The 52,901-nt window shown below is 40.5% G+C and overlaps 1 protein-coding gene and 1 long non-coding RNA gene across 2 annotated transcripts; both read left to right on the plus strand.

The window, feature by feature from the left end:
* The first annotated feature begins 11,033 nt into the window (after window positions 1-11,033).
* Window positions 11,034-45,663, plus strand: ATP2A1 (ATPase sarcoplasmic/endoplasmic reticulum Ca2+ transporting 1). The gene is made up of 22 exons (XM_058180732.1): window positions 11,034-11,383; window positions 12,655-12,672; window positions 13,489-13,571; window positions 17,063-17,167; window positions 18,197-18,335; window positions 24,287-24,367; window positions 24,888-24,973; window positions 26,415-26,712; window positions 29,316-29,482; window positions 29,663-29,751; window positions 31,852-31,954; window positions 33,312-33,443; window positions 34,541-34,666; window positions 35,571-35,789; window positions 37,336-37,671; window positions 39,455-39,675; window positions 39,884-40,086; window positions 41,187-41,272; window positions 41,392-41,525; window positions 42,786-42,903; window positions 44,617-44,734; window positions 45,560-45,663. Exons 1-22 carry the CDS (start codon window positions 11,266-11,268, stop codon window positions 45,562-45,564), a joined length of 2,985 nt encoding a protein of 994 aa, XP_058036715.1. The 5' UTR covers window positions 11,034-11,265; the 3' UTR covers window positions 45,565-45,663.
* A 197-nt stretch (window positions 45,664-45,860) lies between these two features.
* LOC131197097 (uncharacterized) lies at window positions 45,861-50,388 on the plus strand. Its single transcript, XR_009154872.1, has 3 exons — window positions 45,861-46,004; window positions 46,835-46,878; window positions 49,793-50,388. It is a non-coding gene; the product is annotated as an uncharacterized LOC131197097 (long non-coding RNA).
* Window positions 50,389-52,901: the final 2,513 nt, after the last annotated feature.

Consider the following 52,901-nt stretch of genomic DNA (forward strand, 5'->3'; position numbering starts at 1 on the left):
CTCATTCATTCATTCATTCCACTTCTATAGCCTTTTTATGTATATTAAGAGCATATGCACCAAAGACAAATTCCTTGTGTGTCCAATCTCACTTGGCCAATAAATAATTCTATTCTATTTTATTCTAGCCACCCATTTCAAATAAATGATTCTGGGTGGCGAACAATCATAAAATCAATTAGAACTAAGTATGAACATAATAATGTTCATAGTAGAAAACTATCTGTCTGTCTGTCTGTCTATCTATCTCTATCTATCTATCTATCATCTATCTATAATGTAGCATACAGCATAGAGCACATAGCACCTAGTACATACTACGTGTGTATGTTTGTGTGTGTGTATGCATGTATGTGTGTGTACTAGGTGTTATGTGCTTTATGTGCTCTATGTTCTATGCTCCTATATGTGTGTATGTATGTGCTAATATCAATATAAGTATCAATATATGAAACATGAACATTAACATACTTGGAATCGTAGGCCTGAGCACAAAACAAGGCCTTATGAAAGGCTAGCAGATTTGGCTTTTTCTTGGCCAATGCTATAAGATAATATCATTATTACTATTGTTGTCGGTTTCTGAGGCATGTAGGAATGACAATGGCAGAGGAGTGAGGCTGAAATTTTTGGCCTTTTGTTTCAGTTCAGTTGTGGTTGGATAATGCCCTTTGAGGGCATTATAAAAAAACTGTTTTGTTTTGTTTGCTTGTGTGCATTTGTTATAGTGCCCCAGCTTGGCCTTAAGAGTTATTTTGGGTTCTTAGATCCCAGTTTTTCTTCTAGCAATATGTGGGCCTCTGATTAATTCCATTTGTTGTATCTTGTTCCAGTTATTTATGCAATTTACTGTGTCTGCATATGTGTTTTAATCTGGCATGTTTCAATTTGATTTTATTTTTTAATGGATAGGCATGCATCCAACTACATTTTAACTAAATTTTCTAAATATCTTTAAGGCTTTGGTTACCTTTAAAAGATTATCTTTCTTTTAAAAAGGGATGGAGAAAATGTCCTTTGCCAGAGGTCATAAAGTGTTAGTATTACTTTATAATATCTTGGAAGACCACACTTGGAATATTGGATCCAGTTTTAGGCACCACAATATAAAAAAAGACTAGAAAGAGAAGAGTAAACAAAGATGATTAGGGGGCTGGACACTGAATAATGGTTGTAAGAATTGTCCAGTTTAATTAAAAAAAGAACTGGGGTGTCATGATAGCAGTGTTCCAATGTTGAAGGGGCTGCCACAAAGTTGAGAGGGTCAACCTGTTCTGCAAAGCACCTGAAGACAGAACAAGAAGCAATGGATGGAAACAAAGCAACCAACCTAGAACTAAGGAGAAGTTGCCTGACAGTTAGGACTATTAATCAATGGACTTGTCTCCAGAAGTTGTGTGTGCTCAAACACTATTAATTAATTATTATTATTATTATTTACATTTATATCCCGCCCTTCTCCGAAGACTCAGGGCGGCTTACATTGTGTAAGGCAATAGTCTCATCCTATTTGTATATTTATATACAAAGTCAACTTATTGCCCCCCCGACAATCTGGGTCCTCATTTTACCTACCTTATAAAGGATGGAAGGCTGAGTCAACCTAGTCAACCTAGTCACTAGAGGTTTTTAAGAAGAGATCGGACAACCATTTGTCTGTAAAGGTATAGGGCTTCCTGCTTCAGCAGAGGGTTGCATTAGAAGACCTCCAAGGTCCCTTCCCACTCTGTTATTCTGTTATTCTGTCACCACTGAGGATTTCAGTTTGGCCTGCTATGGTGCTTATATGCTGCCCCTTCCCCAACCTTGTGGTGGTTTTTTTTTTTTTTTGAGTCTGAAAAGAATTATGGGCCAGGGAATCCAGCTCAAAAAGGCTGATGTAGAAGGAGAAGAAGATCTGGCCTCTTATGGTCCCAGTAGATATAGAAGCTGTGCTAACTGCTAGCCAGGTTTGGATTTGGCCGGGGGTCAACCTAAGGTCAAAGCAAGGCACGTTACTGAAGCACCCACCAAGTAACCCTACCTTCTCCTTTACTACCCCATATCATACGCGGACAAGGATTTGATATTCATAGGTCAAAGGATTGAATGTTCTGAGGAATCACATAGCATCTGGGCGTGAGGCAGCAATGGGCTAGTTTCAGATGCCCAGCAAAAAGGGGCAGAGGCTTTATTGCCCAACGGGATTCCCTTGTTTCCAGTCTAGCAGGTGCCAAGTTGAGTTGGGGGCATATAGATGTTCTTGAGTGAGATACTTGGTTCATCATCAGCAATCGTGCAACCATTAGTACTGGGGAGATTCAGTTTAAATGTTCAAAAACATAGAAGTAAATTTGAATAGTGGTTGGCCATCAGTGATCATAGTACTGGTTCTAAATGGAGGGAAAAGGAGGTTCTTAATTGCATGCCTTTTGGGGTGAAGTTGTCTTATCAAGTGGCAAGAATGCTGGGCCTAGACTTGTATCATTTCCCATGTAAATACACATTGGAATATACGTGTGTGCTTGTGAATCTGCGTGTATGTTTTGGAAACTTATGCCCACACATCTTGGCAGGGAGACAAGACTGTTGTTCCAAATTACTTTCGTTTTTTGCCATATGCTAAATAACTAGAGACTTTCTTTTTTGCTGTTTTCTTTTTAAACTCTCAGGGATCTCTTCCATAGAGGAATATTTAGCTGCCAATAAAAACCCTGTAGCTCAGGGTTGAAATTGTTACCCTAGTTTAGATAGTGAAATGACTGCAAGAAAACAACGAAGCTCAGAGAGCATCAAGGACCCCTAATATTTAGTTAGTCAATCTCCCCACCTCACATTTTGCCCACATGGAGAATGACCTTGAACAGTTGGACTAAGGAAGGAATATATTTCTTTAGCCCTGGTTCAACTTAAAGATGAATGAAGCTTGCCTCATCTCTGGGCTGGAGATGTGAGAAAGACTGTGTCATGAGGTCACATCAAAAGAAACAAATCCAGCCAGGGCATGTTTTGTGCTGTACCTAGTTGAAATACCAGCTGATCACTGGGCTCTCTGAGAATGCACCCACACAAAACATTTGTGCCAAACAAAATTTTAGCAAGCTCCTTTTGGACAGAAGTGTAATGTTGTTCCATGAGAGTCTCAAAGCCAGGTTCATAAACAACCTGAACACCAGCTGACTGATGTGGGAAGAGCAGAGAAAAACCTGACTCTCTCCTCCTCTATTGTGCTATAACCACCACCCTGACTATCCCCATGATGAGTGGCTGTTCAGGCTGATCCAGGTTTCTAAACCAGGGATTAATCTGGAGAAGTCCTGAGTAGAGGGGGAAAACCAGAAGGGCTTTGTAATGTGGTATCCAGGGGACTCACAACTAGGTGCCAGGCAAATTGTGTCAAGTTGTGCCTGTGGTAAAACTGCTAAGGATGGTCTGTTTAAGGAGGAAAACACTACATTAGCACTGGAACAGCTAAGGATGACTTTGAGCTCCCTTGGGGAAGGGTTGGGGATGAGATGAAGATGACATTTTGAGAACTTAACGGTAGAAAGAAATTTCATCAGGGACATGTAGGTGCAAGAGGTAGAGAGGGCCATCTAGGTACTGTTAAGTATAGGACAACTATGGGAAGTCCAAAGAGTTTACCATTCTTCATATTTACACATGATTTAATACCAGGGAACTGAAATTAAAACTTTTTCAGATTTTTAAAAATTGCACCTAATTTGCCCTTTGCTATGAAGAGCAATTTCAACTAACTGGCAGATGGTAGGGTGGCTAAGAAGTATACATGCAGATAAAGTGAAGCCAGGCATCCTGTTCACCATTTAAATTGAACTTAGGGAAACTGTCAAGTGTCATTTACCGTATCCAGCACTTATTGTGCTGGATGTTTCCTTACAAAGTTTGTTTCCCAGGGTACTGAGTAGAAAAAGGTTATTGTGCTTTGCAAGAACTATAACCTTATTCCTGATTGCAGTATTAGTGGAATTTGGCTTGAGTAGTTAGATTTAGGATTTTATAAACCTGAGCAGTTAGGTCTATAAAAGCAAAATCTAAATGTTATTTTTAGGGATGTTCGCCGAGGAGTCAAAAAAGTCAGCCAGAACCATGTGATTGAAATCCATCTTTCTTTCTGTATGTCATGCCTGATTTGACTTTTTCAGTCTCTCTCTCTGTGGTTATATTAATGACTTTTTAAAATTTCTGGATTCGGATTGATAATTGCCTATCTTACTTTTGATAAGATACAATCAAACAGTGTTCCATTCAGCACTTCCCACTCTTGACTTTCAGGACAAGGGTGAAATGCTCCCAGTTCAGACCGGATCAGCTGATCCAGTAGTGATGGCGGCGGGGATTCGGAGAACTAGTAGCAAAAATCCCTGCTCTCCCCTGCCCATGCCCAGCTGAGCCTCATCAGAGACTTTTTTTTTTACTTTTAAAAGCATTATTTTACAACCTCTTCAGCAGAATAGGTTGTAAAAAAATGCTTTTAAAAGTAAAAAAAAAAAAGATAGTGCGCCACAGCTGATCACTCCTCTGCACGCTGTTCTACTTACCGCATGCCTCCTTTTGTCGTGCACTGTGCGTGTGCACCTCGCATTTGGTGCATGGTGAGCACTGCGCAGCCAGCGAACTGGTAGTAGACTGATTCAGATTTCACCACTGTTTCAGGGGTGTCTCTGGAGATGATTTCCACAGATCATGATCAGCTCTCTATCATGCAGAAATTTTATCAAATTTGAAGGGGAATATTCCCCTTGGAAGATATCATCCCACCTTACTGGTTTATGGTGGTTTCAGTTGCTCTTCTTATTCTCCTCACTCCTTGCCAGATTGGAAAGCCTTTCTGAATGGAAGACCCTTTCTTGCTCCTCCTCTTCTCCTCCTCCCCCATCAAGCCCTTAGATATTCTACCCAGACACATTCAACACCTCTTTACTTGATGAGTGGAGGGAGCTCTATCTATCACTCTTGGGTTTGTATCTTGGCAAAAACACGTGACTTCCTTATAAATATCAAATGCAGGGACTATTTTTTTAATCGTAATAATACCAATAGTAATAAGTGCGTTGGGTGCAACCAAAACATTTCTAACACCTTTCGAACATCAGCAGCATTGACAAAATCACCATCAGTCAATTACAGCTTTATGTGGGACAGCTTACATCCTATGATGATCCCTTTAATATCAACAAACACAATCTGCCTATGCCACCTGTGGATGAAAATGCCAAATCCAATCTAAACATCTGATTGATTGTGCAATGAACCGTAATACATATAATTACAATTAATAATTATTAATATATTACTGCATTAATAATAATAATAAATGAAAGTGGTAGTCCCAATGATTATCAGCATATTGGGTGCCATACCAAAAGGCCTTGTGTAACACTTAGAAAATCTGTGCATTGTCAAAAATTTCCTTCTATCAATTACAAAAAGGTCACAGTGCTTGGATTGGCACATATATTATACTGACAAATTACGACATCCCAAGTTTTTGAGATGAAGTCAGTATGAAGGAAGAACAACGTTAGCTAAAGAACTGAAAATTGTTGTTGTATAATTATAAAAGAAGGAGAAGGAGGAAAAAGAGGAATTCCCCTTCCTCTATCCTCCGTTACCCTAAATTAAGACACTGTGGAAAAATGGACTCCTACCACTTGCTGAGATTTCTGAGGCATTTAACCCCAATTTTGGCTTGGCTGCTGGTAAGAGAAATGCACCTTCGTGGGACAAACTGGGATATATATTCCTTGCATCAAATTTTCATGTGATCATTTATAGGCAAATTTATAAATAATTACTAGAATTAAAGCAACAATGACATGTTTAATCCTACTGAGAAGAATAAGAATCCCTGGGAAGGCTCACGTGCCTATCCAGGCATTAGCTGTTGATAGGCACTTCAAGTCCTTTGCTTTACATGCTTCTTCCGGTTCCTTATCTTAAAACATAGTCTTTCAAAGGCTGTGAGAGAATCTCCTGCCATTAGTAAACCTATGACAATCGTCCTCTCCATCCCTATTACAACCAGATGTCTACCAACTGGGAGGTGTGAAGACAAATACTATTGAATACACTGAGCTTGAGTTAATTTTTCAAATTAATTGTCTTGGATAACTTTTTTTACAGAGTAAAAGCAATACATATTTTTTCAAAAGGAAAGGGAGAAAAAGTGATAAGTAAATAAAGAAAAGAAAGATATAAAGATGCAGCTCCTATTTTTCTTTACAGCAGTTATAAATAGATTTATTGTCAATGTTCTGACTGACGGACCTAACCAAAGCAGGCACAATTGAGATGATCCAATCTCTTAATGCAAAACTTTATTGAGTACATCATTTTGGCACTGATGAGGGCAAAACCAGATCTAACTAATTCCTGCAGAAACCCACATAATCAAACTATAGGATTCTCCCTCCCCCCCATTAGTGCAGGTCACATTGTCCAATTGAGTCTCATTGCATTGTTATGAGAAAAGTCTTTGGCTTTGGAAAACACCTGCTGACGTGTCATTGGCTCTCATGCTCATCTTCTTAATGTCTGAAGCCTACATTCCATCTCCCCTTTCCCTCCCCCCTAGTTCGTTGCAGGTTGAGAAGCGATAATGGCTGCAACAGCAAAAGCACGCTTCGAATCTTGACATTTATATTTTATCATCTCCGTAGTTATATCATGGCTCACTTCTTCCCATATTCTACCTTTTCTAATAGTCAAATCCATAAATCACAGGTTCATTTTTTTCCTGTTTTCACCCAAAAGTCCATAAAGATTTTCCAGTTGTTAACAGATGTAGTTGTCTTTTCTCTACACAGAGAAAAAAAAAATCAATGTTGCCATCTCTACAGGATCTGTCACCTTTCCTCCAGCCTGATTCATACTTTGGATGGGGTTGTCTCAGTACGAGGAAGTCAGTGCAATTTCTTTCTCCAATGCTTTTAGATTTGAAATAGAAAATTTCAGATAAAAAAGGAAGTTAAATTGAGGATCAATCTCTGTAAAGTAGAACACATGGTTGGCTTTCTATCAGGGGTGAAATCCAGCAGGTTCTGAAGAACCGGTAGCAGAAATTTTGAACAGTTCGGAGAACTGGCAAATACCACCTCTGGCTGGCCCCAGAGTGGGGTGGGAATGGAGATTTTGCAAAAAAAATTTGGATTTCACCACTGCTTTCTATCCCCAGTCCTGAAGTCATTATAAACCATGACATTTCACTTCAAACATCTTCTCGTAACCTCTGTATTTCAAATAATGGAATTTGCATGTTTCTTGGAAGGCAGTTGTCCAATGGTATCCAAATACTTTCTAGAGAAACTGAGTCTTGCCCTTCTTTCCTAGTGGGAAGAAAGAAAGAAAGAAAGTCAAAAGAACTCCAGATGCGTTAATTTTAGTCATTACATTTTTTAAGCTGTTTAACATATTTAATCGGAGGTGGGTTTTAGCAGGTTCTGACCAGTTCTGGAGAACCGGTAGTAGAAATTTTGAGAAGTTTGGAGAACCAGTAGTAAAAATTCTGACTGGCCCCACCCCATCTATTCTCTGCCTCCCAATTCCCAGCTGATTGGGAGGAAATGGGGATTTTGCAGTATCCTTCCCCTGCCTCACTCACCAAGCCATGCCACGCCCACCAAGCCACGCCCACAGAACTGGTAGTAAAAAAATTTGAAACTCACCACTATGTTTAACGTCTCACTTGAGATTCTGTAACCATCCACATATTATCTGCTGTCAATTCAGACAATTTCTTATGAATGCAACTAAAGATGACAGTTTCATTATATGCAAGGATGTGGGAGGTATGGAATGAAGATCTAATTGGGTTTTTATTTTAAGAGACAGTGATAAGTTGTTAATGTTGAATACACTTGCCGGTGATGAAGCACATTTTTTTCTCATTTTTTGATGAAAATTCAGCATCTTCTATATTTTTTTCCCCTTTTTGTATCCATTTAATTTGTTTAAGATAATTCTTAATAAAATTACTTAAAAGAAGGGAATCTTACAGAGAAGCAGAGAACAACATCTCTGTAAAAAGCTTCATAATAAGTGAGGGAAAAAAGATTTCTCTTCACTACGCCCCCCCACCCCCAATATGTATGATAGCTTAATATTTCAGCAGAGTATAAATCCATATAGTGGATGGTTACTTTTGGATACCCTTACAAATATTCAATATCAATATTACTGATATTGAAAACGTTTGGATCCCAAATAAAGTCTGAAGTAAATAAAATGTGTCCATTTTGATCAAGCTGTAATTTATCAGGCCTGATCAGTTATGAATGCAATTTTCTATTAATTTTGAGTAATATATTTCCTTGAAGCAAAAGAGATTTACAGTGCATTCAGATCATCTTCACTTTTGTCAATTTTGTTATGCTGCAGTCTGATTTCATGGTTGTTGAAATTCATTTATTTTCTCATTAATCTACATCCAGTACCCATAATGGCAAAGTGAAAACAGAAGTTTAGAAAGGTCTATAAATTTATTAAAAACAAACAAACAAACCCTGAAATACCACATAGGCATAAGTATTCAGACTCTTTACACTTGAAATTTAGGTCTGGTGCCCCCAATTTCTCTTGATCATTGCTGACACGTTTCTACACCTTGATTGGAGTTGATCTGTGGTAAATTAAATTGATTGGACATGATTTGGAAAGGCATATTCCTGTCTATAGAGAGCCTCACACTGACAATGCATACTGTAGCAGAGCAAAAGCCATGAGGTCAAAGGAACGGCCTGTAAAGTTCAGAGTCAGGATTATTGCAAAGCACAGATCTGGGAAAGGCTACAATAAAATTTCTGCTGCACTGAAGGTTCCTAAGAGCCCAGTGGCCTCCATAATTCTCAAATGGAAGAAGTTTGGCACAACCAGGAGTCTTCCAAAAGCTGGTCTCCTGGTCAAACTGAGCAATCAGGGGAGAAGGGCTTTAGTAAGAGAGGTGACTTAGAACCCGATGGTCACTCTGACTCAGTTCCAGAGATCCTGTGTGGAGATGGGGCAGAGTTTCAGAAGGACAACCATCAATGTAACCCTTCACTGATCTGTGCTTTATAGCAGAGTGGCTAAATGGAAGCCTCTTCTCAGTGCAGAACACATGAAAGCCCACTTCCACTTTGCAAAAAAAGCACCCGAAGGACTCTCAGAGTGTGAGGAACAAGATTCTCTAGTCTGATGAAACCAAGATTGTACTGTTTGGCCTCAATTCTAAACATTATGTCTGGAGCAAACCAGGCACCGCTCATCACCTGCCCAGTATCATCCCAACAGTGAAGCATGTGGGTGGCAGCATCATGCTATAGGGATGTTTTTCAGCAGCAGGGACTGGGAGACTGGTCAGGGTTGAGGGAAAGCTGAATGGAGCAAAATACAGGGATATCTGTATCTGTTCCACAGAGCTCAGAATCTCAGACCAGGCCGAAGGTTCACTTTCCAACATGACAACGATCCTAAGCACACAGTCAAGACAACACAGAAGTGACTTAGGAACAGTTCTGAATTTCCTAGAATGGCCCAGCCAGAGCCAGGGCCCCTGTTGAATATCTCTGGAAGAACTTGAAAATGGCTGTCCACCAACAGTCACCTCACTGAGCTTGAGAAGATTTGCAAGGAAGAATGACAGAAAATTCCCCCAATCCCGATGTGCAAAGCTTGTCATGTCATATCCAAAAAGTCTCAAGACTATAATTGCTGCCAAAGGTGCTCCAACAAAGTACCGAGTGAAGGATCTGAATATTTATGCCAATATGATATTTCAGGTTTTTTCTTTTTAATAAATTTATAGACATTTCTAAAATTCTGGGCTACTGAGTATAGATTAATGAGAAACACAATAAATGGCAACAACTGTAGAATCAGGCTGTAGCATAACAAAACTGACAAAAGTGAAGGGGGTCTGAACACTTTCTGAATACAAGTGTATTTATGAATTACTATCTATAACCTTGCATTGTGTTCTGGGATCATTTTTTTAATGGGATTTATATTAGTATAAATTGATCTTTGTATTTTAATTTTAGTGGGCCTATTTTAAATCTGATTTTCCTTGAGACTGCAATCAGTAAAAGCAATAACAACATTTATGGTTATGAAGAAAATGTATAGTGTTGAAGTACTACCTACTTGCATGCACACATCTGTATTTGAAGTAATGAAACACATAATTTGAGTTTATTTGATGTCTTGCTTCATCATTCTACACAACCAAATAAATGCAATCCATGTTTGTTTTTAAAGTCAAATAAGTATATTAAACTTTTGTACAATGAGTAATAAAAAAACACACCAAAGAGTCAGTTGCTGCAAGAAATTGCAATAGAATGTATATTAAAGGGCTTGTAAAAGCAACAATTGGTCATGGAATTGTGGCCAAAGGCCATGATAGCTAGAAGTGCAAAAATTATGCTTAGAGCTAGTAGCAGATATTGAAGACAAGTGACAGGACCTCTTCAGCTTGTGAATCTCTCTTGGTCATCTGTTTGGCTGCTATTAGAGATTGCAAACTGGGAGAGAGGGATGATAAGTCCAACAAAGAAAAATTTAACAGAGTGAAAAAAAAAGGGAGAAAAAACCCCAAATGCTATAAAATGCACATGTGAGAATTATTAAATAATATTTAAAGCCTATGCAAATGAGAGAGACAAGGCAAACAGACTGATTTAGTTGCATATATGGGAATGAGGGCAGCCCACTTCTCTGTGTATCTTCATTACAAACGACAAGTGACAGAAATAAACCCTAAATCTGTAGGAGGTAGGAGGGGGAGGCTAGGGTGAGATCTCTTGAAAGGAACAGGCAAGCATTTGAGTGACACATGGGTCTGTGGACACTCGGCCTCCTCTCTCCTCCTCCCCCCATCCCAAGCCAACCATCCTCCTGGCTTCTCCCTTCAAGTCAGCAAAAATACTTTGTCTCCGCAGAAGGCCATATGTGAGTTGGTGGATGAAGTGATGTCAGCACTGGTCACCCAATGGGGGCCCACGGAGAATGTCCAAGGATCTGGTCCCCAGGCTGCCTCATAAGGACGTGTGCCAGCCTCAGAGTTTGGCGAAGGCTTCTGTGCAAGGACGGGTCATCGGGCTTTCCCTCCATCGTTGGATACAGTGCTCCAAGGACCATGGTCTGCTGAGAAAGAGGAGGAACTCCACGGGGGCACGAGTGACACTCCATTAAACATACAGCAGGGGAACAGCAGAAGCAGGCCAAGCCGGAAGAAGTGGGAAGCAGCTTTAAACATAACAAGGGGACAGGTGCGGTAGGGCAAAAATGGAAAACGCCCATGCCAAATCAGGGGAAGAATGCCTGGCTTACTTTGGAGTAAGTGAGCATACAGGCCTCTCTCCTGAGCAGGTGAAGAGGAGCCTGGAAAAATATGGACCCAACGGTAAGTACTTTCTAAAATAACAGCCCTTTTGGTACCCACTTGGCCAGGTGCCAGGATGCACGAAGGCAGAGGAAATGGAGAGCTGAAAGGATGTGCAGAGCGACATAGATATGAGAAGCAAAAAAAGCAATCAAACCAGAGATGGACAGTGATGGACATGGATTCTAAAATGTAAGGAAGGACAGAAGCAATAAATAGAGGTGAAAGAGGTATAATAAACTATTATCAAAGAAAAACAGTCACATAATTATTGGAAACCGGGAAGGAGGTGATAGAGATGTTCTAGCAGAGTCTAAAGTTGACCATGGAAGGGGAATAAGAACGAAGGTTAAAGCAAAGCACAAGAGGGAAAATTGACTATTGCAAAGATGGGGGGGGGGGGAGAGATAGTCATGCTGGGGATAGGGCAGCTGCTGCTGCTTTGCTAAGAATAACTCAGTAAATTCCCTTTGGTATGAACAAGATATCAAAATTGCTGATGGGCAACTTGTAGGAGCAGCCGGGAGGTCGAAACAAAAGAGAAGTACTGATATTATATGGCCAGAAAAGCGAACTAGTTAGATGCTGAGTAGATTTGAGAAGAGATGTCTTTGAGGAACAAAATGTAATTGTTTGTTGTTTGTGATGCTGTGTGAGTGGGTGGATCTGGAGAAGCTTGTTTTGTGAGGAGTGGGCATATCATGCTGCCAAAGATGCAGATGATTGAGAGAATAGTCTGATTTCCTAATTTTATAATGTCCCTCAAATATATGGGGTAAGGTCAAAAGTTCTGGATTCCTCGATGGGATTATAACAAGAATTTGATCAAGGGGATTGGAAATGTGTGATTGTGCTATTCGTGGGAAATGCATAAGTTTGTAACTTCTCTAAATAACCCCAATTTGTTCCTTCTTGTCTCCTTGTGAAGTCCTACCTCCAAGCATTTCCTATGCTCAAACCAATTTTGCAATCACTTAGGCCCGTGATTTAAAAAACTTACTCATTTCTGCAGGGATGTCCATAACCAGCTCACAATCACTCCCTAAACCTAAGCATGATCTTATAACTCTTTCTTTCTAACTGTCAAATTATGACACTGAAAATTAACCTTAAACTCCAAGGACGGAACCAACTTCTCTGTAAATCCAGAATAGTTTCGCCCGTACCTATTCTCTGCTGCCACCGTTGCTCGACCACTCAGCAAAAATCATACTAGCAATAATCCTAACCAGCTTTTCTTTCTCTTTTTTTCCTTTCTTTTCCTCTTTCAACATGTTGTTTCCGAACCCCAGAACTCCCAGCTGAAGAAGGTGAGTCGTAAAAAAAATTGTGCATAAGCATTAGGAAGGAAAAAACCCCTCGACCTTGAATTAGTATGGCCCATATGACTCCTACAGACCATAACCCTCATTCAGTGGCTATTGGGTCTATGGATGGGGTCTCAAACTTTCTATTTAGAAATAAAAGGTTAATCTGTGAATTGCTATGTGGTTTGTCCCAATCATTTCCACCATGTTCCATCATGATCCATAGACATGGAGCTCTTCCTTTGATCAACCCGATGCCAAATTCTGTCTCTATCAAACTACATGTTGTTCTAGATCCATGTTCTGATCTCCCAAGTATCATCCCAGCACCCATTTCCCCTTTCTTGGGCCTTAGAACTAATTCAAAGCTTCTAAGAGGCATAGCTGGGATAAAAGATAGCTTGGTTCTTTGAAATATTGTTGGCCAAGTAATGGAGGCTGCTTGCTAACTGGGAGGAAACACCCCCCCCCAACATTTTTGGATGAAACAAAGATCTCTTTTTGGGAGACAGATCAATTGGGAAAAGGCATGAGAAAAAAATGGTTGTATATCTTGCCATTTCCCCAGGTTAATGGTTGCTATGGAGTTTCTATTAACACATAGCTAGACTTGCATAGGAGAACCTACAATTTTCCCAAACATAACTGCTGGAAGTAGTTGAAAAATCTGTCATAGATGTGTACAGGCCCGCTATCCCTTCTCTCTTTCCTTGCAGCCCATTGCTTTCTTGACTGTGGGGGAGGCGGGGTGATCCCCCCCCCATCTCTGCAGTCTCTGTTTCCTTTGTGCCTTTCATCCCACCCTTTCTTGATTATCAGGCAAAACTATATGGGAGCTGGTGGTGGAACAATTTGAAGACTTGCTTGTGAGAATTCTCCTGCTCGCAGCCTGCATCTCTTTCGTAAGTGACACTGGCCTTGCAATTGAGGAAACTTGGGAAATCCACATAGGGCTGAAGAGGAGAAGCAACCATTTGGGGGCTAGAATAGGAAAGAATCTGTTTCATGGGCAAGTGATGACTGCAGACATGCTCTCTGGGGGTTCCAGCCTGTGTTAGGAACACACCAATCTCCACTACATTGAAATGGAAAGAACGAAGCTGCAGTTATTGGACTGATTTTAGATTGTTTGGTAATGAGTGGAGTTCTTAGTGCTGTCTGAGCTTGGCGGTTTGCTTGTAGATATTTAATTACCCAACAAGGCAACATCATCGGGGAGAGTGAGTGTAGGGTTTGCTCCCTGTTTATAACTGGTGTGGGCAAGCTACTGTATATAAACAGGGAGCAAACTCCACACTCTCTCTAACTGATGATGTTGCCTTGTTGGGTAATGAAATGTCTACAAGCAAACCACCAAGCTTAGAGAACACCAAGGACTCCACAGTTCAACTCTGAGCCACAGATATTACCTTCTGTTGGTAATCAGTGTCAACAAATTAGTGAATTGGATGGGTGGGAAGAAATGACTCTCAAATGAAGGCAAATGTACATGGATACCAGGATAATGTTGCAGGATCCAAGCCGGGTTGGTCACCGGGACCAGAGGTTAGCCTTCAGAAATAACTGTGATGCCATATTTAATAATTCCCTTTCACCTCAAGGGTAGGGATTAATGAAGGCTTATTTTGAGTCAGGGTACAGAGCTGAAATTATTTTCATTGGCAAAGTAGGTAATACATGTAAATGAAAACTTGGCATCTGAGCATCTTCAATGTGTTTTTCCTCATCAGCTATTTTTCAAAATTTGGGGTACTTGTAGATGTTTAATTCAATCAGGACATTCTTTTTCTTTTTCTCAGAACTAAAATCTGACTTCCTTTTGCGTAACTAATCAGGAAGCAAATTGAACTAACTTATCTGCTCAGCTCTGTTTTGGTTCCTTCATGCTAAAAAGCAGGAACCATGTTTTATTTGGCCATTTCCAAATATTTCACAAAACCATTTCTTTCTGAGCAAAATCCCCAGAAAACAATATGGGCATTGGTTTGTCTTCTGAACGTGCACTGTTTTTTCCCCTTTTTAAATACATAATTTTATAAAAAGTTTTAAAAAGGAGGTTAAAACCCATATAAACTAAAAACTAATACCAATTAACATAAATTAAGAAAAAAAGGGAAAAAAAAGAAAGAAATCAGAAAAAAACCCTAAAAGTGCAAAAAAGGAAAAAAAGAGAAAAGAAAGAAAGAACGTGCAAAGAAGTGGTTTCTTTACAGCAGTTATAAGTTAATTATAAATTTAGTTTTTATTCTACGGTTACAACGTCACCTTCTTCTTTCTATAATCAATTCACTTTAATCATCAAAACCATAATCGTAAGCTCATTTTTCTTCTTTTGTGCAAAAAATTAATAGAGATTTCCAGGTAGGAATACATATAGACATTGTGCTTTCTCTGATCAAAAAAGTCAGTTTGGCCATCTCAGAGTTCTTTGATAAGATTAAATTATAATTGCACTTCTACTATAATTAATACATTGAGTCAGTCTAGGAAAAGAATATACCTGACCTGTACATTCCTGTATAAAAATGAATGCTCTCATAGAAACTCCAGAAGTTGTGAATGCTCCAACACTGGAAGTTTTTAAGAAGATGTTGGATAACCATTTTTCTGAAATGGTGTAGGGTTTCCTGCCTAAGCAGGAGGTTGGACTAGAAGACCTCCAAGGTCCCTTCCAACTTATTTTATTCTATTCTAAACCATAAACTCCCTGCCATTTCTATAATACAGCAAACCCAAGCACAAGAAGCTGAGATTTTCTTTATTTCAGCACCCAGAAGCTCATCATAGCCTGTTGTGCCCAGTTCCTTGACACTTGAGATGCAACCTCCTCAGATTGTGTTACTAGATCTTTCAAGAGCACATGGCCAGGCTCGGCAACAGGAGGTCTCAGAAAAGGTCATAATTTACAGCCTGGTTCTCATGTCCCTGTGGTTCAACATTTCATTCTCAGACAGCCCAGGAATATTGGCATTTCCTTGACCAAAAAGAAGCCAGTCAGCCAAACTGTTTCATCCATTTCCTTATTTTCTTTCTCCTACAGAGCTCTGTAGGATAAAATAGGGGTGAAATCCAGCAGTTTCTGACAGGTTTGGGAGAACTGGTAGCAAAAATTTTGAGTAGTTTGGAGAACCGGCAAATACCATCTCTGGCTGGCCCTACAGTGGGATGGGAATGGAAATTTTGCAATATCCTTCCCCCAGGAATGGGGAGGGAATGGAGATGTTGCAGTATTCTTCCGCTGCCATGCCCACCAAGCCACACCCACAGAATCGGTAGTAAAAAAAATTGGATTTCACCACTGGGACAATAATATTATGGGCCTTCTGAACATAGGAAAGAACAATCTGCTTTGGGATTGCATTACTGAAAAATAGGACAGACAGTATAAATAAAATTGAGATCACTTTGGAAATAGCACTGCCTTCACCATGGTTTTGAGATGTGCTTGGCTACAAGTTTCAAAATTTCTGTGGTTTGATTGAATTCTCTCTCAGAGGACGATTGCAAAACAGACTTCTGGGGATGCTCAACCGGCACTAAACAAGATACATTTTCTCTTTGGCACACACTTACACTTATCTCTTCTGCAGTTGATGAAAGAATATGTCTTTAGTGTTAGCTCTTTTCCACTACCTGTCAGGCTTTTTCACTCCTGAAGCTTCATTAAATAGAAACTAGTCTGGAAATGTTCACAGTGCTTCTAATTTTTAGGATTGCAGTTATTTAGAATGAAGACAGTAAGAGGCAGGATTGTTTTGAATTTGGACCTACAAACAAAGAGAAAGAACTTTGGAGAGAACTCTGGGAAACAATCAAGCATTACAAAGCATATCTGTAATTAATCGATTATAATCCTTCTAACAATTATCCCACACCCCCCAGGCACCACATTCTGTTCCTCTAATAGAAACCCTGTCAGACACAGCTGTCACCAGCAGGGGGCAGTGTGAAACCTTCTACAGAAGCTTCATTGCAATTGTGTGCAACACATACCTTCCTTTCACATCTCAAGCTGTGCATACAGTTACACACTTGCCCCTGCCTGCACAATTGTGCAGCATCCATGTGTTTGCGCGTGTGTGCGCGCGCGCACACACAGAGAGCAACAGGAGCCCTTTGTGCTGGTGCTATCAAGTTTCATGGAGATTGACTGACAGGCTTCCTTTTTGTGCCAATGCAAAATGCAGGCTGGCTTCAGCTGTTTTCAAATGGCATGTTCAAGGAGAATTAAAAAGTAAATGGGATTTCAGAAGGAGAAAAGAGAAGAAGGGCTAGGATTTAGGATTCCTGCCTGGAAAATGAACAAGGACCATATCTGAGCAAGAGAGAAGTGGAAGATTAACCATTTTCTCTCTCTTCCTTCCACAACTATGCATATCTGTTTTTTTTACAGGTGCTGGCATGGTTTGAGGAGGGTGAAGAGACTGTCACCGCATTTGTGGAACCATTTGTCATCCTATTGATCCTGATTGCCAATGCCATTGTTGGAGTATGGCAGGTAAACAAACTAACCATGTTTTGTTTCATTATCGTTTGGTGGATGCAGGTGTGTGAGGTAATACAGACTCAAAAGAAAAAGGTGATTTGAAGCACGTGTGAATGCACATGTATCTGTCAGCTGCCTTTAAATAAAATGCCTCTTTTGCTGGAATTGTATAGGAAAAACCCAGGAAACCATGAGCCCAGGGAAAAGCATCTCTGCCATTGCAAGTTACCGATGGGTAAAATATAAGTATCCTGTACACCTCAAATCCCCTTTGCCCCTTAAGATCCAGATCCCTAAGGGTTAATTCAGATGTTGCATAGGCATCAAGAGAATCTAGTCCTCCAGTCAACTATCGAAGCTCCCTATGGACTTTAGACCAATTCTCTATATTAACCAACCTATCTCAGGAAGTTGTTCTGTGGGAAAATTTAGGAGGGAACCCTGTACATAGCTCTTTGGACTCATGAAAGAAAGTTGGTTGATAAACATAATAAATAAACAAGCAAACCATGCTTTAAAGCAGTGTTTTTCACACTTGGCAACTTTAAGAGGTGTGGACTTCAGTTCACAAGGATGTGAAATCCACACATCTTAAAGTTGCCAGCTTTAAAGCATAAGGGGTATGTTCACAAACCACACCAAACCAGAGCCAAGCAAATCACATTGTGGTTTAATATAAAGTGCGAAGCCCTCTAGTACGTGAAAGTATCTCTTTGATGCTCTAAACGCACTACAATATGGCTTAATACCATATATAGTTTGTTCTTCAGATGTACCTTATGAATATTATCTGACTGCTATCATGAGGAGATTGCTGTATTCTAACCTAGTCAATCTCCGAGAACGTGAAAGTGCTTTCAGCAAATTGCAGGGTGTCAAAATATCAAGGCTTAATGGACTAGAGTTTAGATCTTTACTCTGTGCCTGGCTCACTGTTTGGGCTTGCTTTCTTGCATTGAGAGAAAGGAATGGCACTTCCCTTCACTGAGGGCCCCCCAGAGGTAATTGAAAGCAACAAGAGTATGGCCCTTCTCCTTGCAGGAACGAAATGCCGAGAATGCCATTGAGGCCCTAAAGGAGTATGAACCTGAAATGGGCAAAGTCTATCGATCTGACAGGAAGGCTGTACAGAGAATAAAGGCCAAAGACATAGTCCCTGGCGACATTGCAGAGGTGGCAGGTAAGTGCCAGGTGAGGGGCGGGGGACTGGAGGGGGAGAGAAGCATTAAAGGCCATGGGGATTCCCCAGGGCGAAGAAGACTAAACATAGAGTGAGTACCAGAGTCAGTTTGGATACCACAAGTTCTCTTCCATAATCTTTAAATCCCTAAGAAGCTCAAGCTCCCAACTTAAGCTATTGGAAATGAGGCGACTGAAGATGACAGATACCACTAGCAGTGACATTCAAAATGCTTAGATATTTCTGGAGCTACTGCTCTAGAAGAAAGTATTCTCTTCTCATCCCAATACCTACTCCTTGATAGAGTACGGTCAAGGTTAATTAAGTTGAAGGGATATCCCAATATTCTCTACTGCTTTCTTTTCTAGAGGATATATATTCTCCAGATAAGGACAGTATGATTCTCTAGTAACAATCATCTACAGCTATACTCCTCTCTAAAGAGCAGTTGCCAAGATTTCTGCCTCCAATCTCCACCTGAGGATTTTAAAATGCTTCAGAGTTTGTTAAGCTGAAGCAATTGTCAACACTGACATAGCATTTCTGTATTATATTGATTGCACAGGTTGCCTCAACTTGAACAGGGTTGGACCAAAGACTGAATAGTGATAAAGAAGCATTATTTTGTTAAACAATTGAGTTGCAAAGATATTTAGCATGGAGCATGGTTCAACCCATTCTTAGATAAGCAGGGGAATTATAGTTGGAATATGTAGCAAAGAAGACATTATTCTCTGTGAGAAATAAAGGTCATTTCCACTTGCACCTAACCAGGACACAAAACACCCTGATTATATCTTTTATCTGCAGTTACCTGATGATATGGCCATTTTGTCCCCAATGCATAAAGATAGGCTTAATTAATTGTTAGTTATACCAGCATTGAAATAGCATTTAACTCTTAATGCTGTTCAAAGTTAGCTTGTAGGTAGGTCAAATCTGTCTGGTTTTGTTATCCATAATTTTTGGAAGGAACTAAGGTGACCGCAGTGATTTGAAACAGAGGCAGTTTAGGCAGATTGAGGCTTGGCAGGACTGAGCAGCAATTTAGTGCTGGTTTATTTCTGCAGTTAAGGATGGCAGAGAGCAGTTTAACTTAGCCCCAGGAAAACGCCCTCAGTGAAGGCAAGAATGCTTCTATTACAGGAGAAAAGATTAAATCCAATTCTCTTAGGGAAATTTCAAAATTAATTGAGTGAATATCAACCATGAATGAATTAAAGGAAGGAACTGACCTTGTTTTGAATTTCCAGTATGTGAAAAAGAAATGTTCTGACAATGTCTATTTCTACTGTAAATAATTCCTGTTAGAAATTGTATTAATGACTACCCACTCTAGGTCCCCCCCCCCGGACAATATATTGCTGCAAACCTCATTTAAAGCCAGTATTTTCTCCTCCTGTCTGCCTTATAAGCTTAGAAGTCTGCTTTTGCTAGCCTCTCCCTCCAGTGACATTTTGTGCAAGGCCGAGAATCCCAATCCAGATGTGGCACCTACTTCTGCCCATTTTCCCTGCCACTGCAGGAGGTACCCTATTGGGTCACACTGGAGCAGCCATTTTCCACAAGTCAGGAGAAGAGTAGCTATTTTCATTTGGGTTAGATAGTGTTCTTCTTCAGCCTCAAATCCAGAGGAAGTTGTGCAGATGCTGCTTCAGCAAAATCTGAACAAGACCCTTCCATCATGGAGCTTGTTTACTCCTTGGGCTTGCCCTGTCTTGACCCTGGAATAGAGGCGAGAGGGGTGTTTTGGGAACAGACAGTCCCCATGGAGAGTGAGGGCTGGAGGTGGAGCAGTGAAAGCAGAGCTCTGAGGAATCCCCTTCAGCTGCACTTACTGGATAACAGCTGCCCTCAGAGCTGGGACAGCAGCCAGATCATTCCCTCCTTCTTTCTAAATTAATTTAATTCGGAGATCATTTACTCTTGGGGCCAGTTGCACAAGTGTTTCCAAAATATAAAGGGCAGCCGCCCATCCATCCGTCTGTCCATCCACCCATCCATGTGATGGAGCAGTCTCCCTTACGAGGTCTTGTAGCCTCTTTCTTGCTTTCCTTTTCGTCATACACTCACAAAGTGGTTCCTTTAGCATTGCTAAAAAGAAAAAGGACAGACTTTACATAGAATTCATATTCTCCCACTTATGTGTAGCAAATAGGACAAAGTGTGAAGGGAAAACGTTTTTTTTCCTCTTTTGAATCTATGGATTTAAGTGTAAATTTTGAAAGGATTTGTTAATTTAAGTAGAATGCCAGACATCTTATCATTGCAAACAGGCAATATGCTTGCTACTAACAGTTGGTAGGCCACAAAAAGCCCCTCCCCTCTCATTTTAGAAACTAAAGCCCTTTTATTTCCAGTCAGCGAAGACTAACTGGAGGCTCACTGGCTAAGTGAGCTCAGTGGCTAAATCACTGAGCTTGTCGATCAGAAAGGTCGGCAGTTCAGCGGTTCGAATCCCTAGTACAGGACTCCTGCGTGAGCAGGGGGTTGGACTAGCTGAACTCCAAGGTATCTTCCAACTCTGTTAACTGCTATTTGGACCATTTCCTTTAAAATAAGACCTCTGCCTACCCAGCCTGGTCCTATCCCACACCAATTTGTCCTGGAAAATAAAAATCCAACGGGAAATTAAAACTCCAGCTCAAATATCAATAGAATAATGCATGTGTGCATGTGGATGCACAAAATATTTTGTCATCGAAGTCAGCTTCCAAAAAAGTAGAGGTAAATGTTTCCCTCTTCAGAGAATGCAGGACTAGAAACTCTCAATCTGTTCACGTCTCATTATTTTTAATACTGAAAGCCCAGTTCCTTGGTCATGCTTTTTTTGTGTTGATCCTCATATCCTTAAAAATGTGTTGTTGTTTTTAAAAAAAATCCTAATATATACTTTGATCAATAAATATCTGCATCAGAAGATTTGGTGTCATTGTCAAGAACACAACCAAAGATTCACCTTGCCTAGCGCCCTAGCTCTAGCAGCTACCAGCAATCCCAGGGAATCTCAGAAGCAGGTGACAAAATTTCCCCGTTTTGATTTCTCATGCTAATTATTCAAAAGGGGAAACTTTCTATACATAGATGCCCAGTTCTTAATTTGGACACAGAATAGCTCTTGTCTGGCCCAACTGTCATTCATGATTTTATCACCTTCTTTCATGTGCCTCAGTGACCGGATGCCAAGGAAGGGCACAACGTTCTTGTGTCTTCAAGAATTGCATAAGGAGGGGATTCATTTCCCTAAATTTCTTCTTAAATGTACCAGACTTGCAGTCAGTTCCCTGTGCATTTGGCCTCTGCTGGTTGGCATCACAATATATATTTTAGGAGGCAATTCAGTAGTTGGTAATATATATGCATTACCAAAGAGGCAGAGAGTGTGTGTTAAATCAAAATCCTTGAATGTCTGCAGGAAATTCTGAGGAGCCTCTGCAGCTCATTGATAACTCTGAATAGTTTATGTTCTTTTTTTCTTTTAAATGTTACTGGCCAAGCAACTTTAGCATCACTTCGGGGATGTAGGAATGTAGTTATTGCCACCTTTCTCCTAGACTAGCCTGGCCTTGAGTTCTCCTCCCTGCCTAGGGAAGCCATGACCTCTCCATCTCCTTGAAGAAGAGAAGGCAATGTAGCAATGGATAGTGCCCAGCAACCAGCTTCGCCTTGTATGGACACTGGCAGGCAGCTGGTGGTGCCTCGGGAATGTGATGAGGCAGGCAAGGAGGGAGAGAGAGAGAGTGAGACACTTAATGCGCTGGTGGAAAAGCGAGCTGGGGTGCATGGGGACATCTAGGGTTACCGTGCCTTGTCAGATGAAAAGGGGACAGGCAAAGGAGAAACTCACACTGGGATGCTGCCTCTGGCTATCTTAGAAGCAGGGCAAAAAAAATCACTTCCACCCCATCTGCATCCTACATTCTTCAATTCTGACATACCCAAAGTATACCCTTGACGATCGTCTGAGGAAAACAGGGTTTTTTGTTCCCCTGCATTTCTGAGCAATATTTATTAGTTTAAGGTCCATATGCAGTGGGTATGAATAGGTAACTGAGCAGTGTCTCATAAACGGCTTTAGTATGGCATAGGTTTGTGTTTGTTAAATAGCTTTGCTGGGAGGAATTCTCTGAGGAGGATAGTAAGGTGAGAGACTGAGGAAACCCGCCTGAACTAACTGTAGGCAAATGACTTCATTTTAAAAAGAAAACCAGGGAACATGTTGAAGGGGAATGGGGTCAAGGGAACTGGAGAATCCCAAAATTATTTCTGATTGAAATAATTGAAATTCCTGCTTCAGAATTTGACCCCAGTAAGAAATTTTTGTAATTAAAGCTACCTTCAGTTCTGTACAAATAATGTTCTTTGTCTTTAGACCAATGTTTCTCAGCCTTAACAATTTTAAGATATGTGGACTTTAACTCCTAAAATTGCTGGTTTGGAAATTCTGGGAACTGAGTCCATGTATCTTAAAACTGCAAAAGTTGAGAAACACTGATCTAGACTGTAAAAAAAAAACACCATTCTGAGGATCCTGGTTAACTGGGGCCATGGTAGCTCAGGCTGTAGAAGCCTGTTATTAAAACACAGCAGCCTGCAATTACTGCAGGTTCAAGCCCGGCCCAAGGTTGACTCAGCCTTCCATCCTTTATAAGGTAGGTAAAATGAGGACCCAGATTGTTGTGGGGGGGCAATAAGTTGACTTTGTAAAAATATACAAATAGAATGAGACTATTGCCTTATACATTGTAAGCCGCCCTGAGTCTTCGGAGAAGGGTGGGATATAAATGTAAAAAAAACCCAAAAAACTGAGTTGTTCGATGGTCTCCTGTCCATAAAGTGTTCACATTTGTCACTGTCTTCTACTGCCCTCCAGTGGATGCCATCACTTTTCTTTCCTTAATATAGAACTGGGTCAATGGATCTCTAGCTTTCTGACCCAAGACATTCTGCTGTCTGAAGCAAAAGATAAGGTAGCTTGCATGCCTTACAAACCATCTGGATTGGAAATTGAATTTCATCTGAGGAGAGTTGTCTACTAAAGCAGACATGTAGCCTGGAATAAAGCTTCTTCTTTGACAGAAAGGAACTGAATATATCATGGCCCGAGACAAACTATTTGTTTTGCCTACAGGAAGGGCTGCCAATAGCTTGGTTCACAGTGGAGGGAAACCTTGTACAACTTCCTTATCTTAGTTCCTAGTGCAACCACTTGTAGGTTGAACAATTGACATCGCATGCTTCATGATGTTGCCATACAATTGTCACACTATAGAAACTATACGTCAGGGATATCAAACTTGCGGCCCATGGGCAGGATGCATCAGGCACGGGCCACACCCACTCCCAATTTAGTGAAGGGAAAAAAGTTGTGATATGTCACACGATGATGATGTGTCATCGTGAGTTTGACACCCCTACTATAGGCCATTTGCACGATAATATGACTGACACAAATTATGGCATTTGCACAATGACATCATGAAGTGAGTGACATGACTGCAACATCTAGTGGACATCTAATAGTCCAAGTGATGGTTTTGCTTATGGTTGGGTTCACATAATACATAAATAGGCTGAAATCTATTTGCTGTGCAAACTCAGTAGGGTTACTTTGTGATTGGACATATACTATATACAAAATCTGGTTAGGGAATTAACCTATCTATAGATTAACCAATCTATAAATTAACTAAATGGATTGGGTTTTTCACAACATGCTAAATCTGAAGGAACAACCTTATGGTTAAAATATTTTATCTGTGTTACTATTAGATTTTTATTTGATCTGGTTAAGTTATGCTAGCCCAGAAAATTGGATGAATTCAGAAAATTGTGGTTTACTTAGCCATGACTTAGCCTATAATCAAAAGCAGGTATTTTTTTTTTTTACATCAAACAATAGTGACTGTTCTATGGCTAAAACTGGAGGTTATTCTTTTTTTGTTCCCCAGTTGGTGACAAAGTTCCAGCTGATATCCGCATCATTTCCATCAAATCCACTACTCTGCGTGTGGACCAGTCTATTCTGACAGGTAAGGAACTTGTACACAATACATTAGCAATAAGTAAATTCTGCCCATAAGATAATGGGGAAGAAAGTAAAATGAAAGGGAGAAAGAGGGAATAACAACAGAGACAATGTTTTTAAATCTCAGCCAGTCAGCAAAGACCTGGATAAGAACTTATATTTTAAACCACTTTGTAAAGGGGGAGGATAGGACTATATAGATATCATAGACTCTATGGATAAATCTGTGGTTGGGAAAACGAGTCTTGGTAAATCATTGATAAAAGAGTAGATTTGGGTATGAGCTATGCCGGTGTTGTTCAACCTTGGTTAGTTAAAGATTAGCTTAATGATTAGATTCAACTCCTAGAATTCACTAGCCAGCTTGTTGGCTGAGGAATTCTGGAATTGAATTCCATATAACTTAAAGTACTCAGGACTAAGAAACAGTGATCTATGCAATATGTAATGCTTGCATTCAGTCAGGCCCTCCTGACCCTCTTGTGTATGAAGCAAGTGGTCTGACTTTTTATATCTCCACCCAGGTGAATCTGTCTCTGTGATCAAACATACTGATCCTGTCCCAGATCCCCGGGCTGTAAATCAGGACAAGAAAAACATGCTGTTTTCTGTGAGTATTATTGGCGTGGCTGAAGATGTAAAATCTCCTGATGCATCTTTTTATCCCTGATCCAAATAGTACATGGCAGGGATATTAATGGGACATTAAACACCATATTCCGATTGTCTTTATTTGATAACACAGGGGGATAAAGAAGAATGTCTATGGATTCTCTCAGTCACTCAGGTCATGGTTGCCCCAAAATGCTTTTTCAAAAGGCAAGTGGACTTTGTTTTTCCCCCGAAGATATTTTGCTTCTCATCCAAGAAGCTTATTTATCTCAGAGCTGAAGAAGTTTCTTGGATGAGAAATAAAACATCTTCCAGGAAAAAAACAAAAACAAAGTCCAGATGCCTTTTGAAAAAGCACTTTTGAGACAATCAGATAACATCATTTTATTTGCTTTCCCCTGCTCTCTCAAGCAACAATGCAAATTGGCTGATATTACATCACACTTTTATTTCACCTATAGGTAACTGGGGAGATCAGGGCAAAATGACAAGTTTGTAAATTCCGTAATTTTATGCTTCCTGTTAATAACATATGACTGTCAGAAATTTTGATATAATATAGCCAAAAATTTGAATATGATTGCAAGTCAGATACAACTAGGGACACATGGCAAGCATAAAGTAATCAAATTATTGACTATATGCCATCAATCAGTATTGATTCTGTGTGGACCACACAGAAAGATTTTATCCAAGATGATCAGTCCCCAAAGATCTGTCCTTCAGGTCCTCCAATGATTCAGTAATCTCTGCTGTACCTGAATCTGCTGATCATCCTTTTTCTTTTTCCTTTTATCTTTGCAAGAACTAATAATGCAAATTTTAAGGAGATGTGCTGTTATTTGCTTATTTTTGCTTCTTCATTAAGAATTTAGCAGTGTACTAAAACCTCATCCCAGAAGGTGTGCACATAGTTCTTGGAATGGGTGATAGGACGGGAGTTTTGTGGCTTCCATGATCTCTAGCAGAAGTAATTTCAACGATTTCCAAAACCAATGGCCCTCAACCTTTTGGGGACCAGGGACTGGTTCTGTGGAGAGATGTTTTTCTGTGGACCAGAGAGAGCATGATTTTGTGTGCTGCCTGCATCCAGCAGATGTATGCGCGGCCCGGTTTCTGGCATACCATGACCCGGTACCGATCCATGGACTGGGGGTTGGGGACCCTTGTCCTAAACAATAGTTCCAGCTTTTTTTTTTAACATGAACATGCTATATATGTAACACAGACATGTCCTTTACTGCCATGAGGACTGGAGACTTTGGATTTTTAAGAAAGGAAACAACGTAGTTATGCAAGATTGTACATAGCCATACTTACAGCCTTCTTTTTCTAAAATAACTTAGTTTTGCCCACCCATTATATACTGAGTGCCACTTTCCTTTGCTGATTTTAACCCATCTTATTCTTATTCCTCTTCATCTTCAAACCCACTCCAGGGTACCAACATTGGTGCCGGCAAAGCTATTGGCATCGTCATCGCCACAGGTGTGAGCACTGAAATTGGTAAGATCCGCGATGAAATGGCGGCCACAGAGCAAGAGAAGACGCCATTACAGCAGAAACTAGATGAGTTTGGTGAGCAGCTGTCCAAAGTCATTTCCCTCATCTGTGTGGCTGTCTGGCTCATCAACATTGGGCATTTCAATGACCCCATACATGGCGGCTCCTGGATCCGCGGCGCCATCTACTACTTCAAGATTGCTGTTGCCCTCGCTGTGGCTGCCATCCCAGAAGGTCAGTTGAGGCCATTCCAGGTTCCCACAATCACCTGTCCAGGCGTAATGAATGCCGGCAAATTTCTTTCTTTTTTTAAATAGCTTTTGCTGCCATCATATTTTTGTGCTTTCATTTTCTTCTGCACGGAACACATGGTGCACTGAACTCTGGAAAGGGTCTGAAGGAGTTGGAGTCCAGCCCTTTAGATATTAACCCAAACTCTCGCAAAGCCTTCACTTATCTGTGACAGGATTTACACTTCGTGCAAACTCTCATTGTTTCATGTTGGCTTGTTGAAAAAAACCCTGCTGTACTCTAGTTATATACATAATGCTAAGCTATAATAGAATAGAATAGAATAGAATAGAATAGAATAGAATAGAATTTTATTGGCCAAGTGTGATTGGACACACAAGGAATTTGTCTTGGTGCATATGCTCTCAGTGTACATAAAAGAAAAGGTACGTTCATCAAGGTACAACATTTACAACACAATTGATGATCAATATATCAATATAAATCATAAGGATTGCCAGCAACAAGTTATAGTCATACAGTCATAAGTGGAAAGAGATTGGTGATGGGAACTATGAAACGATTAATAGTAGTGCAGATTCAGTAAATAGTCTGACAGTGTTGAGGGAATTATTTGTTTAGCAGAGTGATGGCCTTCGGGAAAAAACTGTTCTTGTGTCTAGTTGTTCTGGTGTGCAGTGCTCTATAGCGTCGTTTTGAGGGTAGGAGTTGAAACAGTTTATGTCCAGGATGCGAGGGATCTGCAAATATTTTCACGGCCCTCTTCTTGATTCGTGCAGTATACAGGTCCTCAATGGAAGGCAGGTTGGTAGCAATTATTTTTTCTGCAGTTCTAATTATCCACTGAAGTCTGTGTTTTTCTTGTTGGGTTGCAGAACCGAACCAGACAGTTATAGAGGTGCAAATGACAGACTCAATAATTCCTCTGTAGAATTGGATCAGCAGCTCACAACACTGTTTTACAAATTTAGCTGGTTGAATTTATAATATACACGTAGTCCTTGATTTACAACAGTTCACTTAATAATTGTTCAAAGTTACAACCAGACTGAAAAAAGTGAAATGACCATTTTTCACATTTATGACTGTTGCAGCATCCCCATGGTCAAAATTCAGATGCTTGGCAACTGACTCATACTTATGACAGTTGCAGTGTCACTGGGTCGGGGGATTACCTTTTGCAAGCAAAGTCAGTGGGGAAGCCAGATGCATTTAGCTGCAGTGATTCACTTAACAACAGTGGCAAACATGGTGGTAAAATGGGGCAAAACTGACTTAATCAATGTCTCACTTAGCAACAGAAACATTGGGCTCAATTGTGGTCATAAATCAAAGACTACCTATAATCACATTAAGTCAAAAACAAAACATCAGGTTTAAATGTGTCACTTTTCTTAGCATTGCTATGTATATCCTATATCCTACCTGATTTTATTTAATCTTTTTTTAAACTGAAGGTCATGTAATCTCTTTTTGCGACTTTCTGACAAGTATAGTCAATGAGCATGCCAGATTCACTTAATAACCATGTAACTAACTTAACAACTGTGGCAAGTAAGGTCACAAAATGAGACAAACTGCACTTAACACATCTCACTCAGCAACAAAAATTTGGGGCTCACTTGTGGTCACAAGGCAGGGACTACCAGTAGAAAAACCAAATCAACCAAGATAGCACAGAGCATCCTAGAGGTGAAAGGAGTTACAATCATCTTGCAGATTTGCTTTTTGGTACTTTGGTTTGTTCTAACTACCCAGGCCCACCCTGGTAGTCATTTTGGGAGACTGGCAGAGAGGAGGGTGTTTCTTAAAATGCAAATGTGTCTACCTGCCTCCCCCTCCCACCCCCAAAATGCTAGATTTTCTGGTGATGACTACATTAATGTTGTATCTCTTTGGCATTTGAACACAGAGAACAGAATTAAGATCTTTTTTCCAGTCCTTCTACTACAATGTTGTCACTCTGAGATTTTAGAGATTGTTCAGATCCAAAATATTTCCTATACTATTGGGCTATGACACACTGTTATATTTCTCATTAAGCCCTTAGCATTCTTTGTTGCAAATCGGAATCTAATAATCTGAGTTTCTCAATGATATCTGAAAAAGAAGTAGACTTATGGGTAAAGGTAGAGGTTCCCCTCGCACATATATGCTAGTCATTCCCAACTCTAGGGGGTGATGCTCACCTCCGTTTCCAAGCTGATGAGACAGCGCTGTCCAAAGACGTCTCCGTGGTCATGTGGCCGGCATAACTAAATGCCAGAGGCACACGGAACGCTGTTACCTTCCCACCAAAGGTGGTCCCTATTTTTTTACTTGCATTTTTTACGTGATTTCAGACTGCTAGGTTGGCAGAAGCTGGGACAAGTAATGGGATCTCACCCTGTTACGTGGCACTAGGGATTGGAACCGCTGAACTGCTGACCTTTTGATTGACAAGCTCAGCATCCTAGCCACTGAGCCACCACATCCCTTACTTATGGGTAGTAAGGGCCAAAAAGGGTCAGCCGAGTGGATTTGTTTGAATGTGACATGAATTCCCCAAGCTTATCTTTTTGCTCCTTCCTTTTCTTCCTCCTCAGGCCTTCCCGCTGTCATCACGACCTGTCTAGCTCTGGGGACTCGCCGTATGGCCAAGAAAAATGCCATTGTCAGAAGCCTGCCCTCAGTGGAGACCTTGGGCTGCACCTCCGTCATCTGTTCCGACAAAACTGGCACCCTGACTACCAACCAAATGTCGGTTTGCAAGGTGAGTTGAAAGTGGATGCCAGCACTTTTCTCATTTAGAGTCTCTCTTTTGGGCACCTCATCTTCATTCTTACTGAAATCCCCTTCCTTCCTTCCTTCCTTCCTTCCTTCCTTCCTTCCTTCCTTCCTTCCTTCCTTCCTTCCTTCCTTCCTTCCTTCCTTCCTTCCTCTCTTTCTCTAGATGTTTGTTGTGGACAAAATAGAGGGAGATTTTTGTGCCTTGAATGAATTCAGTATCACTGGTTCCACCTACGCCCCCGAAGGAGAAGTGTAAGTACAAATGTGAACTCTAAACAAAGCCAAATTTTAAACCTGATAGCCTAAGCCTGTATGTCTCTCTCTCTCTCTCTCTCTCTCTCTGTGTATATATATATAAGTATTGGCTTTGGTTTTTATATATATATAATGAAATGATACCTCCCGCCTACCAGCCATTTGGAAACCCGCCCTTATTGACAAATGAGTCCCTAACACGAGGAATGACACCAGACCCACACTCACGAGGTCCATACAGGATGTCACCACCACACATCCACCCAGAAAGCAGACCCAAACCCACACTGATCAGGAAGCACGACCAAGGACCAGAAGCCAGACCGCAGCTGCAACATTAGCCATTTCAAACCCCTTCAATCCATACATACAGCAGACAGACACCCACTATGAAGATGTAGCACGACCACAAACACGAAGCCAAACAACAGCAATGCAGCTCACCAGCTCAAATCCCCCTGCAACTCAGACTAATCTGAACACAACCAAGCCCCCACCAACACAGGACACACCCCCATCCAATCAGAGCACAAAAAAACCCCCATCCAATCAGAGCACAGCCAAGCTCCCACCCAATCAGTTCAAACCCCCACTAGCAGTTAAAAAGGAAGAAACAGCTGCAATCACACATTGCTCCCAGAAGCACGAAGCTGAAGCCTGAAGATGACGAATGAGACTTCGTCGAAACGTCACCAAGACACTTCCAATTTTACATGGGAGAAAACCCGAATAACCAAAGACCTACATATATATATATATACCAAAGCCAATACTTCAACTTTTACATTATGCTAAATAACATTTTGCTTCAACTATGGTTTTCTTAAGTTGAAATGATTGGACTCACCAATACATAATTTATGGGTTATTATGGTTTGAAATTATAATGGCTAGTTTCACACAAAATACTAGATCAAAACTAAATAAATCATATTCTGCCTTAATATGGTATTTATTCTTCCAGAAATTCCAGATGCTTTGATTTCTTAGCTGTTGTTTTGCTTCTCCCATAATTCAAAGAAACAATCTATGCTCCTTCCAATTGTACATCTTGGCCACTACTAAACTAAGCAATGCCATGGGCATCCTATCCCAGTGCCCAGGGGCTATGAGAATGGGAAGCAACAGGTTCAGCCAAATTCTGGCAAGACTGAGTGGCTTTGAGTTTAGGGCACTGTCAGTTCCAGGACTTTGCTATCCTTGGTGCTAGATAGGGTGTGCTGTCCCTGAGCAAAATCTGGCATCCTCCTGGACTCACAATTTGCTTAATAACTTGGTGGCATTCATGGCTAGGAGGGCCTTTGTACAGGTTTGTGTTATGTGCTAGTTGAGTCTTTTCCTGGATGGGGTGGGGGAGCTCTGCTCACTGTCATTCATGCCCTAGTCACTTTCCAATTGGAGCATTGTAATGCACTCAACATGGGGCTGACCTTGAAAAGTATCCAGAAGCTTCAGCTGGTGCAAAATATAAATGTGGGCAGTGAGGGACACACAGGATGGACTTTGTAATACTCGAAACATGGTTTCTGTAGTACTGTTGCACTGGCTAACTAAAATGGGTTTTCCACCAGCAATTACATATGTTTCTAGAATAGGATGTCCTTCACAGGCTGTACTGGTTGCCAGTTTGCTTCTGGGTCTGATTCAAGGTGCTGGTTTTGACCTTTATAGCCTTTCCTTGCATAGGACTGGGTTATTTGAAGGACCGCCATTTCCCAAATACATCTGCCCATCCCGTAAAATCTGGCAGAAGAGGCATGCTGTGGGCTCCATCTGTTAGTGGGCATGAGGAGACAGGGCTTCTCTGCTGGGGTACCTGCCTTCTGGAACATTATTCACCCCTGAACTGAAGTCAGCTCTATCCTTACTTATTTTTCAGAAGTCTCTTAAGGTCTAGCTGTGTCATTATCTCTGCAGGGGACCCCCTTACTAATCTAATAGCTTATGTGCCTCATGTTTAAATAATGACCGTTTCTAACATGTTTATTGCTTTATCTTCTTCTTGTATGCTGCCAGAGTCACTTTTTGTGGGTGGCCATATACATGGGTTACATAAATAAAACAAATACATTTTTAAAAACTTTTTTGCACATGCAGATTTAAGAATGACAAACAAGTCAAAACTGGACAATATGATGGTCTCGTTGAACTGGCCACAATTTGTGCCCTTTGCAATGATTCTTCGCTGGATTTCAACGAGGTGAATGTTTCTCTTTGCCTTCATCATCCACTTCTCACCAATTGTTCATTAAGAGATATATGTGGCCCCTTTCACCAAAACTTCTAAATAAAACAAAACCAACTAATTCATCATTAAACTAATAAAACCAGAAGCAAAAAAAAAATGAAATTAAAAAAAAAGTCTTTGGAGTCTAAAAACTCTTAAAAGATTTTGACCTTGCATTCAGAGGAATCATACATAGTACTGGACAATGTTCTAGCGGGAATAGATTTCAAAATTCTCTAATTTCCTTCTCCAAGTTAGAGTTGGCAGGTTCATTGGAGCTGAGAAAATGACTGTTAAACCTTAAATTTAGGGACGTCTGCAATAAAAGGAGGTCCAAACTTCCTCCTCCTTTTTGTATTTCTGGAGATGTGGTCAGACATTGAGGGCAAAGGACTTACAAAATTCATTGCAGGGCTGATAAAATTGTGCTACTTGCACCAGCAGTCATTATTTTAGGCAATTAAGACAGAGAGCCAGTTTAGTCTATTTCTTAAAGGTAGTGGTCTAGAAACCAGGAAACCAGGAATTCTAATCCTACCTTAGATACAAAGCAGGGGTGAAATCCAGCAGGTTCTGGCAGGTTCTGGAGAACTGGTAGCGGAAATTTTGAGTAATTCAGAGAACCGGCAAATACCATCTCTGGCTGGCCCCAGAGTGGGGTGGGAATGGAGATTTTGCAATATCCTTCCCCCAGGAGTGGGGAGGGAATGGAGATTTTGCAGTATCCTTCCCCTGCCACGCCCACCAAGCCACGCCCACCAAGCCACACCACACCCACCAAGCCACGCCCACAGAACCGGTAGTAAAAAAATTTGGATTTCACCACTGATACAAAGCCACCTGGGTGGCTTAGAGCCAGTCTTTGCCTTAGGAAGAAGACAACAGGAAATCACTTCTGAAAAAGTCTCCAAATATCTGGCTGGACTTATCCATGTACAGTAGTTGCCAGGAGTAAAGACTAATTTGAAGGCACAAACAGCAGCAACAATATCAGAGACTAGTTATAAGCCTGCAAAACAGCCCTGAGAATGATAAGTGGTAGAGCAGACTAGAAAACCAAATGAATGCTAATTTCTTTTATTATATAGTCACAGTAATAGAACATTGCGAGTCTGAATACTCTCTTCCCCAACCCTCTCTTTTTCTTCGTGAGAATTAGGGACGGTCAAGTCTGAGATGTTTTCTTAAATTATATTAAATCAATCATTCTTGCTCCCAATCGTACTGCCCTTCCGCAAAGCTGAATCTTGAGACCGGTAATATGCCCCAAGCATTTCATGATCACAGTTTGGTACACCTAAATCATATCTCTGATTCTTCCCTTTCCCAGTCCAAAGGTGTATATGAGAAGGTTGGTGAGGCCACTGAAACTGCCCTTACCTGCTTGGTTGAAAAGATGAATGTCTTCAACACAGATGTACGAAATCTCAGCAAGGTGGACCGTGCCAATGCCTGCAACTCAGTAAGTACATGTTTCTTCCAGGAACTGACTCTCAATAGAGTGCCAGGCACCAAGACCGCCATGATTAGCTTCTCAAAGTAGTTTCTTTGTTGTTCACGTATAGGCAGAATCTTGCCAGATTAAAGCACACTCTGTGTTACTATCAGATAAATAGTGTGAAGATTTAGGGAGGATTCCTTCTCCGATCTCTTTCTTCATACCAATGACTCAATGGTCTTCACTCCTTCTTCCTGCAACTTAGTGCCAGATTCTACCATATAAAGTCCTATATTGCTTGGTCACTAGGTGGTGCCATGTCCACCTCCACGGTAAAATTCATGCAATTTGTTTTCACAATATTCATTGTTTATACTGAAGCTTTCAATATTCCCCCAGGGTCTGCTGTGGAACAGGTTTGGAATGCAGAGGCACTTATTCAGCGGCGCACAGGAGGAACACAATAGTAGAAATGTGTTTATGTTAGGGGCATGCTGTGGGGCAAAACAGGGAGTTGATTATCTGGAGCTATAACTCATCCAAGTACTATTTCTCCCCCCTTTTTTGTAATTTGCCAATTCTGCCTTGTAACGGACATCACTGGAGTAGGTTTGATGAACTAAATTATAGTCTGTGAAAGATGATGCTATAATAAATCTATTTATTTATTTATTTATTGTTTGTTTGTTTATTATTCATTCTCTACAGCCATCCACCTCAATCAATAATTCTGAGTGGTTTACAATTCCAAATTATTAGTGGCTTAATTATTACCACTGGCCTTTTGCTATTTTAGCGGCTGTAGACTTACATAGCATCACCTGGAAGCGGATATTTAATTAAATAGCCTGTTTTGCTTGTTGTGGTACTGAAAAATCTATTTGTTTTCTTGCAATCTTAAGATCCATCCTCTGATGGCCTTCTCCAGGTGTATTTCGGTCTCTTTGGAGGCTCAAAATGGATGATTATTCTCACATTATCTATCTTCTATGTTGGGCTAATATTGGAAACCAAGCCTAGTATATTTGGAGGATCAATTGTTTGGATTCATCTCATACATTTGCTGTGGTTCTTTGTGGAAGCAAAGTAAGGTTTTTTTCTCCCTCTGCTTTGAATTTCAGGTGATCAAACAACTCATGAAGAAGGAATTCACCCTGGAGTTCTCTCGTGACAGGAAGTCCATGTCTGTCTATTGCTCTCCAGCCAAAGCTTCTAGGGCTGCTGTTGGTAACAAGATGTTTATCAAGGTTGGTAGCGCACTTCTCTGTGGCCCGTCTCAGTGACCCACAAAGGGGAGGAGGAATTCATTCTCCGCCTCTATTCTAAGCTTAATTATTTTTTTCTAGCTGACTTTCCCAGAGATAGCCCTTGACTTACAACCATCAGTTTAGTGACTGTTCAAAGTTACAGTGGCACTGAAAAAAGTGACTTACAACCTTTTTCACACTTATGACCGTTGCAGCATACCCCTTGGTCACGTGATCAGAATTTGGATGCTTGGCAACTGGTTCACATTTATGGCAGTTGTAGTGTCCCAAAGTCGTGTGATCACGTTTTGCGTCCTTCTGACAAGCAAAGTCAATGGGGAAGCCAGATTCACTTAACAGCCATGTTATTAACTTAACGATAGCAGTGATTCGGTGAACAATGGTGGCAAGAAAGGTTGTAAAATGGGACAAAACCTACTTAACAACTGCCTTGCTCAGCAACAGAAATTTTGCGCTCAATTGTGGTTATAAGTTGAAGACTACCTGATATATACAAATGGTAAGTGTTCAGATGGAACTTAGCTTGGCATCCAGCTTAGCCTGGAATCTTTTCATGGGCCATCATATCAGGGAGAAGACGAGGTCCTTGATTCTTTTTTGCAGCTAGTTTTGTTCTTATTTTGTAAGTTTTCTCCTATTGGAGGAAAAGGGGGAAATAATGGATAGACTTTCAGTTATCTGAACCTCTTTCAGCAGCCATACAGTTCAGCGATGGACATTCAGATTACTATATTTACGACTTACTCTTCCGCATAAAGGAAAGAGAACTTCTATGCTAAAGTTTTATGATCTTATCCAGACACTTACGTAGTCACGTTGCTTGCTATTCTATCCACTTTCTCCACGAATGACCATGCTTGTTACTTTTATTGTGTCTTCACAGGGTGCCCCCGAGGGTGTGATTGATCGTTGTAACTATGTTCGTGTGGGCACCACACGCGTTCCCCTTACTGCCACTGTTAAGGACCACATATTGGGAGTCATCAAAGAGTGGGGCACAGGACGGGATACCCTCCGTTGCTTGGCATTGGCCACTCGTGACACCCCACCAAAGAAAGAAGACATGTATTTAGAAGATTCCACCAGATTTATTGATTATGAGGTAAAGCTTGCCAGTAGTGGTAGATTATTAATGAAAGCTATAGAGCTGGGGTATCCAATCTTGGCAACTTTAAGACTTGTGGATTTCAATTCCAAGAATTGAAGTCCACAAATCTTAAAGTCACCACGGTTGGATACAACATTTTTCTGATATTCTAAATACTGTTTACTTTGAAGATTATGTGTGCATTTTAGCCTAAATTACTATATCATCTTAAAATGTACTTACTGAGCTTAAAATATAGCATACTGCCCTGAAATGCTGTTTAATTTAGTTTCTTCTTTTCTTTTGTAAGAGACCCCTCCCCTGAAAGCTGATCTGAGAGTTTTCAAAAGGTAGCAAAAACTCCCAGGTCAGCTTCCAGGGGCAGGGATCTCTCATGAAAGAAATGATGAAACTGAATCAAACAGTATTTTCAGGGCAGTATGAAATATAAAGCTCAGTAAATACATGTTAAGATAATATAGCAATTTAAATTTATGGATTATCATTAAATTTTTCACATATGCAAGTGTGCATAAAGGGAAATGCATGCTTTGCAGCTGGAAAAAAAACACCTTGATTGACTTTAGATACTTTATAGCTTGATTATGGAGTGTGGGAATGGCCTGTGTCCATGATCTTTAAAGTTACACCAAAGTCCTGGTGGCAAAAATGGAAGGCAATTGTTTTATGTTTAGTCACATAAGAGCAATTCCTTCATCTCAACCTCTGCTTTCTTGAGAACTCTAAAGGACAACAGGCCAAGCCACATGTTGGACATATAAACAAGATTGTATGTTAAGCCATGGTGTGTTTAACCATAGTTTACTGAATAAATCACCATTACCTAGTTCATGCAAGCCACTGAACTATACATCCTGTTTTTGAAGTCACACTAGGTGATATAAGGCACCAAAATAAAAATCAGCATTGACATTCTGGTTCAGTGCATTGTATGAACAATAAGGCGAGAACTTATTGTACTTTTCTCTGTTCCTAGTTTATCTCCTGTTAATTCTTCTCTGTTTTATTTTCTCTATTTCTTCTCCAAGAAACTTGAGTTAGCATATAAAACTCTTCCTCCTCCTATATGCACAAGTGAGCTGTAATTTAGGTTAGTCTGGGAGAAGCTTCCCATCATCAGAGACTTTGTCTCTGTGGAGATTTTGATCCCATTCTCCCCTCAAGCCACCATATTATAATAGATCTATTCAATGAAAAGTTTTATTTATTAATTACTTTAGCTTCTAAATTTCTCCATATTCAAAGAAACTCAATAGCTTACAAATGACAACATAAATTATACTATTAAAAGATCAATAAAATAAATCACAAGGCTGTGATGTGTCACCATTTGGGTTACAAAAATCCATGTTTTCATAACTCTTTGAAAAAGTGATCAGAGAATTCAGCTTGAACCTTTATTTATCTTAATTGCAAACATTCCCGCCTCTGACATGGTATAAACTTGATATAAAGACCAGATGGAAGTTATCTAGTGAAAGGATGTATGGGCTAGTAGATTCCACAGTCCGGCTTGTAATTTTTTTTCTGACCTTTGCAGACTGACCTGACTTTTGTGGGCTGCGTAGGAATGTTGGATCCCCCCCGCAAAGAAGTCTCTGGATCCATTGAACTGTGCCGTGAAGCTGGCATCCGCGTCATCATGATCACCGGCGACAACAAAGGTACCGCTATTGCCATCTGTCGCCGCATCGGCATCTTCGAGGAAAATGAAGAAGTGACTGGCAGAGCCTACACTGGCCGGGAGTTTGACGACTTGCCCGCTGCTGAGCAACGGGAAGCCTGCAAAAGAGCTTGCTGCTTTGCACGGGTTGAGCCCACACACAAGTCAAAGATCGTGGAGTTCCTGCAGAGCTTCGATGAGATCACTGCCATGGTGAATAGACGGGAATATATGTGGGCAGGGAATGAGTGGTGGCGTGGCTTAGAGGTGGAGCTCTCGGCTCACAATCAGGAGACTGTGAGTTCAGTCCTACATAGAGGCAGATATTTCTCTCTGGGCACAGTGAGACTATATCTGCTGAACAAAACTCCCAATTGGTGATAAGAAGGGCATCCGGCCATTAAGCACTCTCCTAACTCCATTCAGTTGCCCAGACTCCACCACACAAGGGATTATGGGGTTGATAAAAGATTATGATGATATATGGGCAAGGAACTACCCCCACCATTAGTTCTGGATGACTGAATGGTCACTAGGGAAATTTATTACAGGTAGTCCCTCGATTTATGACCCAACTGGAATTTCTGTTGTTCAGTAAGGTGGCTGTTCAGTGAGTTTCTCCTGATTTTATGAACTTTGTTGCCATGGTTAAGTGAATCACTACGGTAGTTCATTGAATTACATGGACATTAAATGAATCCTTCTTCCCCCATTGATTTTGCTTGTTGGAAGTTGCAAACAGTGATCATAATCTTTCTATGTTTCCCCCTTTTCACTCGCTTGATCTGAGGATTAATTAACAAAAGAGGGCCATGTCTTCTTCTTGTACCAAACTTTTAAAAATACATACAGAGGCAAACCATTGGACACTCCAAAGAATCAGGAATCAAATAAAACTAAATTAAATTAAACTTTAAAATAAATGATAAAATAATAAAAATAACAGAAACCTGCTACTTTTAACAAGAGCTTTGAAGGAGCATGATGTCATTAGGAAGCATCAGGGAACATTTCAGGGATCCCCTTCAGGAATTGCTCGCTGTTGGATGAAATATCCATCTGGTTTAGTTACAAGCGGGAGGAAGACACTGGAAACATGGAGGCTGATTGGAAAGATGGTTTAATGATAAAGCAGAACCACCAAGCACATGGTTCTCTGGTGCAGCTGAACACATGGAGTTGAGAGTGAGGGGTATTTGTATATTCTTTTGGGCTTTGAACTTGAGCTTCCTGTTCCTGTGCAAGAACATGTATTCCATTGGCTGTTGTCAGACTCCCATGGTGCTATGTACAAATCCTAGGAGTTTGTCTGAGCCCAGCTTGGTTGAAGTTTGGCTGATGCAATGTCCTTAGGAGATTATTCTATATAGTGAGCTCTGCTGCTAGTGGGTTATGGACACCTATTATGTTCTGGAGGGTCATGTCTTAATCCCATCACCCTGAGGGTTGAGGGTCTTTTGTTTTGTATATAGGCTGGCCCAATCTTTAATGGGCACAAAATATCTGCTGGGAGGAGGGAGATGAGGCTCTGAGTTTCTGTCTGCCTTAAGATTCTTTAAGATTTCTCTGTCAGGGCAGAGGTGGGTTCTACTTACCTTTACTTACCGTTCACAACCAGTTCACAACGGGACTGCGTGCATATACAGAAACTTCCTGATGATGGGCAGAGCCTCCTGCCCGGTTTTACTACCGGTTCTTGCGAACTGGGGGCAACCTACTACTGTTTTAGGGGAAATATTTTATCCTGCCTTTTTAAATATTTCTCAAAATATTTCATTCTTCTAGGAGAGGGGTAGCTTCCCATAGCACTTAAGATACTTTTAATGTCCTCTTTTCTGTTCTTTTCTGAAATGGAGGACCATCTAATGATGCAATCACGTCCCTCATCAAGGAGGATTGTTCAGTTTTGGAACCTGGAGGTTTTCAATATTTATTTCTTTATATCTCAGTTAACTATTTCCTTCCTCCCCTCCTCTCTCTTTCTGTCTCTTGATAGACTGGTGATGGTGTCAATGATGCCCCGGCTCTGAAGAAAGCCGAAATTGGGATTGCCATGGGCTCTGGCACTGCAGTGGCCAAGACTGCCTCTGAAATGGTGTTGGCCGATGATAACTTCTCCACTATTGTGGCTGCAGTGGAGGAAGGCCGGGCCATCTACAACAACATGAAACAATTCATTCGCTACCTCATCTCCTCTAACGTGGGTGAGGTTGTCTGGTAAGGGGCTTTGCACGCTGTCATCTGGCCAGCTTCATAGCTAAACCAGGTTGTATGGAAATGGTTTTGCAGCAGGAAAAATCAATGCCAAGTAACTACGTCGGGGAGATTTGTGTTCCCCCTCACAAGTGATGATGTTACATCTTCCTGCCTTCGAGACTTCTTTGATCTCATACTTGTCTTTCTTTTCTGCATCTCCCCATCCCAGTATCTTCCTTACAGCCGCCCTCGGTCTCCCTGAAGCCTTGATCCCTGTACAGCTGCTTTGGGTGAACCTGGTGACAGATGGGCTTCCAGCCACTGCCTTGGGTTTTAACCCCCCTGATTTGGACATCATGAACAGGCCACCACGTAGTCCCAAGGAGCCCCTGATTAGCGGTTGGCTCTTCTTCCGCTACATGGCCATTGGAAGTAGGTGCTTTCCTCCCATAGCTGATGCCTTGGTCTAGCTTTGGATCTATAACATATATTTTGGCCCTATATGAATGTGAATTCAAGTCTGTATCCTCAGCCTTGTCTTATGTGACGTAAAAGTAATCTCAGCTCAGCAATCTGTATTATCTCAAAAATCCTAGGCAAGCACAAATCTTCTGCAAGACCCAACCTGGTACAATTAGGCTATCTTTGGCTTATTCTTCAGTCAGTTGCATGTTGTTCATGCTTATTATTATATGTTTGCAAACGGAGCCATTAGGCTAGTGATGGTGAACCTTTTTGCCATCATGCCAGGAGTGGGAGCGATGGCGCATATGTGCCCCATCCATGCATTTGTGAGCGACCCCCTGTTCCCCGCTCCTGGCATGCGATGGCCCATTTTTCTTTCCCTCCAAGCTCCAGAGCCTTTCTAGGAGCTTGGGGAGGGTGAAAACGGTTGGACCAGAAGTTGACAAATGGCCCATTTCCTGCCTCTGGAGGGCCTCCAGGGGGGAGGTCGTGGCTCTGGAGGCTGAGGAGAGAGAAAAATAGGCCTTCCCCACCACCACCCCCTGAGGCCCTCTGGGCCTGTTTCCTTAATTCCAGTGGGCCCAGAAGGCCTGAAAATCAGCTGGATGTGCAGGAACTCAGCTCGCTTGCCCGCTGATATGGTTACTCGTGCCACATATGGCACACATGCCATAGGCTCACTATCATGGAGCTAGGGCAAAATATGCATTCACCAGATAAATAATAGCAATAGCACTTAGATTTATATACTGCTTCACAGGTCTCTAAGTGGTTTACAGAGTCAGCATATTTCCCCCAGCAGTCTGGATCCTCATTTTATCAACTTTGGAAAGATAGAAGGCTGAGTCAACCTTGAGTCAGTGAGGATCGACGAACTCCTGGCAATGAGCTGAATTAGCCTGCAGTACTGCAGTCTAACCACTATACCATCATGGCACAAGGAAGAAACCAACCCAGACCTTTCATTCCCGTTTCTCAGCAATCATCCTTGAAAAAATACCCCTTTCTGCTATCAGTGGCCCTTTTTTTTTTCTCACAATAATTTTTCATTTCTGTTTTGCCTACAGTGTATGTCGGAGCGGCCACTGTTGGGGCTGCCGCCTGGTGGTTCTTATATGCTGAGGATGGACCTGGAGTGACTTACCATCAGTTGGTGAGTTTTGATTGTTGTGGGAGACCAAGTATCGTAAGAGGAATGAAGGCTGTTTAAATTCGGAAAAGCCCTGTTCAGTCTTAATTTCGCTTCCCCCCATTTTTCTTTTCTTCTCCTAGTCCCATTTCATGCAATGTACAGAAGACCACCCTCACTTTGACGGCTTGGACTGTGAGATCTTTGAGTCCTCTGTCCCCATGACCATGGCTTTGTCTGTCTTGGTCACCATTGAGATGTGCAATGCGCTCAACAGGTAAAAGGGAGGATGATGAAGGCCGTGACTTCATACACATGGTACTGCCTTGCACGTTTTCACTAGCCTTTCTCCATGCGTTGTTTGTGCAAATCTTATGCTTTCTCCAGCTTTCCAAATTGTGCAGGATGACGGGGAAGGACAAATTAACTTTCTCTGTAAAGATAATTCAAGGTTCATGCTAACAAAAAATGAATATTAGAGATTCAGCTTTAATTCAACTGTTTTAGCAATGTGCAAAAACTTATATTTGAAGTTAACTTACATTTCATGCAAAACACTAGCCGCTGCAAATATATAAGTCAGAATAATTTTTACAGCAATATAGGAAACCAAGGAATATCTGAAGAATAGCATTGTAAGTCACCTACATCTCATCTGTCGTGGACGTGTCTTCACAGGGTCTACGACAATTTGCCACAACCAACTCACTCCACAGCCAACTTGCTTTAGCCAACTTACCATGGCCAACTCACTGTAGGACCACTCACCACAGCCAACTCACCACAGAACAACTCACTGCAGGACAAGAGTTATACTAATAATTAAAGAAATAGTGGAATAGAATCATTAAAGAAAGGATGCAAAAGGAGGAACAGAATGAAATGTGAATGACAAAAATTAAAATATGCAGTGAGTTATCCCACAGCTAGTTGGCCGTGGCGAGTTGGCTGTAGCAAGTGGTCCCATTCTGGTCTTCACAATAGAAGAAGGGAAGCCTGCTGAAGCATGCCAAGATTGATTAGCACAAAAGCAGTGCTTTCCCAGTTATTGCAGCAGAACTATTTCCATGCTCCAAAGACAAGTATCCTTAATTTAAAACATCTACTTATTTGCATAGTTAATTCATGTTTTATTGTTCAGAAGGGAGGGCAAAGAACAAGTGCCTCCAATCACCAGCTCTCCCATTCTGATCACATGTTTTAAAGTCATAAAGATGTTGATTTAAAATGAAGTCTGAGATTAATTGAATTTTGCATCCAAATTGCAATACTGTGTTCTAACTTTGTCGCAATCCTCAAATGCACCCATTTGTTAATTGCCAGGGCTGGGACCTTCCAAGCAGAGCTGAGATATCTATCTAATTAAACTTTTGCTCAAAGGAAAGTTGTTCGCTTCTCATATATCTCAATTTTTTTTAAGAGGACTAGTCGCTATATATTTGCGCTGACTGATTATTTAAGACTGGGAGCTCTCATTTCAAAAACAGAGTGGAAATCATAACTTTGATTTAATTTCCCATTTCTCTCTCCTATATAGCCTTTCAGAGAACCAGTCCTTAGTACGGATGCCCCCCTGGGTGAACATCTGGCTTCTGGGATCTATCTGCCTCTCCATGTCTCTGCATTTTGTCATCCTTTACGTTGATCCCCTGCCTGTAAGTAATAGTGGTCACATTTTTGATCAGTGAGGGGGTGGGGGATTTTACTTTAGGATTCAAAAGTAAAAAGGGGCCATGGAGTCTACAGAGGCACGAATAAAGCAAAATTTTTTATAATTTAATTTTGTCATAACAGTATACATAAACATTGTCATAAGTAAAAAACATATCATGGAAATATATATATATATATATATAAGTAAAGAATATGTATTAGCTATATTAATTAGATATAATAAAGGGAACAATAGGACAGGAAGGGTAGGCACTTTTGTGCTCTTATGCACGCCCCTTATAGTCCTCTTAGGAATGGGGTGAGGTCAATAGTAGACAGTTTTTGGTTGAAGATTTTGGGATTTTGAGTAGAGAATATGGAGTTAGGTAATGAGTTCCAAGCATTAACAACTCTGTTGCAGAAGTCATATTTTCTGCAATCAAGTTTGAAGCGGTTGACATTAAGCTTGAATCTATTTTTTGCTCTTTTAATATTGCGATTGAAGCTGAAGTAGTCATTTGCAGGAAGGATATTGCAATAGATGATTTTGTGTGTTAAACACAGGTCATGTCGAAGTTGACGGAGTTGTAAGTTTTCTAATCCCAGGATTTCAAGCCTGGTGGTATAAGGTATTTTGTTGTTTTCGGAGGAGTGAAGAACTCTTCTAGTAAAATATTTCTGGACGCGTTCTATTGTATTTATGTCAGAGATGTGGTGTGGGTTCCAGACGGATGAGCTGTATTCAAGAATAGGTCTGGCAAATGTTTTGTATGCTCTAGTTAGTAGTGTAGAGTTTTTTTAAAAGAAGCTGCGTAAAATTAGGTTTTAGAGCCTTTTTTGCTATGTAGTTGCAGTGGGCTTTGGCATTTAGGTCATTTGATATGAGAACTCCAAGATCTTTGATGGCTCTTTTTTTCCCCCAGCTCTTTAAAGTAACTGTATCATTTCCAGGATCATGTGGCACCTAAAAGGACAGCTACATGACCAGCATGTCCAGCTGTTTTAGGGAGTAGCAGATGGGTGCTAGATTCATGCCTGTTAGTGAACCTTTTTGCATTCAAATCTGAGGCATGGCATAGCCCAAATGGCTAGAGGACTGAATTCCCACTTCTTGCTGAATTCTACAGATATCAAGAAAAAGATTATGCAAATTCTTTGGAAAAAAAAAAACTTCAGAATGCACAGCAGTGTGCTCTAAGTCCCCTTCCCCCCCCCCCCCAAATCATTCAAACAGCTGCTCTATTGTACTTCTAGCTGAAGAAGTATGGTAGTACAGGCTTCTTCAGCTGTTCCAGAAACTGTTTCTGGCTGCTTCTTCATATGTGCATATGCACAGCCACCTCTGCTTGCTGGAGAAAATAACAAGTGAAGCAGCTATGAATGTGTGTACACTCACATGGAAACATCTAAGAGTAGCTTCTGAAAGCAGCAGAGTCAGTCTAGAAAAAGCTTCTTTAATGGCTTGAAAAGAGATGCTTCAAGTGTTCTCCCATTCATTCTAGAATTCCTTCATCAAAGGATTTATATACTCCTATTTGCTGGGAAGAACAAGTCTCATTTATTAAATCCAGTTTTTGATCAGGATTCAGCCAATTATATGTAATGTAGCCTACCATTCACATCATTTTAGTACATAGTCTGACTATGAGTGGAAAGGTAGAAGAAAATACGTATTTCTCTACTGATGTCTCCATTGTTGTTCTTGTGCTTTCCAGATGATCTTCAAACTGACACACCTGGACTTGCATCACTGGCTCATGGTGTTGAAGATATCTTTGCCCGTCATCTTTCTGGATGAATGTCTCAAATTCGTTGCCCGGAACTATCTGGAGCGTAAGCCTCCCTAACATACCTTATCTTCCCAGTCCTTTGCCTTTTCCTTCTTAATGGAAGTGGATTTCCTAGATGGAATCCATGAAAACAAAACCATCAAGTTGGAGAAGATTAGAAATGGGATGTCCCCTCCCTTCTGATCTTTCCCTTTGTAATTATTTCCTGCCTTCCTCTGATACTTCCTCAGTTAGTTTAGAATTCCCATCTGCAGTCATTCAGTACAACACAGTTTTAAAAATAGGATTTGGTCCTTTGTCTCTTGGGTTCCTTCCCGGTGAACCACATGGAGCACATCCAGATACATCTGATATCAGTTCCAAGGAATTTACAATTCTGATAAAGGCAATGACAGAGTCCCTTTTATAAAGCTGTTGAGTTGCCCAGATCCTTGGTTTCACTTTTTTAGATCTGAAGATAAATCTGGTGGATCAGAGGAAGCACAAAAGTAGATGGAAACTGTCTGAGTGTCTATGGAGATTCTTAATTATCCAGGTCATGGTTGTCTCAAAGTGCTTTTTCAAAGGCAACGTCAGTTCTGAAGTGAAGAAGCTTGTTGGGTGAGAAGTAAAATGTCTTCAAGAAAAAATGAAGTCCAGTTGCCTTTTGAAAAAGCACCTCTAGGAGTTCTGTGTAATAAGATATAACAAAAGAGAGAAGAAACAGTTGTTTGCCTCTCTTATTCTAGAGAGTTTTCCCTTCTTTACGGGTTGCTAATCATTCATTCATTCATTTTACTTACTCATTCCATTCAGACTAATAATATTTTCCTCTTCTATTAACTAATCTCTATTAACTCTGGCTTCTTTTATCCTTTCCATCCTGTAGCATAAACTCCTTCCCCCTCTATTCTCCTGTATCCTGCCTCCCAGGTATCTTACTGTACAACCCACAATTGCATGCTTTGTTTGTTCTCTGGCAATTCCTTCATATCTGTCTGTTGATCTATGCAGAAAAATAGGCAATATCTGTGCGAAGCTGGGAAGAACAAGTCTCATTTATTAAATCCAGTTTTTGATCAGGATTCAGCCAATTATATGTAATGTAGCCTACCATTCACATCATTTTAGTACATAGTCTGACTATGAGTGGAAAGGTAGAAGAAAATACGTATTTCTCTACTGATGTCTCCATTGTTGTTCTTGTGCTTTCCAGATGATCTTCAAACTGACACACCTGGACTTGCATCACTGGCTCATGGTGTTGAAGATATCTTTGCCCGTCATCTTTCTGGATGAATGTCTCAAATTCGTTGCCCGGAACTATCTGGAGCGTAAGCCTCCCTAACATACCTTATCTTCCCAGTCCTTTGCCTTTTCCTTCTTAATGGAAGTGGATTTCCTAGATGGAATCCATGAAAACAAAACCATCAAGTTGGAGAAGATTAGAAATGGGATGTCCCCTCCCTTCTGATCTTTCCCTTTGTAATTATTTCCTGCCTTCCTCTGATACTTCCTCAGTTAGTTTAGAATTCCCATCTGCAGTCATTCAGTGCAACACAGTTTTAAAAATAGGATTTGGTCCTTTGTCTCTTGGGTTCCTTCCCGGTGAACCACATGGAGCACATCCAGATACATCTGATATCAGTTCCAAGGAATTTACAATTCTGATAAAGGCAATGACAGAGTCCCTTTTATAAAGCTGTTGAGTTGCCCAGATCCTTGGTTTCACTTTTTTAGATCTGAAGATAAAGTAGATCTGGTGGATCAGAGGAAGCACAAAAGTAGATGGAAACTGTCTGAGTGTCTATGGAGATTCTTAATTATCCAGGTCATGGTTGTCTCAAAGTGCTTTTTCAAAGGCAACGTCAGTTCTGAAGTGAAGAAGCTTGTTGGGTGAGAAGTAAAATGTCTTCAAGAAAAAATGAAGTCCAGTTGCCTTTTGAAAAAGCACCTCTAGGAGTTCTGTGTAATAAGATATAACAAAAGAGAGAAGAAACAGTTGTTTGCCTCTCTTATTCTAGAGAGTTTTCCCTTCTTTACGGGTTGCTAATCATTCATTCATTCATTTTACTTACTCATTCCATTCAGACTAATAATATTTTCCTCTTCTATTAACTAATCTCTATTAACTCTGGCTTCTTTTATCCTTTCCATCCTGTAGCATAAACTCCTTCCCCCTCTATTCTCCTGTATCCTGCCTCCCAGGTATCTTACTGTACAAGCCACAATTGCATGCTTTGTTTGTTCTCTGGCAATTCCTTCATATCTGTCTGTTGATCTATGCAGAAAAATAGGCAATATCTGTGCGAAGCTGGGAAGAATGTTTCTTTTTTTTGCTTGGACAGTCTGTTTGCTGCAAATGACATTGCCCAGGAAACCAAGGCCCAGCTACATAGGGGGAGAAAAACTGCTTCATAGGACAAGAGACAGAAAATCCTTCCCTGAAAGAGAATTATTCCAAGAATTATTCCATTTCTTCATTAAATGTTTGGCTGGTGGTAATCTGATCAATGCAAGGCTCCATTTTGCACAAATTCAACTTCCTGTTGGGATGCAGGAATGGTCATGGCCACTTAAATAAACATCAGCTATTAATGTTATCTTTTGAATGCCCACAGAACAGACTGAATTTCCAGGTTCCCCCCCCCCCAAATTTAGCATTTTTAAGATGGGGAGACTAACATGTCTGCCAAGGAATCTTTGTATATCTACTTAGAAAGTTTCAAATATTTCAGAGAATATAGAATCATGTCTAATCCAGTGATCTTATAGAATAGGTTGATCTAGCCAGCTTCGGTGACTCTATCTTACAGTAGACATAGATAATGTGAACATAGGAATAAAAAGAAGGTGTATTCTCATTCTTCTCTTCCTTCACCTTCTGCTTCATCCCTGAAGCCTATTGAATATAAAGGAATTTGTGATGAAGAGAGAAGGAGGAGGAAAGGTATAATAATAATAATCTGTTTTGCTGATTGCTTCCTATTTCAGTCCACTGAAATGCTGGAAATGGTAGTTCGTCTGTCAAGATACACAAATAAGCAAAATTGCAATTCCAAGCATTTCTTAGAAGACTGCTAAACCAGTGTATTTGTAATGTTGGTATAGAAAGTAGAGAAAATAACCTTGACAGAGATATGCAAGATTTATTACTATATCAAAAAGGAGTGAAACGTATTTTATGTTCACAAAAGATATAATATTCAGGTTTAGACAGACCCCTCTTTAATTTGTTGAACTGTAAGAAAATAAGGTACAACACAATCAGATTTGCAAGATTGACATCAGTACCACTCCAAGAAGTCAACTCCACAGAAAGAGAAAAAAAAAATATCTTCATTAAGTTTAGCTATAATAACAGAATCTTGGAGGTCTGATTGTGCTGTGCCTTCTTCTTCTTCTTTTTTTTTACAGTTCAGTGATTTAGGAATGTATCTGAACTGCTTCCAATATCTGTCCACTGTGAACGTAAAACCCTTTTCACACACATCCCAATCACCCTGGTGATGGATCTGTGTATTTCTGTCGAAGACATTTCCCATACTCTCTACAGTTGTTATAGGAAAGACAGATGATAGATAGAGAGGGTCTGATTTTGAATATTAACCGTTTGTCTTTTGTAAACTTAAAATATGTTCCACCTTTTTTTGCCCTAGAAATGGATGTTGCATATCTCTGTCAAAATTATTTCCCCTACTTTCTATGCCAACATTACAGGAGAAAAGGGAGCATTTTTTAAACATTAAAACCGACCCCTCTATGAATGGCCATCACCACCTCTCATGACTTCTGCAGTTCCTGTGTTGCAGAGGAAGCTCAGCAAGGGAAACAAATTTATTCTTAGGAAAACTTGCCTGAGTTTATTGATCCTTCCTTTGAGGAACATCTTAGAAATTTCTCAAGAATCCTAGGGTGGTTTAGAGTTCAGTTTTGAAACCACTGAATAATTCATAGGGTCCTTTAAAAGAAAAAAAGACGGGGTAACTTTCAGCGCAAACGATTTTGCATGTTTATCTGTTGGATTCTATGAATCCTAATTGTCACATTCCAAATTGTAAATTCTGTTAATCGGACCTTTCTTACATTGTGCTTTTCCTGGCCATTCTTGGCCTTTGGCACTCTTTGACTTCTGACTTGACTGTGTTTGGCTCAATGAGAGGATAGTCTTGGACTGACCTTTGGTTTGCACAGACATCTTTTCTGCTTTCCACAGCCTTCCCGACTGTGCCTAACTGTGCCTATATTGCCCTTGTGTCATGCTTAGGCAAATGTCTGATTTAAGTCATTGCTTGGCCATACATTTGCTGGACAGCAAAGGGGGTGATGCGCACCTTCTGTGGGCCTGCTGCTTTTGGTGTTGTCAGATTCTTCTTAAAGAGGTGGGTGAGGATGCTTGGGCAAAGCTGTAGAGAAAATTATGTTCTGGGTTGGGTAACGTTAGCATGTATGAAACCATGGCAGTGAACATCCCCAGGATTTCTCTCTAAGGCTCCAAGAACACACATGCTTCATAGGAAGCAAGTTCCACTTAGTGTGTAAAATTAGTTCCTAGTCAGTAGAATTATTTGGGGCTTAATTATAATGTAATATATTATCTATCTATCTATCTATCTATCTATCTATCTATCTATCTATCTATCTATCATCTATCTATCTACCTACCTACCTACCTACCTACCTATCTCTCTCTCTCTCTCTCTCTCTCTCTCTCTCATCTATCCTTCTCTATCCATCTCTCCCTCCCTCCCTCTCTCTCTCTCATTTATCCATTTCTATCTATCCATTTCTCTCTATTTCCATCCATGCATCCATCAATCATGTACCTCCTCAATCAGAAGATCTCAGCAGTATCCATCATTGTCCATAATAAAATATCACAATATTATATAAATTGTAAAATACCACAATTAATATTTATATAATATAAATATTATATAAATAATTAGCAAAATTTAAATCAACATCACTGCTGGAACAACATACAAAAATATTTTTGCAGGAAGTAGTTCTAGGTTTACTCATCTTGCTTGCAGTGTGTGTGAAGAGTGGTGGTGGTGGTGTGTCTTGATTTCTTCATTCTCTGCCCTTTATTCTTTATTTTCTTCCTCCCTTTTTACAGACAATATAGAAGGAAAGAAGTGAACACTTGAGTCATCATGGAAATAACCACGTCGTTCCCCCCAACCGTCAAGATCTGCCCATTTCCCAGACCCCACTGTCTTGTCTTCGGCCCCGCCTCTGCTCCTCTGCCCCTCTGTTATTTAATAGTGTCTCTCTTTCCCTTTAACCCCTCTGCTAGTGTGATTGCTAGTGTGGGCCACAGTGCTGGCATTTGCCATGCCATGTTCCCTGCCAGCTGCTTCTCTACCCAACCCACAAACCTCACCTGCGACTCGGCTTCTGTACATTTTGAGCCACCTGCCTGTCCTTGCCTTTGCACACGCAAGCTCACGCGCATACACATGCACACATACCGTCCCAAGTGCTTTCCGCATTAGTGACCACACTATGTTCGTTTCCCCCTCCCTCCCTCTTCTTATGACTAGAACCCACCTCAAGCCCAGGACTGGATTTTTTAATGCACACATAAACAGAAGGAAACATTTTGTTAGGAAAAACGAACAAATGAAACTCCTCAACTTGGAGGAAATGAAGAGATTCTTCTAGCTGCTTATTTATTGATATTAAAGAATAAACTCTTAACTGTATTAAAAATTTCTGGCTTTTCTCTTATTGTTGTGCCTCACTGGGGAATGGACAGAGCGACTCTTCTAATACAGTATATAGGAAGTCCTCAACTTACAACCACAATTGAGCCCAAAATTTCTGTTGCTAAGCAAAACAGTTGTTAAGTGAGTTTTGCCCCATTTCACAACCTTTCTTGTTGCAGTTGTTAAGTGAATCACTGCAGCTGTTAAGTTAGTAACATAGTCATTAAGTGAATCTGGCTTTCCCATCGACTTTGCTTCTAAGAAGGTTGCAAAAAGGGGTCACATGACCCTGGGACACTACAACCATCATAAATATGAGACAGTTGCCAAGCGCCTGTAATTTTGAACACATGACTAAGGGATGCTGCAATGGTCATAAGTGTGAAAAATGGCCATAAGTCACTTACAACGAATGATTATAAGTCTAGGGACTGCCTGTATACAGAACTACTAATCTGAATCTGGCTGGGATGACATTTCAAATAAAAAATAATTTATTTAACATGACCTATGAGATGCATCACAATTGGCTGGGTTATGTCACATACACACACACACACACACAAGAACCCTCCAAATATCTCAATTTCATAAACTCTCGTTAAACATAGCCATTAAGGTCTAATTATCAAAGTTCCATGCTGGCCGGAAAATTCTTGAAACTAAAGTCCAAATATAAGGAACTAATTGAAAAATTCTGAACTAGATGGGGGCCAGGAAAAATAGCAACCCTGAGTCATAAATCATAATCAAAACCCAAGCAGACTACATTATAACAAAGTATATTGGGTGAATTAGCCCACAGCATTATAGTATAGTAAGCGGTGTATATTTCCCTCTCTGTACAACAATTCTGCATTTTTGATTGCACAGTGTGCAGAAATTCAATGTTTTTTTCATATATAAAGGTATTGGATTTCTCTTAATATTTGTAACCACAGTTGTCAGGAAAGTGCTTGTTTTCACTATGGTTGGTTTGACTCTCATTTTGAAAGGAATATAACCTTTAACTACCAGCCCATAATTGATCAAACATCTGGTAAAAAACAAGAAGTTGCCATTTTATAATTCTTCCTCCTTAAATAGACCAGGCAGAGAGAGATTTCTCTGGAGCTGGTGGCATTGCCAGATTGGCTCCCTCATGCAAAAAAGAAAAGAAAAGAAAAGAAAAGAAAAAAGTAAGAAAGTAAGAAAGAAAGCTGTTAATTGTTTATTTTTTACGAGACAGATTGAAACTATCATATTCAGTTAGAAAATGCAAATCATACTATATGGGCAAAAAAAATTCTGCCCTGCCAGCAGCAAAATGTACTTTGGGTATTTCCAGATACAAGATTCTTAGTGTTATCACTCAAAAAGACTTCCAAAAACAGGAAGTCCTGGTGAGAGTTTTTTTTCAAGTATAAATAAGAACACATGCTATGCATGCCTCATTTGAGAGCAGGCCATAGGGAATCACAAATAGAATAATAGTGGTTGCATAATACAGAATATTTACGGTGGGCAACTGCAGTCTACACAACACAATTGCAAAATCAACAAAGTAATCCTTGAGCACAGATTGTAATTAAACTGAAAAATACACGACTGGAGCAACTCTTGGTAAAATCACATTTGGAATATTGTGCCCAGTTTTGGTCGCCACGATATAAAGAAGATGTCAAGATTCTGGAACGAGTTCAGGGAAGAGCAACAAAGATGATTAGAGACTATAACACATGAAGAATGGTTGCAGGAATTCGATATGTCTAGTTTAATGAAAAGAAGGCCTAGGAGTGACAAGATAGTAGTGTTCTAATACTAAGGTAACGATTCCCCTCGCACATATGTGCTAGTCGTTCCCAACTCTAGGGTGGTGCACAGCTCCGTTTCAAAGCTGAAGAGCCAGCACTGTCCAAAGACGTCTCCATAGTCATGTGGCTGGCATGACTAAACACCAAAAGCGCAGGGAACACTGTAACCTTCCCACCAAAGGTGGTCCCTATTTTTATACTTGCATTTTTTAACGTGCTTTTGAACTGCTAGGTTGGCAGAAGCTGGGACAAGTAGCGGGAACTCACCCCGTTATGCAGCACTAGGGATTTGAACCGATGAACTGCTGATCTTTCAATCAACAAGCTCGGCACCTTAGCCACCGCTAATATACTAAAGAGTATAAACTCTCAAAACGACTCTATCTGAAGCCATATTTTCTTGCTTCGTTTCTTAGTTGCCATCTTTACTGGGGGGGAGGGGGACTTATGGAATATAGAACGTTTTCCTCCAATGTGCCAGACATAACAACAATAAGGCTCCTGAGAACCAAGGCCAGATCAGTGCAGAGGCAGTTCCGAGATGTTAATAACCGGCTTATTTGGCTAACATGACCTGTGACCCAAGGGTGGTAAACAGTATCTGTTCTTTAATTATACCCAAAATGCGGGAATTATTCAGTGTTGGTTTCACATCTGACCATGTGTAAGGACTTGCCTCTCCTCAAGAAAGCAGAACTCTTGAAACAGGCATTATTTCAAAAGG

The sequence above is a fragment of the Ahaetulla prasina genome, chromosome 4 (assembly GCF_028640845.1).
Source record: "Ahaetulla prasina isolate Xishuangbanna chromosome 4, ASM2864084v1, whole genome shotgun sequence".
Classification (NCBI taxonomy): domain Eukaryota; kingdom Metazoa; phylum Chordata; class Lepidosauria; order Squamata; family Colubridae; genus Ahaetulla; species Ahaetulla prasina.

Coding starts and splice junctions, on each gene's coding strand:
- ATP2A1 (XM_058180732.1), top strand. CDS start 11,266: ATGGAAAACGCCCATGCCAAATCAGGGGAAGAATGCCTGGCTTACTTT. Junction 24,368..24,887: donor GGACCAGTCTATTCTGACAG/GTAAGGAACTTG, acceptor ATCTCCACCCAG/GTGAATCTGTCTCTGTGATC. Junction 29,483..29,662: donor ACCAAATGTCGGTTTGCAAG/GTGAGTTGAAAG, acceptor CTCTTTCTCTAG/ATGTTTGTTGTGGACAAAAT.